Consider the following 68,623-nt stretch of genomic DNA (forward strand, 5'->3'; position numbering starts at 1 on the left):
AGAGTCCCTCAGACTGCAAGGAGATCCAACCAGTCCATTCTAAAGGAAATCAGTCCTGAATATTCACTGGAAGGACTGATGTTGAAGCTGAAACTCCAATACTTTGGCCACCTGATGTGAAGAACTGACTCATTGGAAAAGACCCTGATGCTGGGAGGGATTGAGGGCAGGAGGAGAAGGGGACAACAGAGGATGAGATAGTTGGATGGCATCACCGACTCTATGGACATGAGTTTGAGTAAGCTCCGGGAGTTGATGGACAGGGAAGCCTGGCATGTTGCAGTCATGGGATCACAGAGTCGGACATGACCAAGTGAATGAACTGAACACACAGAACTGAAGTGAGACACTAAGAAAATGGGGGAGGGGATACGGAAGAGCTGAGAGCCGGATCTTTCTGGTGAGACGATAGGCAGACCCATGAGTTCAGAATGAACGGGGCGAGTCCAGGGACCTGCTGCTGGCAGGGATGAGGCCAGAACGGTAGGCAGGATTTCCAACGCCAGGCTCACACGTGTTTTCAAATCCTGGCAATATCACTTACTAGACGGGGGACCCTAGACACGTTCCTCAACCCTTCTTGTCCCAGTCCCCCTTTCCAGAACATGGTTATCATACACCATCATTACAGGTGAAGAGATGAGCACAGAGCTGGTGAGTAACAAACATGAAAAAGAGGCAGCTGTTACTTAATTGACACTCTGCCTGGAGAGAAGTCACCCAAAGAAGGAGTCTTCTTCTCAAAGATGGGGGTAGGGGGAAGGGAGGATAAATTAGGAGGTTGGGATTAACATACATACACTACCATATATAAAACACCTAATCAAGAAGGATCTATTGTATAGCACAGGAAACTCTACCCAATAATGTCTGTAATAGCCTGTAAGGGGAAAGAATCTGAAAAGCAATATATTTATAGTATACCATATTATCAGTTATATATGTGTAACTGTGCTGTATACCTGAAACTAACACAATATTGTAAACAACCATGCTTCAATTTATATATAGAGAGAGAGACAAAAAAGGAAATGCAAAATAAGACCACAATGATTTACCATCACACACCCATTAGAATGACCAAAATTTAAAAGACTGGCCATACCAAATACTGGCAAGGAGGTAGAGGAACTGGGACTCTACACTGTGGTTGGGATATAAAATCAAGCAATCACTTTGGAAAATATTTTGGCAGTTTCCTATAAACCTACACATACACTTAGCATATGATCTAGCTATTCCCCTCTGAGATATTTACCCAAGGGAAATGAAAGCGTATACGAAGACAGGCACATGAGTGGTTATAGCAGCTTTTATTTGCATTAGCAACAGCCAAAAACTGGAAACAATATCAATGTCTATCAATAGGTGAATGGATAAGCTGTGGCATATCCACACAAAGGAATACTACTCAGCAATATAAAGGAATGGACTACCGATTTATGCCATGAAATGGATAAAGCTCAAAATAATTATGCTGAGCAAAAATAAATGCAGACAAAAAGAAGAGTCTATGCTGTATGAATCCATTATATAAAATTTTGGAAAATATAAAATAGTGTATAAAGACAGAAAGTTGATCCAAGGTCACCTGGAGATGGCACAGGGGGTGGTGAGGAGGAAGCATCACCAACGGGCAAGAGGAGATTTTTCAGCATGATAGGTTTGTTCATTATCTTGATTGTGGTGATGGTTTCATTATATTTGTCACTTGAAATATGTGTGGTTTATTTTAGGTTGAATATACCTCAATAAACTGTTAAAAATAAGTTTGAAGAATATTGTATTTGCAGTTTTTATACAAACTCAGTCTTCCTTAATGCATTTTACTGTTTTTTCTTATAAATATATTACAACAAAAGAAGTCCAAAATCAAAGCCTACAAATCTTCCCCAGCTTCACGGATATTGCAGGCTGCATTAAGATCGTCATTTTGTCTGTGTGCCATGGTGAGGGAAAAGGACTCATTCTGAAGGTCTTTCTTTCATCCTTGTGTGATGAGAGGTCAGGATGATGTAACTGCTTTGGAAGCACAAAGGGTGCAAATCAGGGGCACCCCAACCACAGGACTGAAAAAGTCCTCTCTGTGGCTTCTATTTGCTTTCTGGAGACGTGAGTGGCTGAGGTTTGGAAGAAAAAGAAAAGCTAAGTGTCCACAGCAGCTCAGCCACCTGTGGACACCAATCTGTGATCCCTGATCCACAGAAGCAACAGTGGGAGCCGGGGGTGTTGGTGAGCAGTGGTGAAAAGAGGGAGGTCAAAGCAACCGGAAGCTTACAAGTACCAGGGCAACGTGACTTTGGATAAGCAGACTCTGCTGTCCCAGCCTCCTCTGTGCCTCTGTCATTTTGCTGTCCCCGAGGCAGCTGCCACCCGCTCTGAGCACAGAGAGAATCCTCGGAGAGCAGCCATGAGGCCACCAGCCACAGTCTGACCTGGACTTGTGTGCACTAATCACAGTGGGGACCAGGCAGAGACTCCAGCGGTGGCTGCAATCACCACCCGCTGGAGACAGCTGGAGGAGCAACGGTCACTGGTTTCTCATGCTTAGTACCATGTGTCCACACGAGGCAATGAGGCAGTGGAACAGAGGGGCTGAGCGCAAGAGATTCCACCCAGGCTTACATCAGAGCTTTGACACTTACCAGCGTGTGCCTTGGGCAAGTTACTTAACCACAACATGCCTCAGTTTCTCGATCAATAAAATGGAGATAACAAGAATTACCACATACAGCGGTTAAGGGTGAAAGGAGTTGATATCTGTGTTTAGACAAGTTTCTGAGACAGAGTGTGCTCACTGATGTGCTTGTTATTATTCTATCCTTTTAAAAAATAGCCCTCTTCTGCCCTTTCCCACATGTCAGACAATGCAGGCTTGTACATATGGCCACTATGTAAATGCTGGGTGTGATGGGCAGTTCCCTTAACATTCTTAAACTGATTTCTTCGGGTTTGGGGCTCATGCTGTTTATTTCTATTGGTCTGGCTGCTAAGAACCTCAGAGCAAATCTAGAACCCAGGTCTTGGGGCAGGAAGGCTTGGGGGGGCTGATCCATGCAGGTCCTGCCATCTCCAGCAGGGGGCGACAAGCACCCACCACCCTTTGCTAATGGTAAGCAATGTCCAGCCCCACCCCAGGCCCTGGGAACAATGGGCTGTTTACAGCAGGAGAATCATTTTAGTTCTATAGGCCAATGGCCACAGGCGGATTTGTGGGCACTGCTCCCTCCTGGACTCCTGACTTTCCTAGTTCCAATCTGTTCCACTTCCTGGAAGTGGAGACTCATGCCATGGTGGCTTGGCCTCAGTTTCCCAGTTTGTAAAACAGGTTGTCATCACTGCCTGTTTCCGTGAGGTCCCACAGTGAATTCTTAGCAGGAATGACAGGCAGGAGAGGCTCCATGCCCTGCCCACAAGCACAGCTGGGAAAAGCCATTTCCTGAAGCAGCAACACCAAAGGATGGGGGAGGTGTTTCCAAGCAGGGAGCAGGCGGCCTGGGTGATCTTCCCTCTTCCCAGCCTCAGTGTCTTGCACTGTCCCAAATCTTGGCTCCAGGATGCAACCCCTTCAATCTTTGCATCAACGAGGGACTTCCAAGCCTAACCTGAGGTTTTCTTCACCCACCCTTGACCCAAACAGCACAAATGAAACACCAGAAAAAAAAAAAAATCACATCTTTATTGTCTGATTAATGTACTGGCTTGGAGAGGGAAGACTGTAAGGGGCAGGGAACATCAGCTTTGATTAGTCGGAAAGTCCTATTAACTGTGTACAAAACGAATGTTACAAAAATCATGTAAAAAAACAGGTCAGCAAAGCAGCAGCCCTGGGGAGGGCTCAAGGCACCTGGGAGGCTGAGAAACAGGCCCACCCTGGCCTCAGGAGTGAGGCCGAAGGACAGGGGGCCGGGGACTGCACCCCTCCCCTCCTTCACCACAGGGCACGTGTGTCTCCTCGCTCCCTGATTACAAGTCAGTACAAAACTGCCTTCAAGGGCTCAAACCCCAAGGCCAAGGCACTACCAGAAATGAGGTGGGTCTGAAGCCCAGCACTGAGCTCCCCTTTCCCAGCGGCCGGAGCCTGGAGAAGGGGTGCCGGTTCCCCATGCCCAGCAGGGTGGGCAGGCACAGAGTCCCGCAGCTGGGGAGTGGCTCTGCCTCCCGACACGCAGTAGTCTGGGAGCCCTGAGCAAACACAGCCGGGGCTTTGGTCAGTGCTGAGTATGCTGAGAGGAGCCGCAGGCCTGTCCAGCCCCTGATCCGCCCTCGATGCGGCCTCAGCACAGCGGTCCTGTCGCGGTCCTTCTGGAGCCGATGCCCAGGCCCCGGCCCTAAATGGGATAACACAGGCAGCACCCCGTGCCTGCCGCCTCCACGCCGGCCTTGGTGCCGGGCCCCAGGAGCCCGTCGGTGACACAGTGCTCCGCGATGATGTCCTCCACCCGGGTGATGTACAGGAATGTCAGCAGCACTCCCAGGAACTGAGGAGAAGGGGCACGGGGCGTGTCACTCACTATCCGGGCCACTCGCCCTCTCTTTCCAGCCCCTCAGCCCTCGCCGTCTGAGCCCAGCATACCCAAGCCCCCTTCACCCTAGTTTTGTCCCTCCTCTGCACTCTGTAATCACCAAGCTGCACACCATCCCGGCCCACAGCCTGCCCACTCCAGCCCCGGGCCCTCCCTGGTGGAGGAGGGACCAGCCCACCTGGGGGAGCAGGATGCCCAGCAGGAGGCCCGCCATGATGGTGTAGTTGTCCATGAACCAGATGAGCACGGCGTTGGTGCAGCCCCGCACGTAGATGACGTTCTGCACGCTGAGGCGCTGCGGGGACAAGCCTGGCTGAGCACCCGCCTGGCAGCCCCAGACCCAGCTCTGCCGCTCATCCCAGGCCCAGGCGAGTCCCTCCGCCTCTCTGGGCCTCAGTTTCTCATATGCAACCTGAGAAGTCGACTCTAAACCACAGGATCTCAACAGGAAGTGAAAGTCGCTCAGTTGTGTCGGACTCTTTTCGACCCCCTGGACTGCCAAGCTCCTGTCCATGGGATTCTCCAGGCCACAATACTGGAGTGGGTAGCCGTCCCCTTTTCCAAGGGATCTTCCCAACCCAGGGATCAAACCCAGGTCTCCCTCATTGCGGGCGAATTCTTTATCAGCTGAGCTACCGGGGAAGCCTTTCAACAGTACTGTTCCCTAGAGAGCCTGCTGGCATTGTGGTGGCACTTATGCTTGTCACAGAGATAGGGGTGGGGGCTGAAGGACTACAGAGCTCAGGGCAGTCCTTCTCGAGGGACAGCCACCCAGACTACCTGCCTCTTAGATGTCCCCCGGGCATCTGGATGGGTGATAAGCCATCCATAATTATCTGAGCCCAAAGCCTAACTCCAGGGACATAAAAACCAGTGTTTTCTGCTTGGCTTTACTATACATTGAATTCTACAGAAAGAGAAATAGGTAAACTAAGGGATAACTGTATTCGATTTTGCTTGGAACTTTATCCAAGAATTGTTCATCATTTAAAAAACCATGTCCGTGGCAAAAAATATGTCCATGCTATGCAAGTTGCCCACACAGCACCCCTCCTAGGCAACAGAAGCCCCTGGCGGTGCAAACACCTGATCAACTTTGCTGTCTTCTGCCGTTTCTGTCTCAGAGAAGGCAATGGCAGCCCACTCCAGTCCTCTTGCCTGGAAGATCCCATGGACGGAGGAGCCTGGTGGGCTGCAGTCCATGGGGTCGCTAAGAGTCGGACACGACTGAGCAACTTCACTTTCACTTTTCACTTTCATGCACTGGAGAAGGAAATGGCAACCCACTCCAGTGTTCTTGCCTGGAGAATCCCAGGGATGGGGGAGCCTCGTGGGCTGCCGTCTATGGGGTCGCACAGAGTTGGACACGACTGAAGCGACTTAGCAGCAGCAGCAGCTGTTTCTATCTAGCACCTAAGCATGTATATGGTTATAAATCATTTTATCTTATTTCTCCCTTTATCTCAAATCAGGGGCTTCCCTCATAGCTCAGTTGGTAAAGAATCCACCTGCAGTGCAGGAGACCCCAGTTCCATTCCTGGGTTGGGAAGATCCCCTGGAGAAGGGATAGGCTACCCACTCCAGTATTCTTGGGCTTCCCTTGTGGCTCAGCCAGTAAAGAATCTGCCCGCAATGTGGGAGACCTGGGTTCAGTCCCTGGGTTGGGAAGATCCCCTGGAGAAGGGATTCTGGCCTGGAGAATTTCATGCACTGTATAGTGTACGGGGTCTCAAAGAATCGGACATGACTGAGCTACTTTCACACTTTCACTTACCTCAAATCATTATGCCACTTGTTTTGGAATTAGGTGTATAGGTAGGGAGGTTATAATATCTGTGTCATTTTGGAATAACAAAAAAACAATCGTGCATTGTGTACGCTAAGTCACTGCAGTGGTGCCTGACTCTGCGAGCCCATGGACTGTAGCCCGCCAGGCTCCTCTGTCCATGGGATTCTCCAGGCAAGACTACTGGAGTGGGTTGCCATGCCCTCCTCCAGGGGATCTTCCCAACGTAGGGATCGAATTCTCATCTCTTACATCTCCTGAATTGGCAGGCGAGTTATTACCATTAGTGCCATCTGGGAAGCCCAAATACGGCATTACCAAGTGTTTATTATAAAAACTAGCCATTGGGTCCCATGTTTGGAGAAGCACGGCTGGTCTGTGGTTCAGCATCTTAGGTGTTTGTCAGAGTCACCCACTGGCCCCACCCCAAGAGTGCACATTTCTATCAAGCTCCTTGGGGCTGCTGTTACTGCTGGTCTGGGGATCTCATTTGAGAACCACTGCTCAGAGGCCATCTCAAGTCAACATTATTTTTTAGCTCCCTTCTCAACACAACCCCATCTTCTCTCCAAGTCCAGAAGAAATGCCCAGGAAGCTGACCCAGAAGGTACCAGCCAAAGACTCTCTTCCCCCAGGGACTCCTGGGTCCCAGGCTGAGGGAGCCAGTGTGTATCTGCAAACTGGCAGCTCCAAGGGCAGAGGCGGGCTGGTGAATGCAGCTGGGCATGGGGACACACTGCAGGCACCGACAAGGGCACGGTGGCCTTACACATTAGTTGCTCAGTCAACTCTGGCAGCCAGCTTCTCCCAACCTGGGGAGGATTCTTGGCTCCCCAAGTCCTTCTGTGTCTAGATAGGGGCAAAAAACGTGGGCAGTCCCTGGCTCCTGTTCACAGCCAGGAATGTTGGGAGATCTCAACAGCCAGGAGCCTCACCCCTGGAAGCCCCTGCAATCACCCTGGGGATGGAACAGGAAGAGCAGCCTTTCTGGGGAAAAGAGATTTCAAAGACATTACCTCCTTGTCGATAGTTTTGTAGCCACACATGGTGTTGACAACTTCTGTCTGAAACAGAAATGTGTATTAGCTAACACTTACATGGTGATTCCTGCAGAAGACACTTATTCCACAGCCCCCCTCCAACCTCCCATTTTACAGATGAAAAAACTGAGGCGTAGAGAGTTGCACTATCCAGTATGAATGGAGCTGAGAGTCCCATTCCAGCTGCCTGGTTCAAGTCTGCATCTTAATCTTCTGGATCCAAGAAATGCCCAGAGAGAAAAGGTGGGAAGACCAGTTCTGTGGCTCTTGGGTGGGAGACCCACTGCTCTACCAGTGGCAGCCTAGGAGCCCAGAGGAAAAGGCACAGCCCCAGGCTCTTCTGTTGCAGCCGCCAGAGCCTCACTTTGCTGAGATGGTCATGTGCTGAGGTCAGGACTGGGCTGCTCCCAGTCTGCTGGCTCTTGTGAAAGAAAATCCCAGACCACAGCCAGGCCCCTGGCCAGCTGGGGTTTACCTGAGGGCAAGGCCAGGCCTCTGACCACACTTCCCGTTCCCTGCAGACCGCTACCCGCCAGTAGGGCTGTTCAACCTCCTGCCTGGGAAGACAGCTGCCTTCAGGAGCTTCTAGCTGCTGACTAATCTGGGCACGGTGAAAGTTGTGGTTGGCCCTGGGCTCATCAAATCTCTTCCCAGCTAACCTAGGTCACAGGGCTGGCAGGGGCACTTCCCATCACAGCCTGAGCCCTTGTGGAGTCTCCTCTGCTTTCTAGAAGGTGAGAGCAAGCTCAATGAACCCGTCCACATCTAAGTGACAGCTACTGTGGGATCACAGTGCCACAGGTGCCAGCAGTGATGTAGGTGGGCAGAGTGGCCAGTGTGGGCTCTGGCATCACATTGCCCAGTCCAGGCCCTGCTCTGCCACTTAGGAGCTCTGTGACCAACCTTAGGTGTGGTGCTGAGGGACAGGCACACGGAGGCACTCAATAAGGATTTGTTGGATGAATGAACGGATAGGTTCCCTGGACTCTTCAATAAAGCAATCATAATCTCTCAATGTACCCATGGGGATTTTTTTTAATATAAAGTGAAATATATACATAAAATGATTGTCCAAGGGCATGGCACGCTGGCTGGACTGATCTTGAACACAATCCCACACCCTGGAAGTCAAGGACGGCTGCTACTCTTTCTAAAAGCATGAGCTGAACCTCAGATGTCATCTGCTGCTGCTGCTGCTGATGCTAAGTCGTGTCAGTCGTGTCCGACTCTGTGCGACCCCATAGACAGCAGCCCACCAGGCTCCCCCGTCCCTGGGATTCTCCAGGCAAGAACACTGGAGTGGGTTGCCATTTCTTTCTCCAATGCATGAAAGTGAAAAGTGAAAGTGAAGTCACTCAGTCATGTCCGACTCTTAGCGACCCCATGGACTGCAGCCCATAGACTCCTCGGTCCATGGGATTTTCCAGGCAAGAGTACTGCAGTGGGGTTCCATCGCCTTCTCTGCAGATGTCATCTAGATCAGTCTAAATGTCAAGGCTTGATGTGTGGACAAAATAACCTCCTTCAGCCTAGACTGTCCCCCAGGAACCCTCAGACCCCAAAACACCCAGGATCCACCTCACGTCAGTCAGCATCAGTGGCCCCTCCAGGCCATAAACAGGATCCCAGTGGAGAAGCTCCAGCCTGGGTAGTAGATGTATGAGGGCATGATGGGAGCAGGTGCTTCCTGCTTTATTTGTTCACTCATTCAATCATTACTGAACAGATATTGAGCTTCAATTATGTACCATTCTCTGTTCTAGGTGTTGGGAATACAGAAGAACAAAATAATATCCTTGCCTTCATGGAACTTTTATTCTAGGAATGGAGATAGGTGATGAACATAATAAATAAGTAAACTGTATGATACGTAAGAAGGTGACAAGAGTAACTTTACTCTTCATTGTGCTGTTTCCAGACCTGGGGGCAGAACCACAGCTCCTGCCCTTGGGGAACGGACATGCTATGGCAGAGGCCTCCCTTATACCTGGAGCCAAAAGACTCTTCTCTAGGCCCCAGAGGTGGAGGAGAACTGATGTAGATATCCAGGCAAATATTATTCTGGGCACTTTTTAATGAAATTAACATTAAAATCAGTAGGCTGGTAAAGCAGACTCCTCTCCCTAATGTGGGTGGGCCTCGTACAATCAGTCAAAGGCCTAAACAGAACAAAAAGGCTACCCTTCCCCCACGTAAGGAAGAACTCTTCTTGTCTGATTTCACACCTGAACTGAAACATCAGCTCTTCATGGGCCTTGAGGCTGCCAGCCTCAAACAGGAACTACATCGTCAGCTCTCCCGGTTCTTAGGCCTGTAGACTCATGCTGGAAGTAAACCATTGGCTCTCCTGGGGCTCTTGCTTGCCAAATCACTCTGCAGATCTTGGGACTTGCCTGTCTCCATAATTCTGTGAATCAATTTCTTATAATAAACCTCTTTACAGACACACACACACACATCCTATTGATTCTGTTTTTTCTGCTAACAAGCCAGCAAGTCCCTTCGTGGGTGAAACAGTAAACTCATGTAATGCCTGCTGAATGTGGAGATATGAAGGCCTGCTCATCTCACCCCAATATGGGACAATTCTGCAGATCATCCCAGGACATTCCCATGGATTCGGCTGAGGCGCCCACTGAGACTGCATCACTGCTCAACCTCTCCTTCTGCCCAGCCCAGCTTCTATCCCCTCCCTTACAGGTGTCAATCCTGAGCACACCTCCTATTAAGCTTCCTGCTCACTAACCAGCATCTCAGAGCCTGCTTTCCAGACAACCTTGGCTGAGACACTGGGATCACTGCCCTAGCCCCTAACCGGATTGCCCACCCATGTCATCTCTGCCACCACAGCAGACGGGGTGGTGCTGGTAAAGCCTAAGGAAAATCTGCTACTCGTCCACTAAAGCCCTGTCACTTGACTTCTTGTCACTCAAGGGAAGCAAAGTCCTGATCATGACCTTCAGGATACCCATGACCTCTGACTTCATCTACAACTATCCTCCCCCAAGCTCACTCTGCTCCAGCCACACTGGAGCTGGTCTCTGTGCTGTTTCTTAAATTCGCAAGGGCAGGTCTCACCTCAGAGCCTTTGCACTTGCTCTTCTCTCTGCCAGAAATTCCCATCCCCAGATAGCATGGCTTACTCCCTCACTTCTTTCAGGGTTTTACTGAGAACCAACCTTCTCAGTATCTAAAATGCAATGCTCCATGCCCCTGTTTTATGTTTCTCCTTAGAATTTATCATCTCTTAGAATATTATCTCTTTTACTTATTTATTTTGCTTATTAGTTTTCTCCACTAGAAAGGATGTCAGCTCCATGTGGGCAGAGAGTTCTCTGTGGGTTTCCTGTATCCTTAGAACACAGAACTGCCTCTGGCTGGTCCTCAGTAAATACCTGTTGAATGAATGAATGAATGAACGAATGCACGTTGGGCTTTCACTTCTCAACTTGGACATTCAGGTGCCACTGCCTTGGATGACAAAGTTCAGAGTCATCCCCACCCCCTCCACAGGCCTCTCTGAAAACCCTGGGCTCCTCCTTAGCACTCCCCCTGCACAAAGAGCTACCCTAAAATGGCAGCTCCAACTCCCAAACAAACCTTCCCTCCTGGCCCAGCCTTTTTAGGGCTCACGCATTTGGCACTGGCCCCCTGAGTCATGGGTGAGGCCCCCACCCCCACCAGCAGCTGCTCAGTTTACAGAATCCAGCAGTGGGCACAGGATGGTGGAGATGTCAGAAGAGAAATTTTCCATGACTCTTCAAGGCATGAGTAATTGCAAAACTCCCCGCCTCATTCCAATCCAGAAACCAGGCAGCTTTTGGACACATTAGTCAAACACAGGATTGACCAAGCCTCTCATTTATTAGCAGTGACGGCACAGGGCAGCCTCCCAAGTGGCCAAGGAGGCAACAGAGCTGAGAGGATCCCACTGGGGAGAGGCAGAGGCTGGCATTTACATCACCAGCCGCTTCCAAGCACCTTGTTGCTGATGATCACCAGGACGTCAAGCCCAAAGTCCACCAGCAATGTTCAAAGTGCAGGCCCTGCCCTGGCCCCCAGCTATGGCTGCCAAGCCGGCCACCCTGCTAAGACCCCCGGCCTGGACTCTCTCCCACTCTTCACCTGGTGTGCACAGTTGTCCAGGGCACGGCTCTGATAAGAGCTGCCTGAATTTCATCCTAGCTCTATCAACCTTGAGCCAAGAACCTCACCTTTTGGTGCCTCAGTTTTCTCATCTGTATAGTGGGTAAAATAACCATACCTACCTCACAGGGTTGTTGAAAGGACTTAACGAGTTAAAACAACTAAAGAACCTAAAAGAGGCCACCATGTGGTAAGTGCTCAATAGATATCAACAACCGTTACTAATAAGACAAGTCTTCCCTATCCTCTACCCCTAGATTCACCCCATTCAGTAGCCCTGAGGCTCAGGAAGCCTCGCCTCGGCAAGGACCACCACCTCCTGCCTACCCCTCCTATCCAGCCCCACCGCCCCGGTCCTGAAAGGTGAGAGAAGCATTTGACCAGCCAGGAGATGTGCCCCAGGAACAGTGGATACCGTGTTTCTGAAGCAGCAGGTGTAGGGCACCCCGCAGGCCAGGGGTCCAGGGGCACTGCAGTCGTGGTACTGGTTTTTGCTCCAATCTCGGTAGTCTTCCCCGCCACAGCACTTAAACTGAAGGAGGAAGCAAGTGGGGAAGAGAGCTGCCGTCACCACCAAGGCCCCCAGGCAGACAGCAAGGAGGGGCCCAGCCAGGGGACGATGCGATTTATGATGCGGGTCACACAGGTAGGGGCCATTATGGGGGGCATGTGAAGCATCATTACAGGTCAGAGGTCAACAAAAGCAGAATAGTGGCCCAGGAGGTAGCGAGCACCCCGTCACTGAGGAGGCATGCAAGCCAAGGCTGGGTAGCCTTTTGGTGGGATGGTGGGTGGTGTCTAAATACTGGAGGAAAAGCCCTTCCTTGCCAGCCGGACTCCATCTTCACATCCCCAGGGCAGGTGCTCCACCCCAGGACCTGGCCTTTAAAGTCCCAGAGACTAGGATTCTAGGGGAGCCCCACAATCCAGGGGCCCCTGAACCTCACCCACCCAGCTCTGCCTGTCCCACCCTTAGCAAAGGGGCACACACACACACACCCTGGCCGGGGCTCAGGACTGAAGTGATGGCACAGCTGGCGTCATTTTCCCCTTGGCTGAGCTCTGCCCTGCATGTGCCCCTGTACAGATGCCAACGCCTGGGGGAAGCAGTTACTCCACTGGGCTGCTGCTGTGTGCCGGGCATTGCTCTGTGTGCCCGAAAACCAAGGGGGAGGGAAAGCGCCACAGCCCTGAGGGAGACGGAGAGGAACCACCACGTGAAAAAGGTGTGAGGCAGTGCTGGGTACCAGGGCTATGGCAAATGCGGGAAGGAGGCAGGAGGTCAGGAGAGGCCTGGGGAGATCTCATTTAATCGGAAATATGAACAGGAAAAAAAAACAGTCAAGACATGCCAAGACCCCGCAAGGAGATGAGTTAGTTGTACGGATATTTCAGCAGCAGGCATAACTAGAGCAGAGTGAGCAAGAATAGAGGGGTTGAGGTCAGACCATGAAAGCTTTGTCAGCCAAAGTAAGCAGGGGACGGGGATAGTATCCTTAGTGACAGGAAGTTACTGGAGAAGGTTTTAACCAGGGGAGTGATATGGTCAGAGGTTCTAGTAGAAACAAAGTAGATGCCCTTCCAGAGTCTCCACAGAGCCTTTCAGGCTATCAGTCTAGGGGTCCAGGAAGTGCCTCTGTGGGGTGCAATGCAAAGAGTATTTATTTTGCCATCTGACAGGCCAGCATTCAAATCCTCATACCACCACTCCATGCTGTGTGACTCTGGGCAAGTCAATCAGCCTCTCTGGGCCTCAGAGGCTCAACTGTAAAGCAGGAAGAGCAATGCCAGCTTTGCACAGCTGAGCTGAGAAGTACAAAGATAAGCCAAGCATGAAGCACTCAGCATAGGACCTGGCCCCAAGCAGGTGCCCAGTGAGCATGAGTCATCCCGCCATTCCACCCTGGGAGAAATGAAATTCGCAAGCCAGCTGAAGGTTGCTTCCAATAAAAACATCTCGCCCCACCCAATGGCCAGAGCTGGCAGGCGCATCCCTGGCAGAGAAGGGCTTCCCAGAGGCTGCACCTGTTATGACTACAGAGAAGGCCTGAGCCAAGGGAGTGGCCACTAGGGATGGCCCTGGGTGCAGGGAGATGTTGGTCCCCCACTGAGGGCTATCACGGGGATCAGGTCAGCTGACGCCCCCAAGGTCATGTCCCAAGAAGCGCTGCCAGGGCTGAGGAGGCCCCCAGCTCTAAAACTCCACTCGTCCTCACCTAGGAGGACAGGCAGACAGTGATCACCCCAGCTGACACTGATTTAGTCTCACCACATGCCTGGCCCTGCTCTAACCACCTCTGAAATAAATCAAGGCAAATCTCACAGCGACACTAAGTAGAAGGGACCATCAGTATCCCGCTGGGGCAGGTGAGGAACCTGAGGCTCAGGACTAAGTGAGATTGGTGTGTAGAAGCCCCCGACGGCAGCAGCAGGCACTGCTGTTACTGTCACACCCACAGACTTGGGTGGACCGTGGGGAGGAGGGATGGCAATCATCACATTCAAAGAAGTGCCGTCGGACGAAAGGAGAAGACTTGCTCTGTTCCCCGTGCAGGGGTGCATGGAACTGGGGAAGAGCTCTCTCCCCATCAGGGCTGTCCTTGATTTGGCAAGGGAGGGAGCTCCCTGTCCCCGAAGGGTCTCGGCAGAGGGAACTTTGAATTGGGTGGCTTGGAGGTCACTCCCACCTTAGAGGATTCTTTGCCCACTAAAGAGGGGCACCCTGAGACTCTGCCACGTGGTTTGTAGTTCCCTCTGACCTTTTTCTTTCTTTCTTTTTTTTTTTTTTTTCAGAAGGGGAAGGTTTGTGTAGCTGGAAAGGAACAGGCAGGGCAAGTATATGCTGGGCCAGGCATGCCCTGGGATCCCCACCCTTGGCGGCTGTCCATGGCCCACCCTCAACTCCCAGCTTGGCCAGCCACGTGGGGATGGATAAGCCACCTGACCCCTCGCCCTCACCCTCTTGAGCAGGGTCCCAAGTTGGGGGCGGGGGGGGCGGGCGGCAAATTTCTGACCCCAAGCTTCTGACTCACCTCCTTCTGAACAAAATCCATGATGTTTTTGAAGTCCAGATCGTCATAGTAGTTCTCAATTCCTCTGCGAATGTTGTCATTCAGAAAGTTGATGGTCTATGTAGACAGAGAAATTATAAAGGAGGAAGAGCACATGACCCCAGGGCCCAACCCAAGATCTCCCAGAAGTCAGGATTGAACCAGAGGGTCCACCTCCCAGGCAGCTGCCCCCCACGACCTGCAGAGAGCACCTCCGTTCCCACCCACGACCTCCCTGCACCAGCACCCTCTCCATGTCCCCAGTACCCATCAGAGGCAGGAATGGTGCACCCCATTCCTTTACAGATCAGGCAACCCAGGCCCCAAGAGGGTGAGGCCCTGCCTGGAGGACACCGTTCCGAAGGAGCCAGGCCAGGGCTGGGGCTGGGCTGCCCCGGTGTGCCTTCTACTGTAGCTAAAGACACGCCTGCACCGGAAACTTCCCTCTGCCCTCCAGCCCCCTCTCCACTCTTCTTTCCTATATGAGCTCTTCTTTTACAGATGAAGAGGCCTAGAGAGGGAGATAGACTCTTCCCAGGTCACCAAGCAGGTGTCGGCTTTGGTTAGGGGCCCAGCCAGGACTGGAGACCAGGTGTCCTGACTTCCCTCTGGGCCTCTCTCTGTTGCTGCGGTGCTCCGGCCCAGACGACAGGGCCCACCTCCCTCTCGGACTGGGACAATCCCCACCGGGAAGGGTGCTGGCAGGCCACCCTCTCCCAGTCACGCTGGGCCTTTGGGATCAACAGCCCGGCTGTTGTGCCGAGATCCAGGAGCACAAAAGGCCCCACAGCGGGAAGGGATTGGGCGGGAGTGTGGGCAGCCCGGCTCCAAACTCACAGTGACAATCGGGGCTTTCAGAGCAGGGAGGCCGGTGGATCATCAGAGATTGTGCTGGCACAAAGGGCGCATTCTCAGCTCTGGAGCCAGACAATTCCCGGGGGAGGCACCCTCAGGGTTCGTGGGGACAAGAGGGTCCTGAGTTCCAGGCCCCACCCTACTCCTCCACTCTCAGCTCCCCACTTGTGAATCAGTCATGCAGGCCTGTCTTTAAGACACCTTCCAGCGCCAAAGATCAAAGCTGCAAGGGGCTGTCACGCCTCATGGTCAAGAACAGTCTTTGCATCCACACCTGCCTCAGGAATATCAATTAACTTCTGAACCTCCAGTGGCTCAGACGGTAAAGGATATGCCTGCAATCCAGGAAATCTGGGTTTGAACCCTGGATCAGGAAGATCCCCTGGAGAAGGGAATGGAAACTCACTCCAGTATTCTTGCCTGGAGAATTCCATGGACAGAGGAGCCTGGCAGGCTACAGTCCACAGGATTCCAAATAGCTGGACCCGACTGAGTGACTGACACTTTTCCTTCCCTACAGGGTGGGAAAGGGGATCCTCTGCCTCAGAGGAATTTGAGACTCGAACAAACTAGAGCAACGAAAGTTCTTAGCACGATGCCAGGCACATAGCATTATTATGTATTAATATGATAGACTTTTTTCTTTTTCTAGGAGGTAGTACCACTTCATACCCATCATGTCATCAGTGGAAAGTGGCTAATCCCAAAAGAAATCAAGACCCTAAGTCTTGTCCAAGAGCCACTCCTGATCTGGGACCCCTCCCAAACTCCCTGCAGCCCAAAGAGGTAATGTAACTTGTCTAAGGTCACCCCAACGATCATGGGCAGAGAGCTGCTGGAACCAAAGTGTCAAAATCGCATCCTGATACCCTTTAAGAAGCCAAGAACCCAAGGTTGAGTTCAGTGCCATCTCCCCAAACTATCTCCAGTATCAGGAAGAGAGAAACAAGGATGTGATAGCCACCTCCTTCCTGATATTCATACACTGCTCAAAGCCAAGGTGACAAGGCAGACTGGCTCAAGGAAACCAGTCTCCGAGCTCCGAAGGAAAACCCTCTGTTGATGATAATCACCGTTCAGGAGCAGACCTGGGAGTTGAGGAGGATCACACCAGCCTCGGGAGGTACCAGGCCAGCCCTCTTCCTCTGTAACAGGCTCTGCCATCACCAGCCATCCGCCCTGCCCAGGTCTGGCTCTGGATCCTGGGGCAGGGGCTCAGTGGAAGGGCTGTTTGCTGGCCACCTGACCTGGGCAGAGCAGGGACCCACCTGGTTCTCAGGTCTACCCTTCCCAGAGGTCCCCAGGTCCCACAGCCTTTCCAGTCTTGGGTGCCTGTTCCCTGGGGTGATGATGAAGGGAAAGGCCAGCCAGCTGGGGCATAGTTGGGGGTGTCTAAGAAACAGTACCCCAGGCTGGATCAGTCTGTCACCCAGGGAATGAGCTCACAGGATTACATGGCATGCTGTAAGGGGCTCTTGGCAGGGGGTGATGTCCAAGGTCAGGGATATGTCAAGGGCCACACTTGTGGCGGGTGAAGTGGCTTCCCTTCAGTCTCAAAGCACTGCAGGCCGTCCTGGCCCTCCTATCCCAGCCCACTGGCCACCTCACAGTCCCTCTGCTGGGTCACCCCTGAGCCCTCCCACGCACGGGGTCACATGCGGTTAGGAGCCAGGGTGGGATGAGGGCAGGAGGCCCAGGGCGGGGAGGAAGACAAGCAGCAGAGCGGATGCCCGGCAGCCCCATGGGGAAAAGCTCTCCCCCGCTCTTTGGTGAGCAGCCCTGACCTCTCTCCCCAAACCGTCTCAGTCTCTGGGTATTTTCCAAAGGCTCGGACTCTGAAAGAGGCCTTCTTTGTGCAAATCAGGCCTTCCATCAGGTTAGCTGAGCTGGACCCCGCGGGGGAGGGAGGCCCCACTGGAGGCCTCTCTGGACGGACAGGAAGAACAGATGGTCCCGGACTGCATGGGCGGCAGCTGCCCCCGTTCCCACCAGGGAGCTCTCTGGCTTGTGCTGGCTCTTACACGTGCGTGCTGCGCTTGGCACCACATGTGTGTGTGTGTGTGTGTGCACACGTCCACACCAGGGAGACGTGTAGAATGTCTGGGTGGTTCCTGCAGGGATGGGGGTTGTATGGTTCATTAATTAACTATAATCAACTGTAGAGCGCTGCTATGTTCCACAATGTTCTGAGGGACTGGGGGAGCCACTCAGAGGACATGTCCTGTGGGAGCTCGGCAGGGAAAAGCGAATTCTGGCTTCCTCTGCTGTCTCAGAGGCCAGCGCACCCAGGGCCACCCCCACCCGGCTCTAAACCAGGTCATGCAGTGAGGCAGCTCCAGTGAGGACCTGAAAACCACCTTTCATGAATGGCTGGCGTGGCCTCAGAGGCATGTGGCCCGGGCTCAATAAAACAAAGAGTAAGCAATCATCAAAACCATGGGATTTTCACAGCACATTGTTCAAGCTACCAGACTCGAGCCACAGAGAACTGCCCTTTCTAGTCCTGTCTTTCAATCTAGTTTTAAAGATGCCCGAAGCCTCTGCATCACGCCCCTCAGTGGAGGCACTTGGAGGGTTTGTTGGTGAATGAGCAGGATAGCTCGGGGGTGGCGGATTTCTTCTCTAAGCCACGGAAATGTTCTAAAATCAACAGGTCATGTACGAATGGACACTTCAAACGAGTGAACTGTATGGTGTTCACGCTGAGTCGCTCAGTCGTGTCCGACTCTTGGCAACACCATGGACTGTAGCTCACCAGGCTCCTCTGTCCATGGGATTCTCCAGGGAAGAACACTGGAGTGGGTTGCCATTTCCTCCTCCAGGGGATCTTTCCAACCGAGGGGTCGAACCCTAATCCCTTGGGTCTCCCCCATTGGCAGGTGCATTCTTTACCACTAGGGCCACCAGGGAAACCTGAATTGTACAGTATGTGAATTATGCATCAATAAAGCCTTTTATAAGCCTGAAGAACAAATAAATAAAGCTTTGGAGGGAGTGGGAGGAATGGGTGGCAGTTCCCCAGGATGGGAGGCTGAGGAGCAGAAAAGGAGGAGTGGAAGAGCCAGCAGCTGGAGCCTCCCACCAGGCCTCTGGGGACGGAGCTGCCCTAGTTTCCTGCAGGCTGCCAGCCGGCCTCCATCGATTCATGTCAGCTTCTGGGGCCCACTCTGGGGAGGCCCAGTAGCCGGCAGCTCAGCCAGAACCATCGCCAGCTCAGCTCTCACAACGCAGAGGCGGGTGCTCAGACTCAGACTTCCTTCCTCCCTGAGTGCCTGGGCTGAGCCAGCATCTCTGGGCTCCCCTCAGTATCCCCCCAGAAAGTGAAGACTCATCCTCGTTGCCTCCAGACCCCAGCATCTGCTCCAGCCCTGAGATGGGCCCCCATCAGACAACCAAGGGTTGAGTGGAACCCAAAGAGTGAGAAAGAAAGAGGTGTGAACACTGCAAGGTTCTCAGGAATATCTGCCAGTCCCTTCCTCAGACCTGGCTGGACTGTGTGTTAGCCCCTCAGTTGTGTCCGACTCTTTGCAACCCCATGAACTCCTCTGTCCATGGGGTTTTCCAGGCAAGAATACCGGAGTGGGTTGCCATTTCCTTTTCCAGGAGCTCTTCCCAACTCAGGGATCAAACCCAGGTCTTCTCCATGGCAAGCAGATGCTTCACCACGAGCCACCACAAGCAAATGAGCCACCAGGCAAGCCTATCAAACTTGGCTGGAAGTCGCAGGATTAATCCCCATGGTGGGGGAAGGTTATGCTTTGGTTTCCCAGGTGTTTGGAGCCCAGCTCTCACTTCCAAACGGCTGACAGTGGGATGCACCAGCTGCAGGAGTCCATTCACATTAGTGTAGAACTTTCTCTACTTGCTCCAGGTGGAAACAGGACAAGCAGGCCGTGCGGTCTCCTTTCTCCCTGGCTCCAACCTTACGGTCACGCCGAGAGCCAGCTGGTGACAGTGCCAAGATAAACAGGTTGGGTGCTGCCCATTGTTCCTTGGCTGATGTTGGGTGTGACCACGGCACCATCCAATCAAGGCCAGAAAAGAGGTCACTCCTCCACTTGTCCAGGAGGTAGAGGGAAGGAGGCCAGGGATGGGTACAGACATACCAGCCACAGCCCAGTGTCTTCTGGGAACTGGAAGCTCAGCCCTGCCTTGCTGGGAACACATGGGCAGCAGCTGTCCACCTCCAACACCCCCAATATTCCTTCAGGGAGGCTCACAGCAAGCTGGGGTGATGTCAGGTCAAAAACAATGAGACCTGGGGATTTCCCTGGCTGTCCAGTGCTTAAGACTCCATGCTGCCCTGATGCAGGTTCAATCCCTAGTCAGGGAAGTAAGATCCAGGCAAGTATACTGGAGTGGGTTGCCATTTCCTCCTCTAGGGGATCTTCCCAACCCAGGGATCGAACCCAGGTCTGCAGAGCAGGCAGATTCTTTACCGTCTGAGCCACAGAGAAGCCCAAAGTGAAAGTGTTAGTCGCTCAGTTGTGTCTGACTCTTTGTGACCCCATGGACTGTAGCCTGCCAGGCTCTCATCCATGGAATTATCCTGCCAAGAATATTGGAGTGGGTAGCCATTCCTTTCTCCAGGATCTTCCCGACCCAGGGACTGAACCTGGGTCTCCTGTATTGCAGGCAGATTCTTTACCAACTGAGCCACCAGGGAAGCCCTGCATGGCCAAAACATAAATTAATTAAAAAAAATAAAGAGCAGTGAGACCCAGACACCCGTGGAAGTCACGCAGGTTCTCCACCCACTGCTGGGTCCAGGGTGCTGCACTTCTCCGGCTTTTAATGCCTGGATCCTTGGGGCCACCAGCTCCGCACCAAGTTCCCCTTCACACAGCCACTCCACCCTGCATAAGCAGAGAAGCTGCTTCAATCCAACTCCTGGGTCATGCCTAGCAGCAGAAACTGTGCCCAGGGTCAGCAACTGATAGAGAATTTCTGCCTCGCTCCTGGGAGATTTTATCTTTCGCTGCCTGGAGGTGACCACGGTTGCACCTTCCTGGGAGCCCTGTGTGAAGTCATCAGCCTGATGATTTGTCTCCATCTGTCACCACAAGTGGATTCTTAGAGTTAAGAGGTAGCCTGGGGGGATGGAGACTGAACTTGTTACACTGTGACTCACAGAAATCTGTCTTCTCCTCTTGGGGAAGAAAAACTCGAATTGGGAATTCACCTGGACCCCGACCTTGACTGTGCCTCACCTCTTTCGCCACCATCAGTGGCCAGGCTCCTCCTTCCCTATCCTCGCCACTGGCCCATTTCTTGTTTTACAAAATCACATGGCATTACAGTTGGCAGGGACATTATTTTCCTTTATATGGTATTTTCCTCCTTGATTATAAAAAAATGTAAAAGAAAATTTGGGAGCTAGGGGAAAAAAATATAAAGGAGGAAATAAAAATCACCCTAGTCCCATCCCTCAGGGAAAATATGAATTAATATGTTAATATTTCTATTTCCTTCCAGATTTTTCCAGGCCTATTTTTTTTTTTTTATTTTGGGAATTTTTATTGCATTTAAGGGGTTTTTTTTTTTTTTTTCTTTTTCTTTCTCTCTTTTTCTTTCTCTTAGGCCATACAGTGGAGTATGTGGGATCTTAGTTCTTCAACCAGGGATTGAACCCATGTCCCCTGCATTGGGAGCACAGAGTCTTAACAACTGGACTGCCAGAGAAGTCCCTACACTTACAGTTTTGTATCTCATTTTTAAGTTTTTGAATTATATATCACTGTCATATGAGAGCACAGCCCATCATAAGCCTGACGAAAGAGCTGAGAGCCCTGACGATGAGGGTCCTTCCTGGACTGACATAGTCCCATGAGGGGACACAGTACCCAAGGGGAAGGAACACACTTCACCCTGTCGTGCCCTCCGTGTTTGGGGATAATGTAAGCTCTCAGCCCTGACCTCAAGCCCATGGCATCCTCAGCTGTGAGGACTAAAGGTCCCTGGAGGTTTCGCCTTTACTTAGCTCCTCCCTGGAAAGGAGTGGTGTCACGGCCCCTGTTGAGCTACAGGCAAGGAAAATAAGTCATCAATCTTTCTGAAAGCACCCTGTAAAGGAGAACTGCTATTCACTTAGGAGATTGTTTATTAAGCCACTGATGCTGCTGACCGTGGCCTGGACTTGGGCTCTAGTTAGTAAAGCACTAACTCATAATTCTGGAAAGTTGTGGGCAGCCAGGAGCCCTGCTGACTGCACAGAAAGGCATCCCCATGGGCAAATGGAATAAACATTTCTCTCTCCTCAAGGCTGATGAAAAATGAACCAGTACCCTGGATCTGCCAGCCCAGAGCAGATGGTCTGAAAAGCAGAAAAGAGGAAAAGGGAGGAACAAATAGCAAAACTGAATTGGGAAGACAACCAATGGGTCAAAGCAATCTATAGATTCAGCGCAATCCCCCTGCCAAAATTCAGATGGCATCTTTCAGAGATGCAGAAAAAAATGTTCAAATTCATATGGAATCACAACAAACCCTGGTAGCCAAAGCAGTCTTGAATAAGAAGAGCCAAGCTGAAGGTATCACACTTCATGATTTCAATATTACAAAGTTATGGTTGCCAAAACACTATGGTTTTGACATAAAAATAGACACACAGATCAATGGAACAGAAAAGGGAGTCTGGAAATAAAGCCAACATATACGGTCAACTAATTCCCAACAAAGATGCCAACTCTCTTTAACAAATAGTGTTGAGAAAACTGGAAATCCACATGCTAAAGAATGAAATGGGATCCTTATATCATAGACAAAAAACAACCCAAAATGAGTTAAAGATTTGAATGTAGCAGTAGAACTAACTCCTAAAGGAAATATAGGAAAAAACTCCTTAATATTGGTCTTGGCAATGATTTCTTGGATCTGACATCAAATATATAGGCAATGTTGCCTATAGCAAAAAAAATAAGTGGGACTACGTCAAACTAAAGCATTTCTGCTAAAAAGTAAACTATGTAAAAAGTTAAAAGGTAAGCTATGAATTGGGAGAAAATAATTGTAAACAATATATCTGAAAAGGGGTTATTACCCCAAATATATATGGAACCCCTACAGTTGCAAAATAGCAAAATATATATATATATTTATATATATATACAGTTTATACAAAATAGCAAAAAATATATATATATACAGTATATATATATTTTTATATATATATACAGTAGACCTTTGAACAACGCAGGGATTAGGGGTGTCAACCCTCAATACAGTTGAGAATCTGCATACTGCTATCTCTGCCTCTAAACAAAGGAACTGATAAATAACTCACTGAAGGGCAGGAAGCTAAAACAGTTTAAATAGAATCAGGACCCAAACCCTAGTCCTTTTGACTCCACATATTGTGATCTCTCAGAGAAGGCAATGGCACCCCACTCCAGTACTCTTGCCTGGAAAATCCCATGAACGGAGGAGCCTGGTAGGCTGCAGTCCATGGGGTCGCGAAGAGTTGGACATGACTGAGTGACTTCACTTTGACTTTTCACTTTCATGCATTGGAGAAGGAAATGGCAACCCACTCCAGTATTCTCGCCTAGAGAATCCCAGGGATGGGGGAGCCTGGTGGGCTGCCGTCTATGGGGTTGCACAGAGTCGGACACAACTGAAGCCACTTAGCAGCAAAAGCAGCATTGTGATCTCAAACTGAACATAAACTTTTCTCACACTTAGTTGATTTAAAGTTCTGTAAAATGAACGTAAACATTTCTCACACTTAATTGATTTAAAGATCTGTAAAATGAAATACAGATATTATATTTATTGAAAAATATCTGTGTATAAGTGGATATACAGTGTTCAAACCCATGTTGTTCAAGCATCAGCTGTAATTTAATTAAAAAATGGGCAGAGGACCTGAATAGATAGTTTTTCAAAGAAGACATACAAATGAACAACAAGTAAATGAAAAAATGCTCAACATCTCTAAACATCAGGGAAATGCAAACTAAAGCAACAATGAGATATAATCTCACTCCTGTCAGAATGTCTATTATCAAAAAACAGGAGATAAATGTGGGTGAGGTGAAAAGTGAACCTTTGTACACTGTTGCTGGGAGTGTAAAATTGGTACAATCACTATGGAAAACTGTATGATGCTTTCTCAAAAAATTAAAAATAGAACTACCATATGTGGTACAATCCCACTCGTAGCCAAAGGAAATGAAATTACTATCTCAAAGAGTCATCTGCCGTGAAAAGAACTCTCACGTTCATCGCAACATTACTCAGAATTGCCAAGATCTGTCTGTTTGCCAGATGAATGGATCAAGATGTGAGAGAGATACAGATATTCCATTGTTTGTGTATACAGAATGTATATATATATAATGGAATATTATTCAGCCATGAAAAATAAGGAAAACCTGCCACCTAGAACAACATGGGTGAATCTCGAGGGTATTATGCTAAGAGAAATAAGTCAGAGAGAGAGACAAACACTTCTTATATGGGGCCATTTATATTTGAAATCTAAAAAAGACTCAAACTCATAGAACCAGAGAGTAGAAAAGTGGTTGTCAGGGGATAGGAGGTGGGGGAAACAGGAAGATGTTGGTCAATGGTATAAATTTTCAGTTACAAGATGAATAAGTTCTGAGGATCTAATGAACAGTAATGGTGACTATAGTTAATAATTCAGTATTATATATTTGAAATTTGCTTAGAGAATAGATCTTAAATATTAAGATCTTCAGTTCAGTTCAGTTCAGTCGCTCAGTCGTGTCTGACTCTCTGTGACCCCATGAATCGCAGCACGCCAGGCATCCCTGTCCATCATCAACTCCCGGAGTTCACTCAGACTCACGTCCATCGAGTCAGTGATGCCATCCAGCCATCTCATCCTCGGTCGTCCCCTTCTCCTCCTGCCCCCAATCCCTCCCAGCATCACGCATGAGGTGGCCAAAGTACTGGAGTTTCAGCTTTAGCATCATTCCTTCCAAAGAAATCCCAGGGCTGACCTCCTTCAGAATGGACTGGTTGGATCTCCTTACAGTCCAAGGGACTCTCAAGAGTCTTCTCCAACACCACAGTTCAAAAGCATCAATTCTTCAGCGCTCAGCCTTCTTCACAGTCCAACTCTCACATCCATACATGACTACTGGAAAAACCATAGCCTTGACTAGACGGACCTTAGTCAGCAAAGTAATGTCTCTGCTTTTGAATACACTATCTAGGTTGGTCATAACTTTTCTTCCAAGGAGTAAGTGTCTTTTAATTTCATGGCTGCAGTCACCATCTGCAGTGATTTTGGAGCCCCCCAAAATAAAGTCTGACACTGTTTCCACTGTTTCCCCATCTATTTCCCATGAAGTGATGGGACCGGATGCCATGATCTTCGTTTTCTGACCCCTCCCCCAAAGTTAACTATCCAAGGTGATGGATGTATTATTAACTTGATTATGGTAATCCTTTCACAATGTATACATATATCAAATCATCATATTGTAGAGTTTAAACATAATTTTATTTGTCAATTATTCCTCAATAAGGCTGGGGCAGAGGAGGAAAAAAGAAATGAAAAGAAACTGGAAAGCGTCCCTGAGCTGCCTCTCTCTTGCTATGTACTCTTAGGAGGGCTTCTTAACCTCTCTGTGCCTCAGTGACTCCATCAATGTGACGGGAATCTCCCCTCCCCTCTCCTGGTACTCATGAAACAGGAAGAAGACCCTTGGATTCCAACACTAAGACACGCCCGTGGTTAAGGCTCACCCACGGCTAGTGTCCCTACTGTCCACTCTCCATTCAGCAGCAAGTAAAACGTGAATCAGATCACATCACTTCCCAGCATAAAACTCTCCACAGGCTCCCACTGCCTTTTAAAAAAATTCTAAAGCCTTACGTGATCTGCCCTGGCCAGTCCTTCCAGCTTCGCCTTCTACCCACTCCCCATCCCTCACCTTCAGCCAAGCAGCCTCCACACTGTGCACAAACCCACCAAGCTCCCTTCTGCCTCAGTGGTTCCCTCTGTTCCCCTGAGCCTCAGCAGGCTGGCTCCTTCTCATCAGCGTCCTCCCCACCTCCACCCCAGGCACTCTGCCATCAGCCTGTTTTGTTCTCTTGTTTTCTGGGCTACCTGTTCAGTGCCTGTCTCCCCAGCCCAATAGGCACAGGAGGGATTATCCGCCCCACTCTCCGCTGCACTCCCAGTTTGCAACAGGGCGCACATAGAGCGGGTGCCCAGCATACCCGGGACTGATCAATGTGCCAGAGGCTCACCTGGTTCCGGAAGATCAAGGCCACCACGCCACCAATGAGCTCAATTATGAGGCAAATCCCAAGGATGTACATGAACTGCAAAACGAAGTTCAGTGAGTCACCGAGAGGGGAAGGGGAAGGGCCGTCTGCTTCAAGGTCAAGCACAGTAAGAAAAATCATCTTTGTCAGAGCTCTTAAGGGCTCCTGGGCCTTTCACCCCTTCCTCCTGTGAGGCACAGGATGTGGACAGACATTCCCAGGAAGGCCCGTCGCTGGAGCCTGTGATGAGGAAGAGTGACTCAGCTGTCCCAGCCAGAATGTTATCGAGGTTTGTCCCAGAAGTCCTCAGTGGGGTCTGGGTGAAAAAACACAATCCCCTCCCCCAACCCCACACCTTGAGCAGCCGCTGGTCCTCCTCTGGCTGACCCAGAGCGGACAGGCCTGTCTTGACAGGCAGGTTAGAGCAGCGTTTCCAGCTCTGCCAGCAAAACCCCTGCAAAGTGACTTCCCAGACCCCAAGGGCAGATGAGGGGATGTCTCAGGCTGAGTATATACACCACTCTTTAGCACAGAAACAAGCATTGTCCAAACTAATGTCAACAACTTCCAGCCTCAGGAAGGATCACTGAGACCACACTCATAGGGGCTTTTAGGGGCTTCCCGGGTGAGGGGAACAATGAGGTCAAACACACATGTGGGTGCAGAGTAAACAGATCTCCTATCCGGCACTCCCTGTGTTGAGAAGCCATCCCTCACCCCACAGTAAGGGGGCAGGGAGGCTGACACTACCCGTGACCCCAGGGCAGGCACTTGGCCAAGCAGTCCCATCAAAATCCTAGGATCTTGGCCAGAGTTACCAGGAAAGACTCCCCAGGACCCTGAGCTATAAGGACTGTTGGCCTAAGGCTGCTGGTGACCATGGCAAAGAGAACTCAAGGCCAGCACCTGGCATCCAGCTGGGAGGTGGCAAGAGAGAGAGCCCAAGGGTGTCAGCTAAACCCCTGGACCTAGGGTAGACTTGCTGGTTACATGAGCTAATGAGTCACCACCGACAACTTTTCTTGGTTTTGCTTGCTCTCATCTGAGCGTACCTTCTCCCACTTCCAACAGACAGACTAGACCAACATGGGGTTTAAGAACAGTCTTTGAATCAGCCTTTCTAAGCAGAAGTGGAGGAAGCTGAGCCCTTCTGGGCCAACATGGACAGGCTGACCCACGAAACCTTCCAGCAGAGCTGGTTTGAGGCAAGGACTGATTAACAGGGCTGCCCAAAGGCCCAGGGTGGTCTCCCAGCTCTCCCAGGGACTCCAAGGATCACACCCCCCCCCCCCACCAGCTGATGGGTGCCTGGGGCTGACTCACCGCTTGGAGGAGACACAAGTTGTCGCGGAGGGAAGCCAGGACGCCGATGAAGGACACGATGAACATGACGACCCCCAGGAGGATAAGGATGATGGCCGGAGCCAGAAAGGCGCTTTCCAGGGTTTTGTATTTCTGCCTCTCGACCTCTGCATAGATCCCCACAGACAGGACCAGGCCCCCGATCAGCTGCAGCAGGAAAACAAGGAGTGAGAGAGGAGAAGGACTGCAGTTGCTTGATTCTCCTACGAAGGACTCGAGGGAGGGTTCTGGTGCCTGCCGTTGGAGGGGGTCACCCCAGGTCACTGGATGTGAGGGAACCTGTTATGGGCTGAACTGTGTTCCCCAAATTCACAAGCTGAAGTCCTAACCCCCAGAACCTCAGAATGGGACTGTACTTGGAAACTGAGGCTTAAAAGAGGTAATGAAGTTAAAATGAGGTCTTACGACTCGGGTTGAATCCACTATGAATGTTCATAGGAGGAGATTAGGACACAGACACACCGAAAGAAGACCACGTGGAGACACACGGAGAAGACAGACATTGGCAAAGCCAAAGAGAGGGGCTCCGAGAAAACCAGCTCTGCCCACACCTTCATCTTGGACATTCAGCCTCCAGACCTGAGAGACAATAAACCTCTGTTGCTTAAGCTGCCCAGTCTGTGGTACGTTATTATGGCAGCCCCAGTAAATTAACACAGACCCTATTTGGAAATGCTGCTTTGGTGGGAAGTACTGGTGAGTCAGGGGAAATGCCACTGGCTAGAGGATCAGAGAACCTGGGCTGCAGTCTCAGCTCTGCCACTTGCTAACCCTGGGCTTTGGACAAACATTGGACCACACGAGTCTGTGTTCTCATCTGAAAAATGGGTATGAAGACTATCATTTCTGCCCTGTTCACCCAAGGGTTTTTGCAAGACTTTAGTGAGATAAGGACAGTGGAAACACTATGAACCTGAAAGCATGGGGCCCTGGGGTGTGTATTACACAGGGAGAACACCAAAGGAAATTTCAGACCTGCTCAGGGGGACGGGCAGTACACTCAGTGGGATTTATCTTCAGAATGATCATCAGGAAAACTGAAAGTTGGAGCAGGAGGGATTTTGAAGAGATTTTTAAGTCAAATTCCTCATCATCAGTTTTCCTAATGGTGGAAAGGTGACCACTGTAACTCCCCATCAGGAAAAATGAGGCAAAAAAGTTCTTGGAGGACCCCTTCCTGCTCTCAGCTGGCAAAGTCTCATACTAAATCTTCAGGGAGCCCTATCGGTGGATGTCACCCCAAACCCGCAGACATGTCTGGGACTGCATTGCCCCATCACCCTGGGATTCACAATAGTGTTCTAACTGGCCCCCTTCAGCCTGTTCTTCCTACCAGAGTTGACCAAGCAAAATCTAATCAGGACAAGCTGGTTCTCTGTGCCCTGAGAGTAAAAGCCAGAATCCTAACCACAGTCCACACAGCCTGTGGGAGCTCACTTCTCACTCCCCCCACTTCCTCACTCTGCTTTAACTGTACTGGGCCCCTCACTGCCGGCCAAACACACGGAGTGTGCCAGCTTGGGGCCTTTGCACAGGCTGTTCCCACTGCCTGGAATGCTCTTTCTCCTGATCTCCAAATGGCACTGTGGCTCCCTCCCTCACTTCCTTCTCATCTTTGCTCACTTCTCACCTGCTCAGTGAGGCCTTCGGGGTCATCTTGTTTAAACACAGAAAATTCTCTCCCTGAAACTCTCAATCTCAATTTCCTGATTTATTTTTCCTTTGCATTGACAAGTATTAAATGTACTACTTTTTTTGTTTTCTCTTTTAACTGTTTGTCTTCCCCACAAGAACATAAGTTCCATGCTAGGAGGAATTTTTCAACTGTTTAAGGCATCCCCAGCACCAGAACAGCCCTGACATTTAGGAAGCACAACAGGCATTTACAATCAATGTCTGTTGAACAGATGCAAGCCAGGCTTCCCAGTAGATCCCCGCTTGGGTTTGAGTCCAGCGCTGTCTACCCAGCATTCTGCCTGTCCAATGATTCTGGCATTCCAGGCCACACATTCCCAAGAGCAGATACACTGGACTTCTCCACAGAGCAGGAGGCAGTGTGGGAGAGGAGTCAGAAGCCATGGTGCTGTCAGTGAAGGTCTAAGTAAAGGAAATGAGGGATAATACAGACAAGATGTGGGCAAGATACGCCATGAGCACAGCCACTCTAGAGTCAACATCCTGAACACCAAGGAGGTGGTGGCTCCTCCAGTTACTCCTGGTCTACCTCCAGCTTAAAATGGCTATTATACAATGTGCCCTCAAAGAAGATCTCCTCAATGGCCTTCTAAAGAGCGCCAAGACTGTTCTGGGTAAAGGGAAGTGCCTGCTTCCCCTAAGCTCTACAAGTGGCAGGGATGCCAAAAGTCAAACAGACCAAACTTACTTACTTGGAAACATCGGGTAACAGAGGGTTACCGGGAAGCCATCTCCTCCGGTCCAGGGCTCTGCTGTATGTCACCGCTAAGTGCCATTCTCCTTAGTTTGAAAGGATAATCTGGGATTACTGATACCTACTCTCCAGGTCTAAAAGGAATGCCTTCTCAGCACACACAGGCCAAGAGGTGCTAAAGGCATTGACAAACTTGGCCGAGAACTGCTTATTAACAAGTTGGCCATGTCGGGAAAACCATGAGTGAAATGATGTCATCCAAATCACTCAGCTGGGTAAATTTTTTAATTTAAATTTAAAAAGTTAGGACACACACACACAAGGCCCTCTATAGGAAAATGAGGACCACAAGAAACAAAATCTACTTTTGATAGAAAAATATTAACCAAAGTTATTTGGTCAGTTCATGCTCCAAAACCCAGGACATGGTGAAATCATTGTTCAAGGCCAGCCTAAGCCCTGCGGGTCCTCTGAGAACAAAGGCAAGAAGTTTTAAAGAGCCAAATCCTCCCCTTCCTTATTAGTGCACTTACAAGGAATTACTCAACTCTAACCCTGAACAATGGCGACCCACTCCAGTACTCTTGCCTGGAAAATCCCGTGGATGGAGGAGCCTGGTAGGCTGCAGTTCATGGGGTCGTGAAGAGTTGGACACGACGGAGCGACTTCAGTTTCACTTTTCACTTTCCTGCATTGGAGAAGGAAATGGCAACCCACTCCAGTGTTCTTGCCTGGAGAATCCCAGGGATGGGGGAGCCTCATGGGCTGCCGTCTATGGGGTCGCACAGAGTCGGACACGACTGAAGCGACTTAGCAGCAGCAGCAACCCTGAACCAGACACAGAACCCAGAGATCCTTCAGCCCTAGAGCCAGGGTTGACGGTTAAAGAAGAACCCCACATTATCAGAGCCCAGGCAGGGCGTGCAACCAATATGCAAGGACACGGTGTGCCTCGGGCAACAGAAGTGGCGTTTTATCCTCTATCTTGGTGAAAACTGTAATTTGCATGTTGTCACTGAACCAACAAGATAACACCTTAATATTTTCAGGATTGATTCCACATACTTTTGAGACTTTTGTGTTTCAGTATTTTTGTTTGTTTGTTTAGATAAAAAAGCAACATCTAACCACCATCCTAGGCTGTCCCCCCTCCCTCCTTCCCATCTGACGCTATGCTTCTGGGTTCAGGTACCCTGCTTTAGAAACCATCCCCAAAACACCAAGCTGTTGTAGGCCTGCATTCTGAGCAGAATTGACCCCAGCCCTCTTTGTAAAGGCAGTCAGTGGCTTCTTCTATTTTTATAAGCTCTCCAGAGCCCCGGGACCCACTCCAGAACGGCCTTCCTGGCAGGAAACAAAACTTTCTTTGGTCTGATCTCCCTCCTGTTACAAAAGATCACATTTTCCTTGCGAGTCAGCCTTGCAGCATTTCCAGACCACTAAAGCCATAGAAAGCTACTGCAGCAAATGCAGACCCAAACCTCTGGGCTTCTGCACCACTGTGTACTGAGCCATTACAGGCTCATCTCTCCTGGTCCAGCCAGGGGTGCTGCCACCTCAGTCCTTCCAGAAGCCACCGGGTAGCCCCTGAGGTGGCTCTACACACAGCACAAGCAGATCTAGGTTTCTTATTCAAGGGTTCCAGGAGCAGCAGGCATGGGGAGAGGCTGACATACCCTTCCCAGGAACTTCATGATGTCCAAATGATATTTACATCTCCGAGAACATCAGTTTATGTTTCCCTGTGAGTATAAAATTAACTGTCAATGCTAGTGTGCAATCCCATCCCCTTTTCTCTGCTAATTATAGTCTCTCTTTGGGCACCCAGCCACTCAGCTCCAGCACAGGAAGCAAATGGCCCATTTGTCAAGCAGGACAGCTTCAGCTAAAATTGGCTGGGGGTGAGGGGCACACGGCCATGCCCATTTGGAGCCAGAGAAGGAAAGAACATGCTACTGGGAGTCCATGGGCCAGGCTAAGAGCCCCAGATTTTGCCACAAGCCACGTGGCATCTTCAAAAGGCTGCATGGGAGCCTGTTGCCCACTGTGAACCAGGCCTGAAGTCCCCTCTGAGCCCTGCAGCCTGGGAACTGTCTTCCTCTTCTGCAAGCTGAGGCCCAGCTTCATGCTGCTGCTGGCAAGCATGTGAGGCCTTCCAGCACCTGCACTGCTTCCTCCTTCAGGAAGCATCTGGTTCCGGCTGGCTCACCCCCAGCTGGGGCAGGTCTGCACTCAGAGGGGACCCACAAGGCCTACCTTTACCCCCAAAGGCACATGCCAGGCACCTACTGTGTCCCAGACCCTGATGGTCACAAGGGGTCACAAGACTGTACATGGGCTAAGTCTGGGGGAAGACAGGTTGAGAGTCTTGAAATGATCTCTATGGCCTGACGGATGGGATTCAGCGATCTCTGAACTGGGGATGGAGAAAAAAGCCAAACTTTACTATCATTATCCTTCAACTGAAATGTTCCTGGCACAAAAAAAGAGAAAGAACCTCAGATCTAGGGGAAGCATGCTGAATCTCTCCCATGGGGAAGACTCTAGGAATTTAAACAAAATTGAGAGGGCGAAAGGAAATTTCAGAAAATCAGGATGAGCTTCCTGGAGGAGCCAGTGTTTTCTTGAAGTCACCAATAACTGATCCACATTGGAACCACCTAAGGGGCGCTCAAAGGCTGTAAGGCTCTATATAGCCCAAACAAAGCCCTTTTGTAAAATTTGAGCTTAAAAGGATAAACTCCAAGGCCTGAAAGAGATTTTAAATAAGGTGGGGGTAGCAGGGCCCCTGCATCCATCCAGGAAGTCCTGTACCTCATACCCATCAGCCCTTTGGTCCCAGACTGATCCTGCCTGGCCCAGGGCAGAGCCCACCCTGCAGGCGTGTGCTCCTGCTCAGCACACTCTACCAGCGTCTGTCCTGCACAGATTGGGGCTGGATGGAGGTAAGATAAGACATGGGAGTTGGCATTCTGGGCCTTCATTTATTAGTTCAGAGGCTTTGGCCACATCACTTTGCCTCTCTGAGCCTCACTTTTCACTTGTAAAATAGTAATGCCCGCTGCCATGTACAGAGTGATTACGCGGCACCAACATCCTACAAAGTGCCATACCAGCATCTCCCTGACTGTCACACACCCTGGCACGTCTAAGAAACAGCTAATTGCATTTAAAGACCAGACTCAGTGAAGTTAAGTGACACAGAGCTTATAAGAGGCAGAGTCCGGATGCACAGCCAAAACTTGTCTGCCTGCCACTAAATCTACCAGACGGGCCTTTCACTTTGATCTGGGAGAGAATGGGTCCGAAATGTCTCTGCAAAATACAAAGGTGCCGGTAGCAGAGCAGTGCTCCCAACAGAATCTTCTGTGATGAAGGTAACATCCAGTGCGGTCAGTCACTAGCCATATGGAACTAGCAAGCCCTTGATGTTTCAAGGGCTTTTGGCTTGTGTGCCTGGAAAGCTGAATTTTTCATTTTGTTGTTATTGTTTAGTTGCTAAGTCGTGTCCAACTCTTTTGTGACTTCACGGACTGTAGCCTCCCAGGCTCCTCTGTCCATGAGATTTTTCAGGCAAGAATACTGGAGTGGATTGCCATTTCCTTCTCCAGGAGATCTTCCCAACCCCGGGACTGAACCTGTGTCTCCTGCATTGGCAGGCAGATTCTGTACCACTGAGTCAGCAGGGAAGCCCAAATTTTTCATTTTACTTCATTTAAGATAGTTTAGATGTGACAGGGGTAGCTGGTGGCCACTTGGATGCTGCCCCTTACCATTCCTGCCTTGCTCCTTTCTGATGGTAGAGACCATCCTTATCAAAGAGTCATGTGCCCTAATCATCCTACCACTGGCTAGAGGAAGTTTATATTCAATGACTTTTATCCAAGAGAAAGCAATCTCTTCTCTCACTTTCCCCAAGAAAGCTCAGCTCCTGCTGCCCCACTTCCCTTGCCACTACGAACAGCAGAACAGACCAGATCCAGAGCTCCCAACCCAAACTGATCTAGGGCTCATTCTGTCTCCCAGGAGGGTGCCAGACCCACCTCCAGAACGACAGGGCAGTATTCTAAGCTCTGGGGCCCTAGACTTGGTGCCATTGGCCTGGACCCAGCGCCAAATTCAGGCAGTCTGTGCTGGAGGAATAGGGCTCCTCTCAAGCCCAAGACAAAGCCAGCCCTGGAGGAAGCAGCAGCAGACTGCCGCTGCCAGCAAAAGAGCCGGTCCCTGGTCTTTGTCACCGATACTCTGCTGTCAACTCTGCCTTGACCCTGAACTTCTTCTTAAAACACAAAACAAAAAAAACTTGACATCCATGCAGAGAACTTGGTTAACTGCAACCCTTGGTCCATGACATTCTCTGACAATCTGCTTTTGTTTAGAATGTAACAGGCACCACTTATTAACTAGTCCTCTTGTCCCCATGGATCTGCTACAACTCTTCTGTATACACTGAGGTTCTACACATGCCTAGGTCTCTTTCTGGCTCCCAGTCTCTCCCATCAGTCAGTCTGTCTCTAAACAAACCTCCCTTCGGTAGTGACTACAGTTTTATAATACCACTGTGGCATCTGCAAGGCCACGCCCCTCCTTCCTGCCTTCTTCGGAAGAGTCCTGGATATTCTTAGACCTTGACTCTTGTGTATGTATTTCAGAATCATCTTATCAAGTTCCTTGAAAAAATCTCCTGAGGTTTGACTGGAATCGCATTGGATCTATAGATCCCTTGGGAGAAAATCAACACCTTTACCAGGCTTTCCTGCCCATAGGCCTGGTTTAATTCCTTCTTTATTTACATCCTCTTTAGTATGATCTCTCTAACAACAGTGGTCTCCACCTCCCTCAAGCTTTCCCATGGCTGTCTAGACAGATTCAGGGAGAAACTTCTGGAAGTATTTCCCAGGCTTGGCTCTCCAGCTTGGCCAGGGGTGGGAAACATGGCCTTCTCTCTAAGAAGCAAAGTGGACTTAACACCCTGTTTTGCTACCCTCCTGTCACCAACAGTTACAAACACTCATTCCTGCATGATAAATTAGGAGTCTTGGATTAACATATACACATTTGTGCATTGTGCACGTGCTAAGTTACTTCAGTCATGTCCAACTCTTTGCAGCTTTACGGATTGCAGCCCACCAGGCTCCTCTGTCCATGGGATTCTCCAGGCATTGGACAATCTGGACACTGGAGTGGGCTGCCATGCCCTCCTCCAAGGGATCTTCCTGACCCAGGAATCAAACCTGTGTCTCTCATGTCTCCTGCGTTGGCAGGAGGGTTCTTTAGCGGAAGTGTCTGTGGGAAGACTGCATATACACATTACTATACGTAAAACAGATAATCAACATGGACCCACTATAGCAAAAGGAACTCTACTCAATATTCTTAAATAACTTATAATGGAAAAGAATCTGAAAAAGAATGAATGTATGTGTATATATACATCTCACTGAATCACTTTGCTGTACACCTGAAACTAACACAAGACTGTAAATCAACTATACTCTGATATAAAATAAAAATTAAAAAGATAAAAGACCCACACACATATCTGTTCTCTATATTGTGCAGTTTTTTTGGAGGTCTGCCTTGTCACTTTCTCTCTCTAAATGATCTTCCACATTCCTATAATAATAATAAAAAAAGACTCCCACAAGCACGCAGCACATTCCAGGCTGTGAAACAGCTACGCTGGGAGGTTTGCAAGCCCCAGCTACTCAACCCAGCAGGAGCAGAGTGGAATGTCTAATCACAAACAAACAAATGAAACACTGGAGGTTAAGATCTGATGGAGCCCGAACTCTCTCTGAGAAGCGTTCAGGGGCACTCTCTCTGAGAAGCGTTCAGGGGCAGGCAGATGGAGAATGGTATAAAAAACAGCTGGGGAAAACATTCTGAAACAAGAGGCCTGGCAGTCTCTTCCTCCTGGGAAATCAGAGCAGGTCCATTGGAGCTGAGCCTGCACAGGATTTTGACCTCACACTACTGGACGCTCCACCAACACAGGGACCAGCCGCCAGACCTATCAGAGGAATGAATCTGAGAAACGCTATTGCTTTAGATGCCTATAAACCCAAAAAAGAAGCTAATGATCCCACTCCAGAGTACTCTGAGGCTTCAGGATTAAATGACTTACAGTCCTGAAAACTTGCATCAAAAAGAGAATCGAGGTGCTCAGAAAGATAGGTGTCTTATGTTATCAAGACCTGAGGCAGACCTAATTCATTATGGTGAAGAAGAGCAGATTTCCCAGGGAACCTCCATTTAAAAATAATACTAACAAGATGACTTATCTGGTTAATCTGAAAACAGAAACAGCCAAGGGGCAAAGAAGAGCCAAGAACACATCACCTCTACCCAACATACACTTCTCCCTGGTTTTTCTTTTCCCTTCCCTCTCTGGATCCCCCTCCTCTCCACCATCCACACGTCAGCACCAGGAAAGTCAGACCCCACCTCCCGGCGCTGTATTACCATGGCACCTGGGTGATTATCTCCCCGGGTCTCAGCCCAGGTGCAGTGCCTCCTGCTGGGGTACACTCAGGAGTACCTTCTGTGCCAAACCACTGCTGGACCCCATTCCTTTGTCCTCTGTCCCAGATGGCACAGGCTCCTCGCTCATAGCTGCAGGACGCTGGCAGGAGTGAGTCAGATGGCCCAAGTCTTCCCTTCACTCAGACATTTTAAAAGCAGCCACAGGCTCATGGAAGTGACAACTGGACTTTGTCCTCAACAATGGCCTCCAGTGCAGGTCCCAGAATCCACACCTGCCCACCAGGAACTGGGCCAGGCATCCCCCATTCTTCCCTGAGACAGCACAGGATTTACCCCTGGGGACCCAAAGGTCCCCCACTCCAAAGGCTTATGACTCCAAAGAGGTCAAAAGGAAAAAGGGGAAAAGAGGCAGCATTATACATTACAAAGAGCGCTGAGGGTTGGGGGAGGTGGATGAGAGGGGAGCCCTAAACGGTAATCCCAATTCTGTCCCTAATTCCCATGTGACCTTGGGCAAGTCCCTTCCCCTCTCTGGGCCTCAGTTTCCCTGCTCAAAAAGAGAGATGTTTGGCCACAAGCCCTAGGATCCCTTCATAGCTCCAGGAACCCACGGAAACCCATGCCCAGACAGCCCTCTCAAGAACCCCAGCCATCGGCAGGCCATGGTAGTCCAAAGTCTTTTCCGCTACTGAGTCCTTCTCCATGGGTCTGCCCTTGCTTTCCCACCTGGCCAGGAGATGCCACACATTCTGCGTGAGTAGGTCCTACAGGGAACAAAGATATCCTTCCCACTCCAGCCTGATCAAGGCATACGATTCCGGCACTGCCTCCCACAGCAGCCACGGAAAGGAGACCAACTGTTTTTGGAAATAACAAAAATGAAAGGGGCTAACACCCATCCTCCAAAGTTTAGCTCAAAGACTCCTCTCCTGGGAAGACTTCCTGGATCACTCCAGCTATAGAAATCTCTCTCCACTTATGATCACCTATGAAACCACCAATGGGAAGCCCTCATTGTACTGTTATTTCCAGTACTAACTATGCCCATTGAACAAATTATTCCAGCTATTTACTACCTACTGCATACAGAGCATGGTAGCAGGACTCAGCAACACACCTACCACACCGTCTTTGACTTCAACAACCTCACAGTCTGCATATATAATACAGATGCATCAGTCCCAGAAGTCCACAGGAAGCTTAGCTCAGCTCCCAGACCACGTTATCCCCACAGAAGCCATATGAAAAGTGATTAAAGCCCAAGCCAGTTCACAATGGCCTAATGAACCACAGTGCCCCTGAAACAAGATACCACGCAAAATTCCCCAGCACCCAGTAGGTGCTCAATAAATGTTACTTCTGAGTGAAGATGAAGCACTGTTGTCACCCTGACATTTCAAGACTCAAATCAGATGCCAGAAACCATGCCCCCTTTAGAGGCACTTTGGTCCAAGGATAAATCAGAAGAAAGGAAGTCCCTATTCTGAATTCCAAGGCATCACTCACTGATTCAACACATATTTTAGAAAGTGCCTAGTATGTACCAGGCACTGGACACAAAAAGGTAAGATCTAGTTTCTGCCCTCAAGAAGCTCAGTCTGGTAAGACATATCTGTATACCAACAAATGCAACAGAAATGGGGAACACTGAGGTAGAGGTAATTGAGTGTGCAGAAGAGCTAGATACGAGGAGACACTAAATCCCGGGCAATACCAGTGAGATCAAGGAAGGTGTCCTGGGAGAGGTGAGTTCGAACTGAGTTCCATTTGATGAATGTAATGGACAAGCAAGAATTTCTGAAATGGACAAGGAATTTTAGATGCCCATGAAGGTGCCACGAGGAAAGCAGGTCAGCAGAGTTAGAACCGAGAAGAGGCAGACAGGGGATGGAGGAGGCCATGGAAGAGCTCAGAAGTCAGACCACCATGGCAAAGTCTCTCAGCCTAAACCAAAAAGTTCATTCATTTGTTTGATCTTTCTTTCCTGAGAGGTTGTGAAAGCCAGTGATTCTCCAAGTTTTTGGTCTCAGGATCCATTTTTACTCTTAAAAACTTCTGAGGACCCTGGAGTTTTTGTTTTAGGGGATTATATCTATTGATTATTTACTATATAAGAAATTAAAAGACCTATTTTAAATATTTATTGCAGCCATGAAATTAAAAGACCCTTATTCCTTGGAAAGAAAGTTATGACCAACCTAGATAGCATACTCAAAAGCAGAGACATTACTTTGCCAACAAAGGTCCGTTTAGTCAAGGCTATGGTTTTTCCAGTAGTTACATATGGATGTGAGAGTTGGACTTGAAGAAAGCTGAGCACCGAAGAATTGATGCTTTGGAACTGTGGTGTTGGAGAAGACTCTTGAGAGTCCCTTGGACTGCAAGGAGATCCAACCAGTCCATTCTAAAGGAGATCAGCCCTGGGATTTCTTTGGAAGGAATGATGCTAAAGCTGAAACTCCAATACTTTGGGCACCTCATGCAAAGAGTTGAGTCATTGGAAAAGACTCTGATGCTGGGAGGGATTGGGGGCAGGAGGAGAAGGGGACGACAGAGGATGAGATGGCTGGATGGCATCACGGACTCGATGGACGTGAGTCTGAGTGAACTCCGGGAGTTGGTGATGGACAGGGAGGCCTGGCGTGCTGCGATTCATGGGGTCGCAAAGAGTCGGACATGACTGAGTGACTGAACTGAACTGAACTGAATTTAGAAATAACAATAATAGATTTACATGTTAACATAAATAGCATATTTTTTGTTAAAAATTTTCCCAAAAAATTGCGAGAGGAAGGGTGGCATGGGCTTTACATTTTTGCAAATGTAAATATCTGGCTGATGAGATGAGCTGGTAGATTCTTGAAGCTGCTCCTCACTCAGTTTGCTGCCACATCACCATCCTACGTCCTTGAAATTCCCCTGGGCAATCCTGAGAGGATGATAGCAGGAAAGCAAATAGCATCCTAGTATTACCAAGAAAACGATTTTGACTCCACAGATCCCCTGAAAAGGCTCCACCCACCAAGGATTCCTGGAGCACACTTTGGGAGCAGCTAAGAACAGGGTGCGGAGGGCTTCCCTGCTGGTCCAGTGGTTAAGACTTCACCTTCCAGTGCAGGGGATGTGGGGGTGTGGGGTGTGGGCCCGAGCCCAGGTTGAGGAGCTAAGATCCCATAAGTATCTTGGCCAAAAAAAACAAAACGTAAGACAGAAGCAATAATGTAACAAATTTAATAAAGACTTTAAAAATGCTCCACATCAAAAAAAAAAAAAGCAATGGGGTGCGGGATGGGGAGTTGGGCCCAGTTAGCAGTTAACCAACCAAACACAAACGTCTCAGCTATGGGGGAGCTCATGTCGAGTTGGGGAGAAATAAATAAATAAATAAATATATGGCATGTCTTGGTTATGAGGGCTATGAAGGCAGAAACAGGAAAGGAGGCCAGGAAGGCTGATGGAGGGGGCTGGCGTTTTCAGTACCACAGCCAGGGAGAGTGATATTGGAGTGAAGACGTGAAGGGGTAGGGGGCTCTCTACCATCCACATGGACACACAGGTGAACATCCAAGCAGCTACCAAGACCTTGGAATGTGCCCATGTGTTCAGAGAATAGCTGCTCCAGCCCGATGGTGGGAAGAACGGAGGGGAGCAGGGGAGAGGGCAGGGGTGTAGGCTGCAGAGCAGGCGGAACCTCTGAAGCTATGGAGAGGACTCTGACTTTTGCTCTGCGTGGGCGAAAGGCACTCCAAGTTTGCAGAGGAGTGATCTGATCTGACTTTGATTTTTAAATGAGTTACTCTGAAACTGCTGTGCTGAGAACTGGGGGATGGAGATACGGAATTGGAATGGTCAGGAATCTACTGCAGCAACCTAGATGCTAGGTGATGGTGGCCTGGACCAGGACAGGCATGTGCAGGTAGCAAGAAGGCAGGCTGACTGGATATAGTCTGAAGGAAAATCACTGACATCATTTAAGCAGGGAGTCCCATGCTCAGATTTGCTTTCAAAAGTTATTTGGTAGACAGAATATTCACACAGCCTCAGGTGTCACCCACAGCTTAGGCATTCGTTATCACGGGGAATGCATGCTTGCAGTGGAGAGGGCTGGGGGTCAAGGCTGGCATGGAGAGGGCTGGGGGTCAAGGCTGGCATGGAGAGCAGCTGAGTGGCCGAGCATCACGCTTCCTATACCTCCCACATATCCTGTGCAGCACTCATACGGGAAATTTATGCTGTTGTTGTTCAGTCACTAAGTCATGTCTGACTCTTTGTGACCCCAGGGCTTGCAGCACACCAGGCTTCCCTGTCCCTCACTATCTCCCGAAGTTTCCTCAAACTCAGGTCCATTGGGTCAGTGATGCCATCCAACCGTCTCATCTTCTGTTGCTCCTTTCCCCTCCTGCCCTTAATCTTTCCCAGCATCAGTGTCTTTTCCTTTGAGTCAGCTCTTCACATCAGGTGGCCAAAGTATTGGAGCTTCAGCTTCAGCATCAGTCCTTCCAAAGAATATTCAGGGTTGATTTCCTTTAGGATTGACTGGCTTGATCTCCTTGCTACCTAGGGGACTCTCAAGAGTCTTCTCCAGCACCACAGCTCAAAATGTATGGCCTGAACCTAATTACCAGGAGATCATAAATTAAATCCAGAATGCTGATATTCTACAGAACAAGGGCCTGGAGGCTTCAAAGGAATCAGAAGCAGTGAAGAGAGTCTAGGTTAGGGGAGATGAAAGAGACACATCACAGCCGAAACACGTGGACCTAGATTGGGTAAAATGTTCACTACAAAAGACATTTGGCAAACAAGGAGGGAAATCTGGATATGGACGGCATAGATGTTCTATCTAACGGTAATTTGTTTTCAGATGGACAATGGCAGCATGTGGAAAAATGCCCCTTTTGGAAAGCTGCTTGCTGGGGTATGTAAGGCTGTGGTCACAAAAGCTGCAGTCAAAAAAAAAAAGTATTGAGAGAGAAGGGTTTGGGGGAAGAAAGATAGGGAGAGAGATATTAAAAGGAAGTGAAGTCGCTCAGTCGTGTCCGACTCTTTGAGACCCCATGGACTGTAGCCTACCAGGCTCCTCCATCCGTGGGATTCTCCAGGCAAGAGTACTGGAGTGGGTTGCCATTTCCTTCTCCAGGAGATCTTCCCAATCCAGGGATCGAACCCAGGTCTCCAGGAAGACTGATATTAAAACAAGATGCTAATAATAACATAAAAGTATTCTTTGAATTCCTCCTTCAAATTTTCTATGGGTTTAAAAATTTTTTTTTCAAAGTTCATTTCCCTGTCACAGCTAATTAGGCACTATTGATTTAGTGCTTTCCTTCTTACATAAGAAGCTTCTCCCACTCCACCCCAACCAGACCCCAAGCAGCCAAGCCAAGGAACAAAGAGGCTCCAGCCCACATATCCATACCAGCTGGTTATCTGCAAACAGAGCATCTATGGGGTGTCCCTGCAGACTGTGGGCAGCTGGACCCAGGTCTCATAGCTCTTCAGAACATCGCCCCACAGCACCTGGCATAGGGCCCAGCACGTGCCACTGGTGACTGGGGTGGGGGTGAGGCGGTGGGACTCAGGGAGTCCGGTGTCTAGGCTCCAGCCACTGAGCAGTTCTCCTTCCAACAGGAAGAGGCAGGAAGAGGGCGTGCAGGCAGGGCTAGCAGATCCACATGGATATCCAGGCCCAGCAAGCCTCTCCCTCTCCACTTTCTTTGTTTTTTAAAAAATATTTATTTATTTGGCTGCACTGGGTCTTAGTTGCCGTACTTGGGATTGTCGATCTTCATTGCGTCGAGCAGGATCTTTAGGTGTGGGATTCAAACTCAGTTGCAGCATGTGGGATCAAGTTTCCTGACCAGGGATTGAACCCAGTCTCCCTGCTTTGGGAACTTGGAGTCTTAGCCACCAGATCACCAGGGAGGCCCCTCCTTCTCCACTTTCTGAATTTCCCTAAGTAAGGCCCTAGTAGTTCTTGGTGGATTAGGCAAATGTGGGCAAGTAACACATGATTATCTTCCCTGGGACTCCAGAATCTGTATCATTCAGGGCCTCAGAGATCACCCCTCGTGTTTCAGATGCACTGGGGCCGTTTTTGTTAAAATGAGATTCAATGTATTACTGGATGCTGATTATTTTTTCTAATGCACTGTGAGAAACATCTTAAGGACAACTGGCAAAGTTTTTACATGGACTTGTTTTTTTATTAGGCATGATGATGGTGTTGTGTCTATATCTAAGGACACTTTTTTTTTAAAGGAGATGCATCCTGGATATCTGGGGTGAACTGTCTGCAACTTATCCTGACATTGCCACATGTTAAAATGATTGATTCTGGCTAGTGGGCATATATCAGAGAAGGCAATGGCACCCCACTCCAGTACTCTAGCCTGGAAAGGCCCATGGACGGAGGAGCCTGGTGGGGTGCCGTCTATGGGGTTGCACAGAGTCGGACACGACTGAAGAGACTTAGCAGCAGCAGCAGTGGGCATATATGGCTTCCTTGTACCTCAGCCGGTAAAGAATCTGCCTGCAATGCAGAAGACCTGCGTTCAATCCCTGGGTCAGGAAGATCCCCTGGAGAAGGAAATGGCAACCCACTCCAGTATTCTTGCCTGGAGAATCCCACGGACAGAGGAGCCTGGTGGGCTGGTCCACGGGGCCCCAAAGAGTTGGACATGACTGAGTGACTAAGCACAGCACAGCAAAGTGGGCATATGGGTATTCACTATCATTCTTTCACCTTTTTTATGTTTAAATTTTTTTTACAATAAAAATATTGAAGCGGCAAGCAAGGTCCAAGTTCCATTTCTTCTAAGAGAGGATCTGTTCACAGTCTGAGTCTCCCTTTGGCCTGGGAGGTCTCAGTGGCCACAGCCAGGGGCTGGCTCTACGAGGGCTCAGGGCCGGCAGCTTCCTCTGGCCTGGAATTAATGCCCTCACCAGATGTTCCACTAACTGCCAACCAGGACTAAATACTGGCTGTGCTGGGAACCTGCCTATTACCCATCCAGCAAGAACACAGGAAAACAGCACCCGGGGCTGTGGGACATGCTCCTCCTATGCTTGGGGGAAAAGCCTGGAGGAAGGGACAGAGAGGGTCCCTCGTCACCTTCAATTGCATCCTTCTCTGCTTTAAGGAAGTTAGAACAGAGAAGATGCACATGGGAAACCAACAATATGAGGCCAGCCAGCGCCAGCCATGGGAGGAGGTAAAGGCCATGTGAACTGCGCTCCCTGAGGCTGCGCTGGTGGGACTGGCAGAGAGCATGTGCCAGCTGAGCCCACTTAGGGGCTGTGCGACCTCGGATAGACCACTTTCCTCTTGGAGAGTCAGCTGACACTGCTGCTAAATAGGAATGATGTGTGTGTGCGCACACGCTGTCATGTCTGACTCTTTGTGACCCCATGGACTGTAGCCCCCAGGCTCCTCTGTCCACGGGGATTCTTCAGGCAAGAATACTGGAGTGCATTGCCATGCCCTCCTCCAGGAGATCTTCCCGACCCAGGGATCAAACCCAGGTCTCCCACATTACAGGTGGATTCTTTACCGTCTGAGCCACCAGGGAAGCCCAGGAATACTGGAATGGGTAGCTTATCCAGGGGAACTTCCCCACCCAGGAATTGAACCAGGGTCTCCTGCATTGCAGGCAGATTCTTTACCAGCTGAGCTACCAGGGAAGCCGTCTTTACCACTAGAGCCACCCAAAAAGGAATGATAATACCTGCCTAATGGTCACTCAAAGGACCCAGTGAGAAGGGGAAGTTCCTTTGTAAAGTGCTGTAACACATAATGAGAATCCCCACTCTTCCGTTAAGGTTCAGCAGATACAAAGACTAGTAAGTGCCTACACCTCTCCGGGAAATGCCACAATTTTTCTTTAAATTGACTGACTTTTCTTACTAAGATACATACGGTCCTGACCTAACCTAATCTACATCTATGAAATCATAAATCTGAGGTACTAATTATTTTCTTTAATACACATTACACCTAATACACACATATTAAATTTTAAAATGCGCCCCCCCTCCACAGAAGCACCTAAAATCACTGTGGACCAGCAGCACTAAGGAGATGGTGCTGTTCCAGCCCCTTCTCTTATTTGGCAAATGGGCATCTGAGGCCCAGAGAGAAGCAGTCACTCCCACAAGGTCACCCAGCACATTAGCCCTCGGTCAGCAGCTGTGACCCAGGCCTCCAGACTCCCAGGGCCAGTGCTCTCTCCACGGCAAGCTGCCTTTTCCCATAGGGAACAAAGAGTTCTCACACCCTGGCACATCCTCTCCTAAAAGAAAAAATTTTTAAAACCTGTTTCTGAAGGACAGTGATGTTTCTGAAGGCTCCATTTCTCCCTTCCTGTAGCTCCAGAGAGCCTACAGCCTGAAGGGGACTGGCCCAGGTGCCCTGGGCCACTTCAGGGCTGCCCCTGCCCTTTCCACAGAGTGGGGCAGTCAACCCATCTCCCTGAGGAGCCCAGGGTCCTCGGCCCAGAAAGTCGGTCCCCACTCCAGTGCCCTTTCTCCTCTAGCAGCATCTTAGGGAGAATCTGACAGCCCCTGTATGCCTGCATGCACGTGCGCATGCTAAGCTGTTTTAGTCGTGTCTGACTCTGTGCGACCCTAGGGACTGTAGCCCACCAGGCTCCTCTGTCCATGGGATTCTCCAGGCAAGAATACTGGAATGGATTGCCATGCCTCGTCCAGGGGATCTTCCCAACCCAGGGATCAAACCCACGTCTCTAACACTGGCAGGCAGGTTCTTTACTACTAGCACCACTTGGGAAGCCCCCAAGTATTTCCTGTGTGCTTAGGAAATGTTAAACGAGTGACTAAAGGATAGAAGCAAAGAACAAACAACTCATCCCCAAACAGCCCCCCTCCCTTAAAAGTCTTCTCCTCCTAAGGACAAATACCTGGGACAGGAAGGCATCGAGGAATTTGCCAGAAGAGAGGGAGTAAGGCTTCGCATTTACTTGCAAGTTCCCTAACCTCTCTGAGGCTCTCTTTCCCTCAGTGTAGAGTGGGGCAATAAGCCTAAAACTGCTCTTAGGGTTGCTGGAGGATTAAAGGAAAGAACGTCTAAGAAACAGCACAGTCTAGCACATAGGAAGGGCTCATTCATTGTTAGCTTTTAAAAGACAAGAGTCTTCCCTGGCAATCCAGGGGTTAAGACTCCTCACTTCCACTGCAGGGGGCACGGGTTCAATCCCTAGTCAGGGAACTTAAGATCCCACATGCCCAGTTAAAAGGTAAGTTAATACTAGAAATGTAACTTACTATATGATAAATATAATTAACACTACTGTATGTCATACATGAAACTTTTTAAAGAGTAAATCCTAAGCATTCTCATCATGAGGAAAAATTTTTCTTTTCTATTTCTTTAGTTTTATATCTATTGATATATCAGATGATGGTAGCTAAAGTTACTGTGATAATCATTTCATGATTTAATTCAAACCATTATCAAATCACTATGTACACCTTAAACGTATACAGCTGGAATAAAAATTAAAAAGACAAAAGAGGAAGCACAAGGCACAACCAGATTAGACAGAGGGCAGACAAGGGAGGTTTTCTAATTGCAAACCGAAAGCTTAATTCTAAGTAAGGTGAGTAAAGGAGACTGCAGTGGAAAAGGAAGACAAAAACAGGGCCGCTCCTGTCTCAGGACTGTGGGCGCCTGAACAACTCCTGTCCTCGTCTTCTTTCTGCTCTGATGCTAAGCCCACTTCCTCTCCAGGATGGAAAGTCAAGTGGCTGCTTCCGCCCAGAACCCAAGCCTCCACTGCTGACTAAGTCTCCCCATAAGCCTCCCCATCAGCCGGAGCCTCCTGGGAGCTGCCGACCGGCTCCACCCCAATCACAGAACGTCTGCCGCTGTCCTGAGCACACTGCTAGGACGCAGTGAGTGCCAGCCTCTCAAGGGACAGGGACATGACTGGAACATCTGTCCCCCGACCCAGCATAGCGTCAGGCAAAGAGAGCTCCCTCCTCAAAGGCTGAAGAGAACCAGGTCAGAGGCAGGTACAGAGTTCCCGCTGCCTGAGTTCCTTCTAGCTCTGCAGAGAAGGCCAGTCTGTGACAGGTCACACATCAGGCCTCTGCAGCAGGTGCAGCAGCACGCCCGTTTACAGGGGAGGACACCAACAATGCCAGCGAGAGAGGCTGTCACTGGGGTGAAATCACGAAGCGGTTCCCATTGTCCCCTCTGAATGGAGGTATTCGAACCAGAGGCACTTTCTGTGTAGTCTGGTCTCAGTTCCCTCTGCTCCGGAAGGAAGGTGTTGCTGCACAGATGCTCTCCATGGCCCTTCGAAGTTCGCCCAACTGGAACTCCACCACATCCTAAATGCCCCAAGGGGTGGGTGACACTCCTATTCTGAGAGGTTGTAGGGGACCAGTGGGTGCTTCACAGCTCCGCTCGGCAAGCAGCTTAGATTTAACTATTTTCAGAATCTGGAAGTCCTTCCTGAGAGCTAACTTGTACTCCCTTCCCATGCTTTAACTTCTTTCTATCAGGCTTTCCTCGAAGAGGAAAAACCCTTGAGAAATCAGTTGTAGAACACAGCCTTTGATCTGCTTGGGCAGAGGCTGGAAAGGGGCGGGACCTGCGTGGAGCCGGGCCGCTTGAGGGGCGGGGCCCCAGTGGGGAGGGACTATGGGCCCTCAACCTGGCCAGCCAGGCTCCTCCCCCCGCCCCACCCCTTCTCCTCCGCATTCAGCACCTGCTGAAGGGAAAGGAATTTTCAAGGCCTTGCTCAACTGGGCCGCTCCCTAGCCAGGCAACCGGGTGAAGCAGAAAGGGCTTGCACTGGTTCTCTGGGCTGCCACAGCAAATTACCACAAAGGGCTTAGAACAACGGAAACGCATTCTCTCAAAATTCTGGAGGCCAGAACCGCACAATTGCACTCATCTCACATGCTAGTAAAGTAATGCTCAAAATTCTCCAAGCCAGGCTTCAGCAATACGTGAACCGTGAACTCCCTGATGTTCAAGCTGGTTTTCGAAAAGGCAGAGGAACCAGAGATCAAATTGCCAACATCCGCTGGATCATGGAAAAAGCAAGAGAGTTCCAGAAAAACATCTATTTCTACATTATTGACTATGCCAAAGCCTTTGACTGTGTGGATCACAATATACTGTGGAAAATTCTGAGACAGAGGGGAATACCAGACCACCTGACCTGCCTCTTGAGAAACCTGTACGCAGATCAGGAAGCAACAGTTAGAACTGGACATGGAACAACAGACTGGTTCCAAATAGGAAAAGGAGTACGTCAAGGCTGTACATTGTCCCCATGCTTATTTAACTTATATGCAGAGTACATCATGAGAAACGCTGGACTGGAAGAAACACAAGCTGGAATCAAGATTGACAGGAGAAATATCAATAACCTCAGATATGCAGATGACACCACCCTTATGGCAGAAAGTGAAGAGGAACTAAAAAGCCTCTTGAGGAAAGTCAAAAAGGAGAGTGAAAAAGTTGGCTTAAAGCTCAACATTCAGAAAACAAAAATCATGGCATTCGGTCCCATGGGAAATAGATGGGGAAACTTCATGGGAAATAGATGGGGAAACAGTGGAAACAGTGTCAGACTTTATCTTTTTGGGCTCCAAAATCACTGCAGATGGTGACTGCAACCATGAAATTAAAAGACGCTTACTCCTTGGAAGAAAAGTTATGACCAACCTAGATAGCATATTCAAAAGCAGAGACATTACTTTGCCAACAAAGGTCCGTCTAGTCAAGGCTATGGTTTTTCCACTGGTCATGTATGGATGTGAGAGTTGGACTGTGAAGAAGGCTGAGCACCAAAGAATTGATGCTTTTGAACTGTGATGTTGGAGAAAACTCTTGAGAGTCCCTTGGACTGCAAGGAGATCCAACCAGTCCATTCTGAAGGAGATCAGCCCTGGGATTTCTTTGGAAGGAATGATGCTAAAGCTGAAACTCCAGTACTTTGGCCACCTCATGCAAAGAGTTGGCTCATTGGAAAAGACTTTGATGCTGGGAGGGATTCGGGGCAGGAGGAGAAGGGACGACAGAGGATGAGATGGCTGGATGGCAACACTGACTCGATGAACGTGAATCTGAGTGAACTCCGGGAGTTGGTGATGGACAGGGAGGCCTGGCGTGCTGGGATTCATGGGGTCGAAAAGAGTCGGACATGACTGAGCGACTGAACTGAACTGAACTGAACTGAAGCCTGAAACCAAGGTGGGGCAGGGCCATGCCTCCTCCAGAGGAATATCCAGGGGAATATCCTCTCTCACCTCTTCCAGCTTCTGCAGGTGACTCCAGGCATTCCTTGGCCTCTGCATTCACACGGCTTTCCCCTCGGCATGTCTGTCTTCTCTTCTGCCTCAAAGCTCCCTCTGCCTTTCTCTTACAAGGATGCTTGTCATTTCAGTTTAAGCCATGTTCTGTCAATCCAGGGTGACTTCATCACAAGATTCTGAGCCCAGTTATATCTACAAAGACCCTTTTCCCGAATAAGGCCACATTCACAAGTTCTGCAGCATGAACATATCTTTTATGTTGTTGTTGGGGGTGCGGGGGAGGGAACCATTCAACCCACTACAGAGCTCATGGTCAGAGTCAGAAGTCCAGTCCTCATCCTTCCACTAACTGGGCCATTACAGTGACCCCAAGCAGGTTCATCACAGCCATCTGAAACTCTGCTTCCCCTCCTTGCCGCACCTCCCCTGTAGGTTCAGTACTTTAGGTCACTGATACTCAGTAGATCACAGTCAGCCTTCCAACACAATGCTAACAGATCAGCTGTTCTCAAACTGGAGACATAACTGAAGGGGAGAAATGATCACAGCTCACCCTCTGAGTGTGTGAATCCCTGACTCAAGAAACTTCAAGTCTGGTTCTACAGAAACGTCTTCAAGTTACCAAGTTAACTACAGAGAAGCGATGCCTTTAAAGCAGATAAAGGGATGCTGTAAAGATAACGAAAGGAATACAGAATTCTAGAACTATGGCTACCCACCCACAACCAGATACATCTATATCCCCAAAGAAGCCCAGCCTCCACACAGTCACCCAGATGCCAAGGCTGGTAGTCTCTACATACCTCCACCAGCCCCGACTGGGTGCTGCCAACACCCCTCACACCCCCCACTTGTCCATGCCCACCTAGCATGCTCCCTCCACTTCCAGGACAGCTCCCTCCCAGCGAGCTTCCCTCAAACAGGCATACCGACTTCCCCAGCCCACAGACACTGTCCAGATGGTCAGCAAGATTGGGAAAATGTTCAGCAAATCAATCAGGATTCAGCTAGTGAGAAAGTTGGCTTGGAAAGCAGGCCACTCTACCAGAATTCCCTCACAGACACCGCCATGAGCGGTTTTATTCCAGCGGCTCCTTAGAATCACCTGGGGAAGTTTAAAAATTATAGGTGCTTGGGCCCCAACCCAGACCCATGGAATCAGCTGTGAAAATGGATCTTAGATACATGTGCTTGTGAAATCTGTGAGACGGGAGGCCTCACAGATCCAATGGCCTAGAAGGTCCTGTCTTTCGACCTCAGAAAGTGACCCAGTCTCTAAATTCGTGCCAGCCTCGGAAGCCAGCACCCCGCTCCACCACAGCAGGGTATTTGGCCCCGGTCTGTGATGGGTCAGGCTGGAGGCTGCCCTCTGCCCACCACCAAGCACAATGGGCCCTTCTCTGGGCCCAGTGCCCAGCTCTCAGTGGATGCACAGGAACTGACCACAGCCCCCTGCACAGAACCCAATACAGCCCATCTTCTGGTAGGGATGGCAAATAGCACAGGGAACCCTGACTTGTCCAAGGCCACCTGCCACATCTGGGAGGGGCTTTCCCGCAGGAAGGGGAGGGCTCTGAGAATGACCAGGCCAAGGTTGTTCTCCTTCTACCCTCTGGGCAAATATTTACTTCCCCGCAGACTAAGATGCAAATATCTCCATTAGTGAGTAAGTCTCCTTTGGAAAGAATTAAACAAAACACAACAGGTACAATTTTCACAGTGAAACAGCTCTGGCCTCAGGGATGGAGGTAAACAGTGGGTTGTGTCAGTCGGGTCTCCCTCTAGGCCTCAGTCCCCTCAGCTGTAAAAGGGGATGAGTGTCCAGCTTACAGAGTTGTTCTGAGAACCCAGAGAAGTGAAGTGCAAGTTCAGTGATGTAAGTGCAAAGTGGAGGCTCCTCCCACCCTCCAGCCTCTCTGCCAACACCCAGCAAGCTGCCACCTGGCTCCCACCCAGTGATGCCACTTCTCCCGGCATCCACGCTGATACTTATTACACAAGACACCCTGCTAAGAGCTCTGGAAGCACTGCCCACCCAAGCCTGGTTCTGTTCAAGGTACAAGGGTTACCTCATTTCCACAGACAAGAAACTGAGGCACAGAGTTGCTCGTGACTTGTCCACGGTCACTCAGTCAATCAGACCTGCTCCTCACCCATCAAACAAGAAGCGCTCATTCTCCTAACTAGTTGCCTAGTAGAGCTGGGCCTCCAGGCCTAGCTCCCCCGGTGGCTGTTTCTGACCTCAACAACCAGGCCCAAGAAACATCCAGTTCTGCAGTGACCCACCCTCCCCTCCGGAAGCTTATCTCCACTCCTTTCAGCCTGGCCTCTGCACCCCTCCAGCCCAGCTCCCACCTCCTGGAAGTCTCCCCAGGGCTCCTCTGCAGTCACAGCGAGACAGTCAGGCAGAAAACCACACACCAGCTCCAGCTGGCCACTGCTGCCTGATTTCAGTTTCCATCTCCCTCGTGGGCTGACCTCTTCATCTTCTCTTCTCCTAATCTGCTCCTTGGTCTCCTCCTCCTGGCCTAGGCAAGAAGGCCCAGCCTGGAGCTGAACAGTGCCCCTGTTGACATCATCTGTCTGACATTCTCTGGCAAGGGCAGACCCTGCCTCTAGGCTCCCAGAAGTGCTTTTCCCATCCCCTCTTCTCTCATCTGGGTGTTCTCAGCGCCTTCTAGTTAGGCTAGACTCACATGCTCAGCATATGGCGCAGAGCCTCTACTGGTACACCATTAAAGCCAGGAAGTAAAGGGTAGGAAGGGCCCAGCTCCTAGAAGAAGCCACATGTTCTCCCAAGGGGTCAGACTTTTCCACCCAAGGGCAAAGCCACAGCCATCTGCTCTAAGCAGGCAGAGCATCCCCAGCAGAAAGTAACCTCCTCTAGTAAGACAAGTTCCAGAAGTTATCACATCTAATGTCCCAGTTCCCTTGAGCTCTGTAAGGCTCCCCAGGTAAGTCTCCATCCCTCCGTGGACCAGGCCTACAGTGAGCTGGGAGCTTCCGCATCTCTCATCTTGCGGGATCCTCCCCACAGCATCCATAGATGAGTCATCCAGCAGGCTCAGGGAGTCCGCTCTTTACCCAGAATCACAGCAGAACCAGCACTTGATGCATGTCTCCAGATGGCACTGCCATCAAGTCCTGACAATGAAACCGCCCCCCTAGGTCACTCAGACCCCAGACTCCTCATATGACCAGACTCCCACCAGTCTCTCCTCCCATAATTTGGTCCTCTTAGGCTTCCTCCTGTGCTGCAACCATACTTGCCTACCTCAGGGCCTGTGCACTTACTGTTCTCTCCATCTGAGATGTTCTCTATAGGCCATTTGTGCGGCTGGCTCCTTCTCAGTCTTTGCATGCATGCTCAGTTGCTCAGTTGTGTCCGATTCTTTGCGACCCTACGGACTGTAGCCCGCCAGGCTCCTCTGTTCATGTGATTTTCCAGGCAAGAATACTGGAGTGGGTTGCCATTTTCTCCTGCAGGGGACCTTCCCAACTCATGATCAAAACCACATCTTCCACCTGGGAAGCCTCTCAGGCTTTGAGCTCCTCATAAAGTCTTTCCTTGACCACCCCATTTAAAGTGGGAATTTCCACCTTTCCCCACTTCCTCCCTAATTTGTTCCTTAATACCTATCACAGCTGTGTGTATTTAGTGGTTTGTCTGTCTTCCAGACAAGTCTATCTTGCTCACAGTTGTTTCCTGGTTAACTATCACTGTGCCTGATATACACAGTAGGCATTAAATAACTATTTTGTTGACTGAATAAGCAAACAAACGGTCTCCACCCTGGAGGGAATGGCGTGTCAAGACTGGACTCTCCTGCCTTCCATGAAGACGTCGATTCCAACCCACTCACATCCAGAGGTGCTCTCTGGGAAAAGTCTGTCTTTTCAATCCCCCATGCCCAGGCTTACCCAGAAGACATCTTTCCCCTGTATTTGGAGCCAGCTGCTCTAGAAATTTCATTATCCATTATCCTAGTCTGGTTGACTCTGAGTCCTACCCCAGATCGGCATTGTGAGCCACCCAGAGAGAAGAGGCACTGGGCAGGGGGAAGGAGAAGGGCAGACTGTTACTTACTCCTGCTTCTCAAGAACAACCAACTGAAAGTAGCAGTGAGCTCCCAACCCAGTCCTACAGCATAAAACAACCCTTCTCTTACAGGAAAAGGCAGGTTTACCCACAGAAGCCTCGACTAAGCACAAAGAAACTTTCTTGGGGCCTTACTTGCTCATCTGGAAAACGAGGGCATTAGAAAATTCTCCAAACCCCTTCAGGGGCTGCCTTCTGGATTCTCTGGATTGTAAAGGTCCTGTGGCCCGGCTAGGGGAGGGGAGGGACCTCCCTGGGCCTGAGACCTGAGCCCAGCCCCAGGCCGTCTCTGGGCCCATGAGGCACCGTGACCCCCTCCACTATTTAAGCTGCCTCATTTTCTTGAGTTTCACTATTTTCTCTGTGAAATGCTTGCCTAGAACAAGAAGGAAATAGAACTTCCCAATCAATCAAACACAGTAAAAAAAAAAAAATTAAATATCTACATATATGTACAAGGAAGGGGCTTCCCAAGTGGTGTCAGTGGTAAAGAACCTGACTGCCAATGCAAGAAACATAAGAGATGTGGGTTCAGTCCCTGGGTTGGGAAGATCCCCTGGAGGAGGGCATGGCAACCCACTCCAGTATTCTTGCCTGGAGAATCCCACAGACGGAGGAGTCTGGCAGGCTACAGTCCATGGGGTTGCAAAGAGTCAGACACAACTGAAGTCACTTAGCACGCACGCACAAATGTGTAATGAGATGTCCAAATGAGTATTTACCCCAATAATGGTTCTTTTACTGACAGCACTGAAAGTGACTTTTATTTTCATCTCTGTGCTTATCTGAATTGCTTGGGATTCTTTTTCAACTATGTGCCACATATTATTTTTGCACAAACAAAGCTCTTTTCAAAACTTAAAAATTCCTGCTGTGCTCAAGAGGGAGGCCAGTTACCTAGCTCCTTCCAGAAATGCTGTTGTCCACTTATACCTGGAGCCCTGACAAGTGGAGGACCACTGGGGGATGGGGGAGGGGGATACCATTGCTGGTAAAGGTCACGGGGACCCCATGAAGAAACTGAAGTCAGGTGGCTAAGTCCTGGTCTGGGTCTGTCATTAACTGCTGTGGGGTCTCCGATCTTTGCTTCTCCTCTCCGGGCCTGTTTCCTTCTCAGTAAAATGAAAAGTTCACACTAGAGGTGCCTTCAAGGGCCCTTCTAATTGAAGAATAGAAAGGAAGGCAGGGAAAGAATGGCTAACTCTTAAGTAGCTGGTGTAGTGTTTATCGTGTGGCAGGCATTGCTCTAAGCCCTTCCGATAATTAACCCATTTAAGGGTCTCAGCGACTCTCAGGTAGGTTCTGGTGTCACCTGTTTTTCAGATAAGACGACTGAGGCAATGGAAGTTAATGCCTATGTCACTCAACCTATAAGAGTCAGAGTCCGGATAGCTTGGTACAGAGTCCACACTCTTAATCATTAAACTTTGGGTAACAAGAACTGTGGTAATGAGGCCCATCCTTGAAGGGACAAGAAAGACTTAATATTGTCCCCGGCATTTATAACCTCCACCACCTGTCTGCACCCACTTCCTTCCCAATTATAGACACTGCTCAGCCCTGACACCCTTACCCAACCGAAAACCCTACCTCATTGTAAGGGGATAGGCTTGGTGCTTTCTAGACAGCCAGTGTCTCCATGATCAGTCCAGCCCACTTTGCAAATTCAAAGCGTCAGCAAACTTGACCATTGCTGGCTACACACCCAGTTTGGCCTCTGATCCGGGCGCCCATATCTCCAATCCCTGCTTCCGAGGTATAGGTCGGGACTCAGCCACCCCAATGCAACAAGCCTTTCCTGAGCACCCACTGTGTGCCCGGCCCTGAGACCGGAAGAGGACATGAAAGAGCTACTCCCCTGACCTCCAGGAGCCCACAGTCCAGTGAGAAACAAGTCATGTAAACAGATCTCTAGGATACCCTGTGGTCGGTGCTATAATTAGAGGTGTGTCCCCAGTGGGCTGAGGGCACATGTGTCAGAATGATTCACCCATGCAGTGGGAAGAGGAGGCTCCAAGAGCCTGGGGATGAGCTCATTTCTCACTGAACTGGAAACGAGGACACCTGAAGGCTAGTACCAGCTGTGCTGAGTGACCTTGAGACATGCCCAGTCGGAGCCCTGGGGTCACCCTCTAAAAGAAATGAGAGGGCCCCCAAGCATGGCTAAAGAGATCTCATAAGTGGTTCAAGGTCATGTTCATATTGACTCAGAGACTAAGGGAAGTTTTTGTTGCTCATTTTCCTTCTGATCCTTCCAATCTCATCATGGAGCAAATCTCGGCTTTGGTGTCAGTTTGTCTTTACGCCTCTCAAGACATCTGCCAACCTGCCTTTGGGACAAGCCAGCCAAGCCTCAGGTCCACAGCCTCCAGCATCTACAGTGTCTAGCTGGGATTTAACAATGTTTTTTTGCCCCCTGCACTGTATTTACTGTCACTGTTACCAGCTATTTTCAATGAGGAATTTTGGTTCCCCGTTGTGTGCGTGTGTGTGCGCGCTCAGTCGTATCTGACTCTTGTGACCCCGTGGATTGTAGCCCGTCAGGTTCCTCAGTCCACTGACTTTTCCAGCAAGAATACTGGAGTGGGTTGCCATGTAGTCCATCAAGGGATCTTCCTGACTCGGGGCTCGAACCCGAGTCTCTTGTTTCTCTCTCATTGGCAGGCAGGTTTTTTACCACTGCACCACTTAGGAAGCCTTCTCCATTGGAAGTAGTGATATAAAGCCTCCTTTTAAAAATAAAGTTAAGTTTAGGGAATTCCCTAGCAGTCCAATGGTTAGAACTCCACGCTTTCACTGGCACAAGTTCACTCCATGGTTGGGGTACTAAGATCCTGCAAGTCACATGGGAAATAAATTTAAGTTTAAAAAGTGAATCAGTTTAAAGTAATATAATATTACACATAAATAATTTATAATACTTATAACTTATAGTATGGCTGTTTTAACAACATTAATCAAAAGTTTTAATGCACGTACAAAAACAGGCAAAGCTTTTCTGTGTTATTAGGCATCCCAATAGTGATTACTACTGGTGAGGGGTGGTAGCAACTGGCAGTGGACACAAGGTGGGTTTCTGGTTCTGCCGACAGTTCTGTTGGTTGACCTGGGGGCTGATTATACAGTGATGTTCACTTTGTAAAAATTCACTAAGTTATATACACTTAAGATGAGTGCATTCCCATATGTATATTATGTATTCATATAGCCTTTAACCCAGCAATTCCACCTCTAGAAATCACCCTGCAGACATACACACACATGCGTAAAATGACACATTCAAAAATGCACTATTTGCAGTAATCAAAGATTGGTCTTAGTCCTGAGTCCCCAAGCTGGAGACAGATGAAATATATTTTGGCATAGCCTACAGTGAATTCTGGGCTTCCCAGACAGCGTTAGTGGTAAAGAATCTGTCTGCCAATGCAGGAGACAAAAGAGAGGTGGGTTCGATCCCTGGGTCGGGAAGATCCCCTGGAGGAGGGCATGGCAGCCCACTCCAGTATTCATGCCTGGAGAATCCCATGGACAGAGGAGCCTGGCGGTCTACAGTCCATGGGGTCACAAAGAGTCGGACACAAACTGAAGCGACTTAGCACGCACCCACAGTAAATTCTACATAGCCATCAAACAGAATGAGGCAGCCCCTATCAGAGCTCCAAAATTTACACGGATTTAAATTTAAGTGAAAAGGTAAGGACAGAACTGTGTATAGTATGCTACTTTGTGTGTGTGTGTGTTCAGTCGTGTCTGACTCTGCAACTCCAAGGACTGTAGCCCGCCAAGCCCCCCTGTCCGTGGGATTTCCCAGGCAAGAATACCGGAGCGGGTTGCCATTTCCTTCTCCTCGGGATCTTCCTGACCCAGGTATTGAACCCATGTCTATCAAGTCTCCTGCACGGGCAGTCAGGTTCTTTACCACTAGGGCTCCCTGGAAAGCCCAGAATGCTATTTTCTGCGGGGGGAGGGAAAGGGTATTTAACACATGCACATGTTTGTGCCTAGGATAGTATCTCAGAAAAGAATCACAAGAAACTCCTAACAGAGACTTCCCTGGCAGTCCAGTGGTTAAGATTCCATGCTTCCAATACAGGGGGCATGGTCTGATCTCTGGTTGGGGAACTAAGATCCTACATGCCACAGGACAAGGCCAAAAAAAAAAAAAGGAAGGCTAAAGAAACTCACAAAAGTTATGGACAGGGCATACCAGAGAGGGATTGAAGGAAGGCTGATAACTGATGATTACTCTTTCATACGTTTAAATTTTGTACAATGTCCTTGCATTTCCTATTTGATAATAAGTTTTAAAGCATAAAGTCCTACGGAAGGTGCATAGCTATGGTAAACCTTTTAGCTCCTTAGATAACTGAGATGAAAATGTTAGCTCCTTGGGCTTACAAAGCAAGTAACCCTTGGCCCCACTGCTCCTCCCAAGGGATGGCACTGAGCTAATAAACTTTCCTGTAAAGGTTTCCAAATAACAACAAACCCAGTCTAGGACAAATCACTTAAACTGGGCCTCCACCCTGAAGTCAAATTCTGGCACCTGAAGTTGCCCTGGCAGGTGGCTGGGTTCTTGGCATGCATAAGGAGATTATTAAGCACTAATACCTCCAGGGATGGGAAGTTAAAGATTTTTAAAGTCAGTCTCAGGTGGTTGAAAAGGGAGGATTCTGAGTTCTGAGTCCCACCCTGCTCCAGAAGGGACAGAGCAAGGGCCAGAGAGTGGTCTTTTCTTACAGCTGCAGGGACAGTGGCAAGCAGGGTCTTGAAAATTCAAGTTTCGTTTTAACTGTGTGACTTTCTTTTTTATAGCACTTGGTTTGTCCACATGTCACCTTCTCCGCACATGGCTAACCCTAAAAACAATCCAGTGAGGTGTGGGGCAGGATATCAGTTACCCATTTTGTACATGGGAAAATGGAGATGCAAAGAAATTAGGAGACAACGCTATGGTCTTTTCAGTAGTCAGGTATGGATGTGAGAGTTGGACCATAAAGAAGGCTGAGTGCCAAGGAATTGATGCTTTTGAATTGTGGTGTTGGAAAAGACTCTTGAGAGTCTCTTGGACATCAAGGAGATCAAACCAGTCAATCTTAAGGGAAATCAACCTTGAATATTCTTTGGAAGGACTGATGCTGAAGCTGAAGCTCCAATACTCTGGTCACCTGATGCAAACAGCCAATTCATTGGAAGACCCTGATGCTGGGAAAGATTGAAGGCAAAAGGAGAAGAGGGTAGCAGAGGATGAGACAGTTGGATGGCATCACTGATTCAAAGGACATGAACTTGAGTGAACTCCAGGAGATGGTGAGGGGCAGGGAGGCCTGGTATGCTGCAGTCCGTGGGGTCAAAAAGAGTTGGACACAACTTAGCGACTGACAGTAACAATGTTGAGACAAGCAGTAAAGCCAGAAAAGTAACCCCCACCTTCTGACTCCCGGTCTTCTCCTATTTCCCCCTCTCCTCACCCATCAACTTTAGCCTTCTCCCTGCCAGCTCTGACCTACAGGGAAGGAGCTTCTGAGGCCAGACAAACAAGGAGCAGACAAAAAAATCCCAGAATCAGAATCAAGGGGCCCATGAGATCATGTAGCCCGGCAGTTTTTAACACTTATTATACACTTACCTGGGGAGGTTAAATAAGTTTAAATAAATATGTATGCCAGGGCCCAGGGATCTAGAGTGTTTTTAAAATTCTGAGTTGATTCTGGTGTAACTTTGAGAGAGAACCGCTGAGTGACAGCTCGGATCATCCCCATCCCAGTTTCACGTAAAACCTTCTGCCCCGGGACTCCCCTGGTGGTCTAGTGGCTAAGACTCCACACTCCCAATGCAGGGGGCCCAGGTTTGAGACCTGACTGAGGAAATCCCACATGCTGCAACTAAGAGTTTGTATGCTGCAACTAAAGTTCCCGCGTGCCACAACTAAGACCCAGCACAGCCAAAATAAAAAATACTAAATGTTAAAAAACAAAACAAAACACTTCTGCCTCCCTAGACCATCCATCAGTGAGTCTGTGCTACATCCTCCAGCCCCCATACATCCTGCTCATCACTCTTGCTCATTACATAGAGTCAGAGAACTGAACTGGGAGGTGGGTGAGTCAATTCACAGCTCTGAGGCCCCAAACAGGGAAGTGACTTGCCTAAGATCTCCCATTGAGTCAGTAACAGAACAAATCGAGAATCTGGATGTGGACACCAGGTAAGGTCACATCCACAGAGCGGGCACAAGGAAAGCCTGATGGCAGATCTGGCAGTTCCCACCAGAAGACAAAACAAAGGTTGAAAAAGAGACCAGAGTGTGAATGTGTTTGCAGGGGATGGGTGTCAGGTACCTGGGCAAGTCTGCCCTGTGGCATACTGGGGGCAGGGGAACTATTCTAGAGTGGCAAGGCTGGCACTGGCCTGTAGAAAGAAGTCCTCATTTCTAGGAGGGGGCCCAGCCCAGTCTGAAATCTCCATAGTGAAACCCAGTCTGCTGGGTCAGCTTACCAGGAGGGCCAGCTCCCCTGTCCATAATAATAACAATGGCTAAGACTTCTTGAGCTCTTTGCTGGTCGCTGTACTAAGCAATGGACTTGATCTGTTTCAGTCAATCCCCACAACCATTCTGAAAGCTGAGTATCATCACTGTTTCTACTGGCACATGAGGAAACCGTGGCCTCAGGAGATGAAGTAACTTCCCCACTATCACTCAGCTGGAAAGTGGTAGTGGCAGGATTTGAAGCTGGTTCCTGTCCAACCACAACCATCCTGTCCCCCAACAGGAGAGAAGAGAAGGTAAAGTGCAGGGGCTTTTTAAAGTTCTGAGCACCTAAAAGCAGCTGGATATCTCCTCAGACACTTCTGGTGGAATCCCCCTGACCACACCTCCCGGAAGGCATCCTCCTTCAACCCTAGAGGAAACAGCGGCACAATGGGAAGGCATCCTCGGGGACGTAGGCAGGTATATAGTGGGACAGGATAAGGAGTCCAGGTCCCCCAACTCCAGACCACAAAGCCTGACCACTGCTCCACAGAATGATGATGGGAAGGCGAACTCAGTAACAGCCGGCAGGCGGGGCGGGAGCAGCCAAACGTGGTTAACCGCAGCCTACCGCACCAGCGCAGGCTGGTGGACTCGTAGAACCAAACTGCTGGTCAGGTGCACACAGGTGAGCCACGCGGAGCTCCTTCGTCGTAGCCCTTGCCAACGAGCTCTAAGGCTCCCCACCCGGCGGCTGAAATTCAGGCTAAGCTCGAGCAGCCAGAATTTCCTGGTTCCCAAGGAAAGTGGGACGAGAATCCAGTTGTGCGCTTCTGCCCCCTCCCTGGAGCAGACAAGTCTGCACCCAACCCAACCCCCATCCCCCCACCCGACGGCGCATCGTGTGGGTGAACAAGGGAGTGCGTTCTCCCCCTCCCATCCCGGGGCCGACTGGGGTCACTCACCCAGAACACTGTGGAGTAGATGACGAGCGAGAACTTGAGCCAGAGGTAGGAGAAGCGCGCGCAGTAGCGCACCTGCTCCGAGTCCCCGCGGGGCATCCTGGGGGGCTCCCGGGCTGGGTCCCTCGCTGCCAGCAGCCCCACCTGCGGCTGCCGGACCGGCTCCCGGCCCCGCCACCGGCGCTCGCTCGGGGACTGACACCGGCGAGCCGCAATCACAGCTCCGGCCCGGGACCGGCCAGCCCCAGCGGCCAATGGGCGCTCGGGGAGGGGGCGGGCCTGGGGCGGGGCGGAGGCCCTGGACCCAGAGGAGGCCAAGGCAGGGGCGGGGGCGAGGGTTGTGCGAACCTGGTCGCGGGCAAATCTAGAAGCGCCCGTGCTAAGGCGCGTTGGGGGCGTGGGAGAGAGTGTGCAGAGCGTCGCTACGGAGAGAGCTAGTGTGCTTCATTCGGGGCACACAGAATGCCCGCTTTCTACTGCGGTCCAAAGGGAAGACCACGGGGAAAGAACAGGAATTTATGGCTTAAGGCGTTAAAAAATGTGCAATTAAGTGTGCAAGCCATGAATGGAATAAGGAAATGGAGTTGTTCAGTCTAAGCGGGGCGGGAGGGTCGCATCTGGGAAGGCGCCGCAGAGCAGGGTGGGGCAGAGGGCCCTCATGGAAGGCCCCACAGTTCCTTTTGTAAAAGTGGGAGGCTTTCCCCCAAGTCTCCGCTCCTCTCCTTCGCTGGGACTAGGTGAGGTAGCAACCTTGCCCCCATGGCCTCCTCCTCCGAGAAGCCCTCACCCACTAGCCCCAACGCAGGGGCCTCAGCCCTTGCACACAGCCCAGGTCTGACCCAGCCTCTTTCCGCCTGGCCTTTCCTCTGTCTGGGGTCAAAGTCTGTCTTCCTGGCTGTGAGTCTGTCTCCCACGGCCCCTGCTTGACTCACTGCTGTTTTCCTTTCCCCGCAGGCCGAGCTCAGCTGGGGACTTGGGAACCAGGCAATCCATGTTTGTGGCATTCAGGAATTAAATATGAGAGTTCAAGGCATGGCTGGGTGTGGTCCCTGGTGGCGACTTCGGGAATGGCACTCTTGTCCCATTCCCGGGATCTGAATTCCCAAGCCTGCCAGAGACAGATAGAGACCGGCGGCCCAGCCCCCAGAGTTTTGCCGGTTTTACTGTAGAAGGAAGCAAGTAAGGTCTGGGTGAGGAGGGAAGCAATGCCATGCCCAGGGGTTGAAAGGAAGCCAGTTTCCTGGTACAAGGGAGCAAACTCTGCAAGGTTGGGTAAAGACATGGAACCAGGGACTACTGAGGGTCACCTTCAAATGAATAACCTGGGGCTTCAAAGGCATCCTACCTCAAGGTTAGAAGTTGTCATTTCTGTCCTTTGAATGGTTTCATTCAGTGGTGTCCGACTCTTTGCGACCCCATGGACTATACAGTCCATGAAATTCTCCAGGCCAGAATACTGGAGTGGGTAGCCTTTCCCTTCTCCAGGGAATCTTCCCGACCCAGGAGTGGAACCGGGATCTCCTGCATTTGCAGGCAGATTCTGTATCAACTGAGCTATCAGAGAAGCCCATATTCTGTCCTTTAAGGAGGAAGAAACTAACTCTTTACCCCTCTTTACAGGACTAACTTTCCTCACCAGCCCTCACCTTACACCCACGCTTTGAGGTGCTCCATCCCGGGGAGGGCTGACTCAGCACCATGCCCTCGGAGGGGTTGTCTGTCTCCTTCTCCCTGGGGTTGGCCTTCTAGCCTCCTTCCCTACTGGGGTTTTCTTTCAGTTGTCCCTGTCTTGGTCCTGGCCATCTAGCTAGCTGCACTCGCTCCCCTGCAAATCTTCCCTAATGACATGCGCACATTTGACTGGCTCCTCTCAGCTCTCCCTGAGCCCCTGTATAATGGCGCCTGGAGTGATGAGGCTGAGACACCCCTGCAGAGGAAGCCTGGAGCTGTTTGGGGCTAGCACAGCCTTTCCCCAGCTCCTGAGCAAGTTTGTTGTCTCTCCCTATCCCCGACCTGATCACAAGTGCTATGGGGTACTCCTTAGTCACACTGGCAAACACTGAAATCTCAGAAGCAGTGACAATGTATTTTCAGTGTCTCCATTAAAAAAAATAAATTATTTTCATTTATTTGACTGCACTGGGTGATTGCAGCACATAGGATCTTTAATCTTCATTGTGGCACGAAGGATGTTTAGTTGTGGCACGTGAACTCTTGGTTGCAGCATGTGGAATCTAGTTCCTGACCAGGGATTGAATCTAGGCCCCGTGCATTGAGAGCTTAAAATCGTAGCCACTGGACCACCAGGGAAGTGCCAGTTTTTCTCTCCTTTTGCCAGAAACTCCTGGCTGCGGGTCAGCAGGTCTGATGCCAAGCCGGGTTTAGTCATGAACTTTGTTAGAATATGTGGCATAAATCGTATTCCCTAATATCTTACAGAAAAAAAAGCTGAATGAAATTTTTGGCCAACCCAATATGACATACAGGCGTGAGTGTGACCCTGGCTGCTGTTTAGAACCACGTGGTGAGCTTTCAATGTTTCCTGATTTCCAAGCCCCAGCCCAGTCCAGTCAAGTCAGCATCTCCACCAACAGGGACCTGCGTATCAGGTATCAGTAAAGGTCCCAGGTAATTTCTAAAGAGCAGGCATTGCCAGTCTAGAGGTAGTCATGAGGGTGAGGTGGTCAGTCAGAATTTTATCAGAAAGGTCACATTTCTGAGGACACTCAGCTATCCAGTGGTATGCAGGTCAGAGTTAAATAACTAGCTCTCTGGTAGGGGGTGAGGAGGGGGACTCTGTTGCCACTCTCCATGGTGTAAATACTCCCACCATGTCTGAGATGTGCACAGTCACACCCAAACAGCTCAACGCAGCCCCACAGCTTTCCGTATCTCAATATTGATTAGCATAGGGAGTGCCATAATGAATGCATCAGTGAAACTCATGGCTTATTAATTAGCACAACAGGTGTTAGAAATGAGCTATTCTTTGATGAACTTACTGCCAGCTTACCTCAGAGATATTTCATGTTGAGGGTTCCAATATTGCAAGAAAGTGAGTGACATGAATTTCTGTTTCTCAGTGCATATAAAAGATAGGTTTATACCATTGTCTATTAAGAGTGCAGTAGCATTATGTCTAAAAACGCAATGTCTATGCCTAATTTAAAAATACTTTATTGCTAAAGAATGCTAATCATCACCTGAACCTTCATCAAGTTGTAATCTTTTTGCAATAGTAACATCAAAGATCACTGATCACCATAACAAATAAGGGAAAAATTTGAACTACTGTGACAGTTACCAAAATGTGACAGAGACATGTAGTGAGCAAATGCTGCTGGACTTGACACAGGGCTCCCACCAACCAATTTGTAAAAAATGCGGTATCTTCCAAATGCCATAAAGTGAAGTGCAACAAAACAAGGTGTGCCTGTCGCATTCAAGATGTATGGGTTGGCTAAAATGACTGAGGGCACTACTGATTCTTTCTTCAGAGTAAAAAAATCTTACTTAAGGGTGATGCACTGGGCTAAACCCTTGAGGCATCCCAAATCCTGAGGGATTCTGGTTGCCTAATATGACCATCTAGCTAACTGAATCCTGCCTCTAGAATATTGTATTTTTTTTTAAGAGATTGAGTCTTTTTTTACATTTTTAATTTTATTTATTTAGGCTGAACTGGGTCTTCATTGCGGCATGCCGGCTGTTTGTCGCAGTACTCAGACTTCTCTTCCTTGTGATACGAGTGCCTAGTTGCAGGGTGTGGGATCTAGTTCCCTGACCAGGGATCGAACCCAGGCCCCCTGCATTGGGAGCATGGAGTCTAGCCACTGGACCACCAGAGAAGTCCCTGTTGTATCTGTCTTGATTGGACTCTTCATGCAAGGTGATACAGGGAACTGGGGCTTCACTGACTTCACATAACACATTGTATGAACTGGCCTTGTGGCTCCTTGCTAGTAAATGCTTGCTGTATGCTTACATGGGTAGCAGAATTTGTTCTGATACCTAATTCATGATAACCTGGCAGGGAGATTGTAGGGGGAAAATAACTAACCTCACCTTTAGTGGCTACTACTGCCTATGAAAAAGAAACCTACCGATTATGCACAACCAGCCTGGCTGGCATAAGTTGGCATCCATTCCTCTGTTTCCCCCCTCTGTGAAACCATCAGTTTGGACTGTTTCTCTTCTAGTTCCAACAATCTTAGCTATAGTCCTCACAGACAAATCAGTCAGCAAATAAACACTGAGCTTCTCCTGTGACTCAAGCCCTGCCCAGGGCTCTGGGGATATAGCTATAAACAAGCCAGACAACAGCATCTCTTCTCTTCTACTGAGGCGTTGTGGGGGTGGGGAGTGGGGTGGGGATATCCAACATGTATGACCACTAATACAAGAAAAAGATAATTTCAGGTACTGACAAGTGCTGAAGATGCAGGAGAAGACCTTCTGAGTGGGAGAAGCAACAGGTACGAAGGCCATGAGAGAAGCTGCAGTTTTGAGAAGATCCATGTGGCTTGTGCAAGGACCTCAGGAGAATATAATAGAATGGGGAGAGATCAGAGGCGTGGGAAGAAACCTCACAACTTTTGTAAACAGTTTAGATTTATTTCCAGGTTTAGAAAGGACCATGGGTATTGTGTTTAGCAGGGACATGATACTGAATCTGATTTAAACTTTAGAAGGTTGCAACTGGGACTTTCCTGGCAGTCCGGTGGTTAAAACTCCGAGTTTCCATTCAGGGGGGCACAGGTTTGATCCTTGGTCAGGGAACTAGGATCCCACATGCCACACAACCGAAAAAAAAGAAGACAGTTTCAGCATGGAGGAGAGACGGGAGGGGGCCAGGGCTAGGGGTGAGGAAGGCTGGTTAGGGAGACTTTGCACAGGATCAGTGTGAAGGGCTGTGGACTAGTGGTGCACACTGGGAATGGTGACAGGTAGCTGGGGATGTATCCTGGAGACAGAGCCACCAGGGTTTACTGACAGATTGAGTGTGGAATGTGAGGAAGAGAGAAATCAAGATACTCTGAAGTGTTTTTGCTTTGAGCAACCAGGTAAAGTTTGCTCCCATTTCCAAACGTGAGGGATGTTACGAAGAATGCCGCTGCTGGGGGGCGGGGTGAGGGGTATGTGGGTCAAAAATCAATTACTTTGGCCATTTAATTTTTTGAGATACCTTCTTAAAACCCAGGTAGAATTGTCCAGGGAACTCAGAAGTGAGGCTTAAGTTAGATGATATAAGTTTGAGAGTCATCAGATCGATTTAAGTCATTCCTCCAGTTCTTCCCCTAAAGTACTGCACATCTGAGTCTATTTATTTCTTCTGGAGGAGGGACTTTTGCTGTCCTTCAGGTTTTCCTTGACTCTTTTGGGGGCCATCTCATGGCTCAGAATTTAGGCCACTTTTCCTTCCCATGCCATCTTAACTCTCAAGGATCTCCGTTTATTCCCGACCAGTTATTTATTAAGCATCAGGCCCTGATGCTTTCACATTAAGCATCAGGGCCTTCACACAACTACCTCTTAATTTCTCACCACCCATAGAATTTAATTTGATGAATCCCACTTTACAGATGAAGGATGAAGGAAACTGAGGTTCAAAGAAGTAAACTGATTTTTCTCCAGTGGGAAGTCCAAATGCTCTATGAGCCGGCAAATGATGTGCTTTCTAACGAATGCAGATGTGGCCCAGCTGCGCTAGAGTAAAATGAGTTAACTCTGTGGCTTAAAAAGGAACTAGAAATAACACACCATAGCTCAGATATTGAGTTCAATACTGGTTAGAGTTGCAACTCTCCGTAGCATTATTGTGCATTACTGCAAGATAGTAGTTCTGTGAGATAAGTGTTTTGTTAAAAAGGATCTATCAAATAAGTCTGGGAAATGCTGAAGGACTGTTTCAAAGCCTTTACCATGAGAACAGATATTGTTTCTCTGCAGGAAGAAAGAGGGGGATGCAGCTTTTCTCAACTGTATTTGACTGCACACCTCTATCTTCCCCCAGACACCAGCTTTAACATCTCAAACACTAGTATCTGTCAGTGGTTTGTGGGACTTTTAAAACTGGGACAGTCCCAAGAAATAACAGTCCACCTGGGACTGGAGGGGCTTGGGTGCTAAAACTAGGAAGGACCAGTGCAAAAGCAGGACAACTGGTCATCTTATTTCTTTCCATCCTTTCCATCATTTCACAGATGTTCAGAGGGGTGTAGCCAGTGCAAGAGAGCTTCAGACTGTGCCCCCCAAAGTCAGAGAAAGAGGAAGGGAACACTCAGGGGACAGGACCAGTGTCTTCAGGTTCTGGAGGCTGTCATGAGAGGAAAGGGGAAAGTTCATTCTAAGGGATCCCTTGGGACAGGGACCAAGGAGACACGCTGAGAATGAGTCAAGTTCCCTGAAGCAGCACAGCTTTGAGAAAAACAGTGATTCAAGAATGGGGGGTTGGGGTAGGGGCAGGGTTACATGCCAGCCCTCAGTTCAATTCAGTTCAGTCCCTCAGTCATGTCCGACTCTTTGCGACCCCATGAATCGCAGCACACCAGGCCTCCCTGTCCATCACCAACTCCCAGAGTTCACTCAGACTCACATCTATCGAGTCAGTGATGCCATCCAGCCATCTCATCCTCTGTCGTCCCCTTCTCCTCCTGCCCCCAATCCCTCCCAGCATCAGAGTCTTTTCCAATGACTCAACTCTTCGCATGAGGTGGCCAAAGTACTTAAGTTTCAGCTTTAGCATCATTCCTTCCAAAGAAATCCCAGGGTTGATCTCCTTCAGACTGGACTGGTTGGATCTCCTTGCAGTCCAAGGGACTCTCAAGAGTCTTCTCCAACACCACAGTTCAAAAGCATCAATTCTTCGGCGCTCAGCCTTCTTCACAGTCCAACTCTCACATCCATATGTAACTACTGGAAAAACCATAGCCTTGACTAGACGGACCTTAGTCAGCAAAGTAATGTCTCTGCTTTTGAATATGCTATCTAGGTTGGTCATAACTTTTCTTCCAAGGAGTAAACGTCCTTTAATTTCATGGCTACATGCCAGCCCTACCACACGCCAATCAACTCTGAATGAGGCTCTGGGAACCCGAGTTACCCTCTTGGGACACCAATGCCATCTGTGAAATGGGACCCTACAAGGTAACCAAATGAAATTATCGAGCATTGTACTTAGAACAAAGCTGGTCCTAAAGAACTGAGTCAGATCTGCCCACAGCTGGCCCAGTCCACTGGGGACCAGTAGATATGGTGGGTGGTGGGACCGACCTCACAGACTTTCCCTTCCCTCACAGCCTGGGTGCTGACCCTGTGCCTGGCATTGACCCTCCCAGGGCATTTATCCTCTGCCTGGTTTTCTCCTTCAAACTTTTTGGAGCCACCTGTCAGCACTGGGAGGCAGGCTGACTCCGTGTTTGTGTGCCTGATTACAAATGAGAAAAGAGGGTGGTTAGGACATCAACCCCATCCCCACAGACCAGAGAGGAAATTAGCAGTAAATCAAGTCTAACAGTCATGATTCAGGGAGTGGCCAAGCTGGGAGGATCTTCAGAGATCATTCGGTCCACCTCTCTCATAAATGAACAGAGGAACTCAAGCTAAAAGAAGCCAGCATCCTGCTCACAGTTGTCTATTTACACCTAATGTCCTTTTCTATATGTGTTATATTGCACAATAAAAGAAAAATGTTTTTTGAAAAGAAAACAGTTTTTAAATATGCATATCCTCTATGATTAGTGAAGTCAAGTGTAGTTTTACATGTTGATCAGTCATTTGTAGTTTTACAAATTTTCTGATTTTATCTTCTGTATATTTTTTCTTTGGCTGCGCTGTGAAGCATGTGGGATCTCAGTTCCCATACCAGGGATCCAACCCATGCCTCCTGCAATGGGAGCACAGAGTCTTGATCATTGAACCACCAGGGAAGTCCCCTTTTCCCCTTTGTACATTTTAAAATTAACTAATAGATTCCTTTAAGTAGGCAATGCCAAGGGCTGACAGACTGGGGAAATGCCATTCCCACCTCTTCTTCCCATAGGGGAGAGGCCCTTCTGGAGAAGACTCCAGGCTGGCCTCTCAGACAGAGGAAGGGTCTCGGAGCTGGCCACCTGCAGGGGTTGACCTCACTGGGGCCCGGCCGGGAATTCTGGGAAAGCAGCCTGGGTACACTGGTGCTGGGCCAGGGCTGTGTGACTCACTGGGAGTGGCGGGCACCCGGGCATCAGGGCTGCAGCAGTGGTTCCACCTGTCATGTGGAAGAGCAGGGCAGCTGCTTCTGGAAGACTGGGTGCTGCTGGGGGAGGGGAGCCTCAGAGGAGGTGGCTGGGCCCCCAGTGCAGTCAGAAGGTACCAAGATTGGGCCTTGGGGAACACAGAACTGGGGTCTGAACCTGATCCGGTAGCTACTGAGGAAGGGATGTAAGGCTTTTACACTCAGAAAACATTCATGGACTTGCTGATCTATGTCAGGAAGATTTACAAGCCACAGCATCCTGCCCTGTGCTGGTTGCTAGGGGACCCCCAGCAAGGGTAGGCCTAAGGGCAGACCAACCAGTTTAGAGCTGACACAGTGCTTTCACCCACATATTAGAGCCCTCACCTAGATTTACTTGGCTATCACCCTCCTTCCCCATGGTTGTTGGCACCATGAAGCAAGGACCACCTCACCAATTGGTATCTGAGGGCCTGGTAGGATGTTGGACACACATAGCTGCTCATTAAACATGGACACCACAGATTGGCTGTCCCTGGCCACGTGAGCCAGCTCTGCCTGCAGCTTCGTTCAGACTGCAGGTTCCGCCCTGCCCTGGGGCTTCCACCAGAAACCTAGTCCCACAGACATTTAATGTAAAACTTGTCCTGGGAGGAGCCAGTTCCCTTCTCCCAGACTTGCAGACTCCTAAGGCCTACATTT

At 49.5% G+C, this 68,623-nt stretch overlaps 1 protein-coding gene across 3 annotated transcripts; it reads right to left on the reverse strand.

Moving 5' to 3' along the window:
- Window positions 1-3,661: 3,661 nt before the first annotated feature.
- TSPAN15 (tetraspanin 15) lies at window positions 3,662-59,886 on the reverse strand. Of its 3 annotated transcripts, XM_040242201.1 has the most exons (8): window positions 59,710-59,880; window positions 26,969-27,154; window positions 25,628-25,702; window positions 14,531-14,626; window positions 11,914-12,030; window positions 7,329-7,376; window positions 4,705-4,821; window positions 3,662-4,481 (listed from the first exon to the last, which is right to left on the reverse strand). In XM_040242201.1, exons 1-8 carry the CDS (start codon window positions 59,803-59,805, stop codon window positions 4,332-4,334), a joined length of 885 nt encoding a protein of 294 aa, XP_040098135.1. In that variant the 5' UTR covers window positions 59,806-59,880; the 3' UTR covers window positions 3,662-4,331. The 3 variants fall into 3 exon arrangements, with proteins under 3 accessions (XP_040098135.1, XP_040098136.1, XP_040098137.1); XM_040242202.1 differs by lacking the exon at window positions 11,914-12,030 and having other exon boundaries at window positions 59,710-59,873; XM_040242203.1 differs by lacking the exons at window positions 25,628-25,702; window positions 26,969-27,154 and having other exon boundaries at window positions 59,710-59,886.
- Between the last annotated feature and the right edge of the window lie 8,737 nt (window positions 59,887-68,623).

The sequence above is a fragment of the Oryx dammah genome, unplaced genomic scaffold (genome assembly GCF_014754425.2).
Source record: "Oryx dammah isolate SB20612 unplaced genomic scaffold, SCBI_Odam_1.1 HiC_scaffold_6, whole genome shotgun sequence".
Lineage (NCBI taxonomy): Eukaryota > Metazoa > Chordata > Mammalia > Artiodactyla > Bovidae > Oryx > Oryx dammah.

Coding starts and splice junctions, on each gene's coding strand:
- TSPAN15 (XM_040242201.1), bottom strand. CDS start 59,805: ATGCCCCGCGGGGACTCGGAGCAGGTGCGCTACTGCGCGCGCTTCTCC. Junction 12,031..14,530: donor TGGATTTTGTTCAGAAGGAG/GTGAGTCAGAAG, acceptor TTCCTCCTTCAG/TTTAAGTGCTGTGGCGGGGA. Junction 4,482..4,704: donor TGGGCATCCTGCTCCCCCAG/GTGGGCTGGTCC, acceptor CCTTCTCCTCAG/TTCCTGGGAGTGCTGCTGAC.